This window comes from Protopterus annectens, chromosome 9.part0 (assembly GCF_019279795.1).
Source record: "Protopterus annectens isolate FY-2018-M chromosome 9.part0, PAN1.0, whole genome shotgun sequence".
NCBI lineage: Eukaryota > Metazoa > Chordata > Ceratodontiformes > Protopteridae > Protopterus > Protopterus annectens.
The window spans coordinates 57578087-57650175 of NC_056743.1; the positions used below are offsets into that span (position 1 = coordinate 57578087).

A 72089-nucleotide genomic window follows, 5' to 3' on the forward strand; every position below is an offset into this window, starting at 1 on the left:
GACACCAAAATTTTAGCCAATTGTTAAAATCGATCATTTTGTCTTTGTACTGTGGCATCATTCTAGGTGAGGGTAAGATGCTGCTCAAGGTCAGGGTCATACCAGCCTGGGCTACATGATCAGAGATCTCCTCTATGTCTCTTTTCATGTAGTCCAGGGAGGTACGTCTGAGGTCATTCACACCAGCATGTACAATGACTGAGTCATATTTGTATTTGCTTTGGAGTGACCTGAGTGCTTGTGTTATGTGTCGGATCCTAGCACCCAACAAGCAGCTCACCGTGACCTTCTCTTTATTCAGCCTGGTGAGCAGGACGTCAGTGTGTCTGACAATAGAGTCACCTATAACAAGAGTATCAGGTGTGTTATTCAGCCTTAAGGGCTGTGGTTGCTTGGCACACTGACTTTGTGGGTTATGTGTTGTGTGTGTTTTGTTTTGAGGTAGCGTTTGCTTGGATGTCTGCTTTGGAGGTCTCTGTTGCTTAGGTAGATTTTTATTTAGAGCCTCCGAGTATGTTTTTGTGTATTTATGTATTTGGTTCGCTGATGTGGTGAGACTACGTGATACTGGAATTGTGTTGTGTGAGGTTACTTTCTCCTCCTGACTGGTTACACCAATTTTGAGATGAGAGAGCTCAGCCTCCAGTTTGCCTAAATAGTTGCATCTCTCACATATATTTGAACCTGTTTGGAGGAGGAGAGGGTTGTCCGTGTACATGAGACAGTTGTAATATTGCCTCAAAATTCCCAGATTCACAAGCTGAACTGGAGAGGAAACCATTGACTGACCTTTGGACATGCTAGAGTAACAGGGAAACTGAATTTAAGACGGACCAATAGAGGACAGGGTAATCGTAGAGAGTATAAGAGTAAGTAGTGCTTATGGTTTAATAGTGCTGACTTGTAGGATTACTTAATTGGACCAGTGAAGGGCCTTAGAATGAGAATATGGTGTTTAAATTGAGAGATAGAGCAGTTCTAAGGGAAAAAGTGAAGAGCAGACTTTGTGGAGCCAGGAATAGTTTAAACCCAATTAGGTGGCGCTGCCCGTTGTTGCGCTATGCTCAAAAACGCGCAAAACCACGCAAAAGAGGGTTTTAAGAGAGGAAGATGAAGGAGTTTTGGAATTGACCCAAAATGGCCAATAAAACTACAGTTTCAAGTCAGTAACCATTCCCACAGGGGCAGGCAGGCTGCTCAATGTTTTTCACTGTCACTGATCAACAGAGAGACTTTCCTTTAGCCCAAGCAAAAAATGGCCTCACAGAAACTTACAAACAGTTCAAGAACAGCAAGCCTGTAACTAAACTTTTTTAAATCTCAGAAAAGTGGGAAAAAAGCAAGATTTTTTTGTTTTTTGTTTTTTCAGAGATAGCAGAGGTTAACAAGTATCAACAAGTTATAACAGTGCAGTAAATGACCCCACACAAGAGTGCTAGGGCAAAGACAGATAAAATGCAAGTTTTGAGAAAAAAACGATTTTAAAAATAAGTGCAAACAGGAAATGCAGTAAACAGCTCTAGGTTGTGCTCTAAATACAGTTACTAATGCAGAAATCAAATTTAACAAGCCAGAAAATGTTCAAAATAGGCAGCTATGCAGAAAAACTTAGCAAATAAACAGAGGAAAAATACTTAAAGTCTCAAAAGTGGCTCCTTTCTTCTCTCAGCGTTTTCTCCTCTTGGTGGGTGCTTCACCAACAGCCAACAAGCCTGAAAAGATGCCAAAACCATGAGGCAACCAGGTTTTAAGAGAGGAAGATGACGGAGTTTTGGAATTGACCCAAAATGGCCAATAAAACTACAGTTTCAAGTCAGTAACCACTCCCACAGGGGCAGGCAGGCTGCTCAATGTTTTTCACTGCCACTGATCAACAGAGAGACTTTCCTTTAGCCCAAGCAAAAAATGGCCTCACAGAAACTTACAAACAGTTCAAGAACAGCAAGCCTGTAACTGAACTTTTTTAAATCTCGGAAAAGTGGGAAAAAAGCCACGTAAAAATCTTCAGGAGGAACCAAGTAACATGGTTCCACAACATGGTAGTGCCAAAGGAAGCTCTGGATCTGGACTGACTATGCAGCTTGTAATGAGAAAGAAAAGTGTGATGGCCCATCCAAGTAGCCACTGCAAAACCTGGTCCAAGGATATTCTGGAAAAGAAAGCCACAGACGTATCCATAGCTCTAGTAGAATGACCCTTAGGTTTTCCTGGCAGGGTCTTGCCTCTTAAGGCATAAGTAAAAAAGATACAGTTTGATAGCCACTTGGATAAAGTCAGTTTCGACACAGGACTACCTAATCTGAAATCTCAAAAAGGAAACAAACATTTGACTGGATTTTCTAAAGGTCTAGGTCCTGTCCAGGTAAAATCTCAATTGTCTATGCACATCCAAACAATGCAGAAAATATTCACCCTTGTTCGGAAAATTGGGAAAAGCACTGGAAGGGGAATATAACTATTGAAATTACTCTCTGAGATCACCTTGGTCAGAAAAGAAGGATTGGTGTAGCAAGAAACCCTATCTTTATGAATCACCAGATAAAGAGAATAATCAAGGGCTTGTATCTCTGAAACTCTGCTAGCTGAGGTAACAGCCACCAAATATAAGGTCTTCCAGGATGACAACGTCAAGGCTGAAGTAGCAGAAGGTTCAAAAGGAGGGCCTGCAAGAACTTGCAACATGAAAGGTAAATCCCAGATCCCGAACAGGAGGGTGCAACAAAAAGATGTCTTTCAGAAAAGTCTTGGACATCTTGAGCATCCAAGGGAACATTATCCCTACAAACATGAAAATTAGAAATAGCTGCCAATTCTACCTTAATCGTAGAAAAGCTAGAGCCTGAATTAAACAATTCAGCAAGTAAACTCAGAACCCACTCTAAAGAAGAGGAAAATGAATCAAATCCTTGAGATTCTGCCCACATCACAAAACATCTCCATTTACTGGAATACATCTTCCTAGCAGAAAGGTTTGGGGATGAAGACAAGATATGCACAACACTATTAGATAGCTTGGGAATCTTTGCCATTAAGGGAACTAGAGAAACCATGCAGTTAGCTTGAGGGACTGCAGATTGGGAGGATCCAGGCATACTGGATGAGGACTGAGTTCCAGAATGGGCTCCAGAATCCAAGGGGGTACTGCAGAAGAGGCCACAGAAAGGGGAACCACACCTGATGAGGCCAAAAAGGAGCTATGAGAATCACGGTCACTGCAATAGGCTGTCTGCTGGAGAAATTTGACAATCAGAGGAACTGGAGGATAAGCGCCCAGGAGTCCCGGGTCAAAGCATAAAGAAGAGCGTCTCAGGGTGACTGCTCCTGAGGGGGGACTAAAGTGTAATAGCTGCTGCACTTGGTGTTGGAACAGGAGGCAAAAAGAGTATAACACAAAGTGTGCCAGTACCAGAAGATCTAAGCTGCCACTCTTGGATTCAGAGACCATCTGTGAGGAAGCAGAATGGTCTTGCTCAAGCTGTCAGTCAGAGTGTTGGACTTCCACGGGATGTGCATTGCAACCAGAAACCACCGAGATGAGATCACTCATTGCCAAATACTCATGGCCTCTTGACAAAGGATAAGAATGTGTTCACCCTTGCTTGCTGAGATACCAGACAATGGACATACTGCCTGACTGTATCAAAATCACACTGGTGGGGAGAAACCTGAAAAGCCTGCAATGGAAGGAGGACAGCTCTCCTTTCAGAACACTGATGTGGTTGTTGCCTCCATAGAAAACCAAGACCCTTGAATCATCCTCCCTTCGAAATGCTGCCCCACTCAAAAGATAGGTGCTTGTGATGACCATGGCTGCAAGAAGGGGAAGAACAAATGGTCTCCCAATGGTCACTAAGGGAAACTGTTATCACCATCAAATCCATTCATAACACACTTTTGTCAGTCTTACTAGAAAGTTCATTGGATGGGTTAAGAATGACCACCGCACTGCTAGGGTCCCTTTCAGAGCCTTCATATGGTACCAAGTTAAAGGGACCAAACCTACTGAAGCTGCCACGTGTCCTAGGAGTTTCAATATCACAACAGCTGGAGGTTTTGAAAGGGCAAGCACTGATACTGCCTAAGATTGAAGGCTGATCACTCTAGAACTCGAGAGCCTGGTGATTTGATTGACAGCATCCAAATGGCAACTCTGTGTTTCTAAATGTTAGCCAAACATTGCACTTATGCTGTGGGGATGAGGCCATATGAAGGCCAAAACATGCATGTCCACAGCCAGTGGGGTTTAGCTTTATTGGCCTGAATTTGTCCATAACAGACCTAAAAAGGTAAAAAAAATCATGGACATTCAGAACTGCCATATAGTTGAAACACTTGATGCCCTTAAGGGGTCATTTGCAAATATCAAACATTACATCTAACGCAAGAGGTTTTAAGGAATCACACAGTGGAAAGTCTAGCCTGGTTAGAATTTTTGTTTAGTTTTTACAGAAACAGCCACAGAGGAATGGTCAAGATCTCAAACTAAACCCTGAGCTAAACCCAAAAAATCACACCTGTCGAGAGTAAATGAGACAACAGAAGACACATGTCTAGTTTTTTGCTTCTTTCTGACAAGAATTTCTTAAGTAATTGTGATAACAGGAGGTACTGCCAGCACGGGTTCCTATTACATGAGTGAACACTAGAAATAGTGAATGCTCATTTGTTGAACCCAAATGCACAAAATCACAGAATATCGAAGGAATGGATCAGCAAATTTTTTCCCAGGAAAAAATTTGCTGGGGCGTTTTTGGATCAGTGAATTTTTTTCCCTGGGAAAAAATTGGCAGATCTATTCCTTTGAAATTTTGTGGTTTCGTGCATTTGGGTTCGATAATAGATCGTTCGTTATTTCTAGTGTTCCATCATATAATATGAACCCTGCCAGCACAGCTAGCTGGAATTTTGTAAATAATTATATGCCATTTGTGAATATTAAACTGATTTATACAAGATGCTGGTGTTACAAATTTATTAGAACTGTATGCCATGTGTATATCAAACTGATTTCTACAGATGTTTGTGTTGTACTTGTACAGTGCTTGTGTTTGAAATGTATCCACAGTGTGCATTACTGGAGAGAATAGAAATGTACATGCACTATTGTAACTGTTTAAATGTACATATTTTAACAGAGGAAACTGGAAATCAGGAGGTTAACCTCAGTCCAGCTAACTTTAAAATATATATGAAATTAAATCACTTTATAGGCTAGGCCATAAAGATGCTATCTCACAGGTTTCAGTGCAGCCAGAGACACAAAGTGTGTACTAGGAACTTTCGGTATTGTCTTTGGGGTGAACTAATTACTACTCTGGAAGTGTGGATGTGTGCAGTTGTTTTATGACTTTGAGCACCTGCCACAGAGCTGAGCAAAAGCCCTTGGGTGTGTATTTTTACAGGCAGGTGCTAAGTCTTACCGGTTTGTAGCAATGGGGGTTTGCATGGGAAATAGAAGTCAAATGACCAGAAGAGATGTCATTCTTCAAGCTATCCCAGAGGTAATATTTTAGATATGATTTTGAGAACTCTTAGTGAGAACGAGCATTCTGCATTCTGTCTTGGGCCTGACAACAAGAAGAAACATGTTCCACGTCATCTGCCTTGCTCTATTAAGTAAGTTATTAGGGAATAGTATAATTGTCTTAGATTCTGTCAGGAATATAGTAAAGCTTAGTTTAGATATTGTTTTTCTTTATTTGTCTGGGTCTGTCCTTCAGTGTTATTTCCTGTGATTTTGAATTCTGATATCACCATGAATAGATATTTAGTAATGTCTTGTTCTTTTATTATTTATTATTAAATATATTTAAACCTTTCATTATGGCTGATTTTTGTAGAGATATTTAAGTTTTGAGAGTACTTGCATATTTATTTGGTGACACTGTGTGGGCCACTCCTAATAGCCTTGCTCTTGGTCAAACTACCATGGTGGCAGTGATAATTACCTTATTGTCTGGGCAAAAGGGGGCATAGCTAGCAAACCTGCACCAGCCTTTTCCAGGTGTGTATGTGAGTATGTGCACAAATCAAATCTCAAAGAGTGTGTGTGTCAGTTACTTGAGTAGGGATACGACATACTGGTTGAACAGAAAGAGTGTGGACTCGGCTTGGAACCCTGGCTAAGGACTCAACTCTATAGCTGTGCCAGTGGGGAGTCTTAATGGAGATCTAGAGAAAGAGAGAGGAACCAGCCCCATGTTCCCTGGGTGCTATTAAGGGAAATTGTGCTTGACTGTGTGTGATGCAGAGAGTTGCATTTGGAGATACTGTGTGTCTACCTGTTATCCTCCCAGTGAACATCTGCCAATAGTGCCAGTGGTGAGGACTGAGGTTTCTTCATTACAGGCCCTGATATGGAGGACCGTCACAGTAATATACCCAGTTTTGCCAGGAAAAAAAACTTTCTAGGGGCGGTCATTGCTTTTTGGCCAAGCAGAGTGTTATGTGCCCATTTTTCCAGGACTGACAAGAGTGGCTCTCTTTTGCCTGGCAAGGGCACTCCATTGGCTGCTGAGGACATGTCTAATCCCCAGCCCATGATTGCTTTAGGGTCTATAGCAGCAGCAGGCAAGGAAAAAATGAATGGCTTGAGGAAACCATTGTGTTGTAGGCACAGCACAGCCACCCACCTGTGGCTATGGCACTTTAGCAGCCTGTTTAGTCATTTTCTTCCTTATATAGCTAGAAGAAGGAAGAAACAAGGAACAGGGACGGTTATTCCATGGTTAAGCTGAAAAAGATGCCTGATTCCCAGGAAAGCCTGGGAGCAGTAGTCAGTAAAATATGTAAGTAGTAAAAAAGTAACTTTTCCCCTATAAAACATAGTAAAAAGCACTTTAAACACTTCTTCCATACCCCAAAAGGTAAATTAAACAACTTTCACCTGTGAAAAACTAATTTAAAATAAATGTTAACATTTTACCAAAAATATGGTAACTCAATAAAGTAAAAAGTGATGCTCTCATTTAAAAGTAATTAAAAGTAATGCAATAATTATTAAAACATTTTTCCAGCTTTAAAATTATCATTTTACATACAAAATACAATTTATTTTATTAAAAGTAAACAAGAATGGAACAACATTAGCTGACTGTTGATCCCTGAAAGCCTGCAGAGGAGCATGCTCTTCAGCAGCAGGAATGTTCTACGAGGTTGGTCTCCAAACCTGTCTTTTAGTCATCTCAGCTCAAGCTGACTAATGGTTTGGGCACACGGAAGGTGCCTTGAACATTTAGAAACTGTCTAGCTGTTATATCTTTAGCAGGACATAACCCATTGGCTTAGGGTACTGCAGCAGTGATCCATATGAAGAATGTCTGGTGGAAAAAGGGCTGTGCATTTTTTTAAAAGGATATTTTATTTTTTTCATACATTATGGCATAAAATGATATTAAAATTACTTTTGACTAAAATATAAGAAGCAACTGCTCCTTTGCCTTTGAAAGCAGAACAATTTGAAGTAACTGCCTACGAACTACTTATGAACCTATAAAGTCTTTACCCTGAAATTTTATGAATATGATATCACTCCCTTTTGGAAATACAGTATTTCTAAATAGGCAAAATAAGCAATTAAAAACAGATAGTAATTAGGAACAGTAATATGGAAAATGGTCAGCAATTAAGATGTTACTCCCACTTTTTGCATGTTTTTCTTTACTTAGGCTGCTTTGATATTGTAGATAAATATTCTAAAGGCTTAATTTTTACCCTTCCCCAAGTTCTTAGACTCTCTTTCTATCCTTACTGGTGTTACTGGTGACTGTAAACCAAAATTTCAAACTGCCGAAAACCTAAACACCCGAACAACACTTTGCTGAACTCATATTGCTGAAACAACAACTGCCAAAGATGACACTGCACACCACCAACCCCTGCATCAATTTTCTGTCATTTTATTTAAATTAAATAGTTTAAACACTATTGTGCAGGGGGGCTGCAATCCCCTGGACCCCCCATGTGGGGGGCTGCACCCCGCACACAACCCCTACTTAAATATACTAACTCCGAGATCGCACTACAGTGGGGAAAATAATACATTTCCTCTTTGTACTTTTATTCGGATGGTACACGAATCTTTCAATAACGAGCACGTCCCTACCTCCTTCTGCATACTGTATATACATCCTAAGGTTCTGGGTGAGTCATGTGCCATATTCACCATGATGTAGGCAGGTATGGTGTATGATTTAGAGCAAACCAGTGTTCTTTATATACTAAACATGCCGGAACTGCTTTTTAGTTCCAATTCGGCAATTTGACGTTCGGCAAAGTGTATTTTCAGCTAATAACACTTTCGGCAAACTGGTCTCAGCAATTTAAGTTTTAGCTATATGTAATTTCGATCATTAGATGTAGATCCATATATATATATGTGTGTAGGTATATATGCGTATATATATATATATATATATATATATGTGTGTGTGTGTGTGTGTGTGTGTATGTGTGTGTGTGTGTGTGTGTGTGTGTGTGTGTGTGTGTGTGTGTGTGTGTGTGTGTGTGTATGTATATATATATATATATATATATATATATATATATATATATATATATATATATATACACACACACACACAATATATATATATATATATACACACACACACACACACACACACACACACACACACACACACACACACACACACACACACACACACACACACACACATATAGATATTTACCTCTACCAGCAGACCTGTCACCAGTGGAGTTCTACAGGTTCAATGCTGGTACCCTATTGTTTGGAATACACTTCTAAGAAATTCAGACCAAAACAGAGGGGCTGTGGCTGACTGAGTTTGCTGACGACAGTAAATTAGGTGCAATCACTGAATGCCCAAACAATGTCAATATACTTCAACAGGGACTTACACAAACCAATGATTGGTGCCAAAGCCATGGATTCAACCTAAATGCTAACTAATGCATTATCATCCCCTTCTGTGAAAATTATATCCATGCATACTATCATATAAATAATAATACCCTAAGCAACAACTCAGTAGTGACAAACTTGGGAACACAACTTGACTGTAGCCTAAACATGACTGCCATGTGTCTGCTATGGTTAGAAAAGCATTCTAAGTCGCATACCTTATTATCAGAGACACTTCCACAAGAGCAAAAGAAGTCATAACTCCCCTATACGCGACCCTCATCAGGCCAGTAATTGAGTACAATGCTCCCTTTGGTATGTACCTTACCAGGGACCTGCAGCAACTTGAGACACCTCAGAGAATTCTAACCAAAAACTTCAGGGTCTCCATAGAGGTTTTGGATGGAGATTGAGCTGGACTTAGGAAAACATCTTCTTAAGTTAAACATAATATGTAAGAGAAAAATTTTACATGTTTAAGGGTTATAAACAGAGATTGCGGTACAGGGAGGAATGGGAAATTTACCATTTTCCCCACTGTAGTGCGAGCTCCGAGTTGGTATATATAATTTGCAGGGTGTGTGGGGTACATATATATTTTTATTGATGTGTTTTAATGTGCAGGTTATTTGTCTGAGTTCAGATCAATCTCCATGGTGCGTCCGGACACGTGTTTTAGGTTTTTGATTTTTAACATTTTCAGTATCCTTAACATTCATCTGCAATCTTTTCATCTTGGCATATTAAACTCCAGTATTATGTTACTTTAATCTACTGAAGTAGATCGATATGTATATATATATATATATATATATATATATATATACCGATCTATATATATATTATGTGTGTGTGTGTGCATTTGTACATACACACACATCTGTATCAATCTATATGTTTGAGTGTATGTATGTATGTATGTATATGTATATATATATATATATATATATATATATATATATATATATATATATATATAGATAGATATATTATGAAGACAAGTGTCCACACAGAAGTCCAAGCAGACATAGCCCATACTGTTCTGGCAAGAAGTATCATGTACAAAGATGACGTCACAACTTCAGAAAACCACCTGAAAACCAATAACTGGTAAAAAGATAAGCCTAGAATGTGCTGCCCAATACAAGAATCCTCTGAAAGTAAGATTCTCAGGTAACAAAATACTGCCTCTTTTGTTGTACATTTACCTTGAACAACTACAATATTTTTCATCGGTTCTTTTATCCAAAGTCACTATTCTACGCCTTCAAACCAAAAATCCTGGATAACGTTTATTTTTGAAGGTATTTTGCAATTGGTTAAATAATGTCAAAGATAAGACTGTCCTGTTGACATGAGACTTCTTATGTTGCTGTGTTAGTGCTTGCTTATGTCCTTGGAATTAGGTCATGGCAGAAAAGGGGCCATTGTTACACAGTCCAGCTCCTATCTCAAAAAAAAAAAAAAACATTTCATACTATGGAAAAATATAACACAGAAGTAAAAACAATAATGTATGTATAAATTTAATGCAGTGGATGACCATTATTTAACCGGATCAGTTGTTAGTATAACTACAGAATTAAAGAGTTTTTTTTCTGCTATAGTATCAAACAATCCTTGCATTTCTTCAGCTGTTAAACTGCTGTTTCACAGACTCTGTTGTAGCTAGACAATGGAGTTTTATTTTTTTCCAACATTTGCATTTTTTCTGTTTCTGGAGAATTAGGAGTCTTTATGCCACTGTAAACTTCCAATGTGTAAGACACTATGAATATCAACCAGAAAATATCTGAAATCAGTCTGGCACTGAGACCGAACCATTCAATTGGCCTTAGTTTAAAATTTGCCACATACATTGTGGAACTCGTCAGTGCTAAGAGAATTACATTCAATATTTCATAAATAATAATCCAGGTGATAACACCTATTAGTCCAGCAACAAGCTTCAGAAAAGCAGAAACAATAAGAAGTACGCAGACAACAAATGTAATGCCAACTAAAGCTAAAGAAGTGTAGTAATACACTAAGACGACTGACAGTTTTGCTCTAACTTCGGCATTTTCAGTTATGTTGATGGTGTAATATGCTTTCTGTAAATGTCCTGACTCAAATACGCTGTATATAGCACACACAACGATCATGTACAATCCTGCAACAATGCTGCCACTTCTCAGGGACATTCCACAGCAGCCTTCTGCAAAGGAATTCTTCATCTTTTCTGTTTTTAACTTCAGAAATATTGAACACTCAGAATGGAATCTGAAACATAACAAATTCACAAAAATAGAAAACAAAATGAAATTTGGAATGAAGCAGCCACTGAATTCAAATTCAAGTAGATCTTGAGAAACTGCCACAATGAATGAAATCAACTGAAATTTCTGTAATTTCAGAAATATTGCCCAGTTTTGTTGCATATCAGTCCCCATTCGTTAACAATTTAAATACAATGTGATGCTCTGTATCCTCAGAGTTGGAATATTTAGTCCATTACTTCCCTTTATTCAGTATCTTACAGACTACAGTGGCGAGATCTTTGCCTCGTCTTCCATGCCAACTCTTGCATCTCCACAAGTCTAACTGCTCCACAAATACCAAAAGCAGGGACCTAAATCTTCACCAACAAATAAATAGAATACAACAAAGAGACAAATTTATCACAAAACACCTCCTCCACCTCTGCAACAGACTGTCCCTGCAGGTTAAGCAGTGCAATACCCCTACCATTATGGGAACCCACAAATTCATCCCAGACTTGACTGGCCTAGCCCTTCTAAAGTAAGGAGTTATAGCCTAATGGTGGCTACTGGCAAGGCATACATGTAGATGAGAATGAATTGCCTTAAAATCCCTATGAATCCTATGAATTTAAGCACTGGGAACATTGGAAGTGCAGGGACAACTGACCCATTAAATGCATACTTTTGTTATTCGTGCTTTCAAAACTTTACTTTGCTACTTACAACATCTTTGCACATTGTAGATCTCTTAAGACACAGTAACCAGACACTTACTAAAATGTTCAGCAGCAGGACACATGCAAGTATGGATCAACAACAGAGCAGACAGTGCACTCCCATTGCAAGAGCGCACTAAGAGCCCAATGAAAATCTTGTGCACTGTGTAACGCACAATGCCAAACACACAACATTCTGTCAGAGTTAACCGGGAAAGTCACTGGGCCTGGAAGGAGCCCATTTTCAGTGGAAGCCTGGGTAGAAAAGCTCTCCATAATTACATACAAAGAAAACATTAATACACATGACACAGCAATCGAGCAGTACTATTACATTGAATGAACTGAGAATAAAACAACAGTAAAAAATTACAATCATATAAATGTAGAAGTAATAAATGGCATATATTCAAGTGATGCATGAATTAATATATATCTAACAAGATTCATAATGCAAGAATGTGGTGTAACTGTGAGGTTCATAGCCGTGGGGAGTTAAGGACAGTGTAAGAGTAGAATGGGATGAAAATGGCTGAGGAGGGAAATAAAAGAGTAAAGTGACAGGGGGGAGTAGTAGGAAGGTAGAGTGAAGGTAAGGGAGTGATAGTTAGAGGTATAACACCAGGGAGGGAAATCTGGAGTTGGAGTTGTATGTTGGGGAACAGGAGCATAATCAATGTGAGAAGAGGTGTAGTTTGAGGAATTTTTTAAAGGAGGCAGGATTGTTGATAGTCCTGAGTGAAGGGGGGAATTATTCCATGCCTTAGAGATAGTATAGGAATACAACATTTGACCAGCTGAGAGCTTATGTTTCTCTATGGACAGTAACATTTTGTTTTCGGACCTGAGGTGTCAGTTAGGATAGCAAACGGTGAGCATGGAGGAGAGGAAAGAGCAGGTGTCTGGGTAGTAGATCAGCTTATGGGCCATAGTTAATTGTAGAAAAGTGAGATAGTGTGGGGATTCGAGCCAATTTAGTTGATGCAGAGAGGAACAGTGATGGGTAGAAAATTTAGCATTTGTAGCAAATTTAGCTACTTTGTTATAGCAAGAGTATAAGTTTGTTCTCAAAGGAGGACTATAAATTGGTGAGTATGGGAGCACCATACAGAAGTGTTGGGATGAAGAACGATGAGGCCAGAGCCTTTTTTGCAGAGAAGCTAAGAAAATAGTTGTGCCTATACAGGGCACCAAGTTTTTGATGGTTTTTTTGATGTTGCTGTAGATGTGAAGGCCGAAAGCTGATTTATCATCGATGATGACAGCAAGCAATTTGGTACTGGGGACGACTTCAATGATGGTGTTATTTTGGGAGCGAATGGAGAATAGTGACTTGTCAACAGGGCTACACTTTGTGGAGATAAATAATAAAAGTTTTGTTTTGTTGGGGTTGAGAGCGAGATGGTTCTGGGACATCCAGGTTTCGGTGGAAGTGAATGCTTCTTGGGTGAGGGTCTGTAGTGCAGCTGTAGATTTAGCAGAGCAGATGATAGTTGAGTCATCTGCATATTGGATAAGGATAACACTACTGTGAGTGAGAGAGGAATGAAAGTTGTTGATAAATATGCTTAATAAAAGGGGTCCCAGTTCCCAGTACTGAACCTTGGGGGACACCTGTATGTGTAGTTATGAAAGGGGAGGAAGAGTGTTGCCATTTAGTAGATTGTTGCCTATTACTGAGATAGTTAGTAAACCACTGTAAGGTAGGGGGAGCTAGACCGAGATTAGAGAGTTTGGTAAGCAGGAGGGAGTGGGAAATAGTGTCAAATGCCTTAGATAAATCCAGGAAGAATGCTGAGACTAAGGAACCGGCATCTCGAGCTCTATTTATTGTGTTGAGGAAGGAAATGAGGGCAGTGTTAGTACTATGTCTGGGCCTAAAGCCATGTTGAGTGGGGGAGAGGAGTTGGTGTTGTACCAGGCAATTGAGGAACTGAGTGTGAATACATTTCAAGTATTTTGGAGATTGGGGAAAGAATGGCAATAGGACAGAAATTTGAGATGTCAGAGTTGTTGCCGCCCTTTTGAAGTGGAAGGATGAATGCGTTTTAGCAGATATCAGTTATGCAGGATTCCTGAATTGATTTCTTCAAGAGGATGCTTATTGGATATGCGATGGAGAAAAATGAGATTTGTAAGTATTCTGTGGATATGTTTCAGGGGCATTGGTACAGGGTTTGAGTTTGTGAAGAAGTTTTCTGATAGTGGAAGTGAGTATGGGTTTTAGTGTGAAAGGTGGTAGAGGATTTGAAGAGGAATGCACAGGTGGAGTTCCAGGCTGGTCAGTTATAATAGATGGGAAGGTGGTAGTAAGTTTTTCTTGGTGTCAATAAAGTATGTGTTAAAGAGGGAAGCTATCTCGGCGGGTGTTTTTTCTGGGTTTGAACATGGCTTGTTAGTTCCAGGGTGGAGAAGGGAGTTGATTGCTCCTCAGACGTTCTTGGGGTTTAGTCTATGTTGGTCTTGGATAGCCTGGAAGTATTACTTTTTATTATTGATAACTAGGTGTTTCGCCTGATTGCGAAGTTGTTTATATTGACTGAGGTTAGTCAATGTTTTGTTTTTTTGCCAGGCTTTATCCCTAGAGGACATAGCTTGCTTTGTGGACTTTGTAAGCCAAATTGCATGTTTTACCTTAATCGTTTTTAACCGGAGTGGGGCAAGACTATTTAGGATCTTAAGAAATGTAGAATTAAAGAATTCTAGAGCTTCATTGAGTGGGAGAAGTTTTAGTGGGTTCCAGTTAGTGCTCTGCAGGATGTTATTGAAGGTGTTTGGGGAGAAATGGGATAGATCTCTTGTGTATCTATATTGGTGTATATTTGGTATGGAAGTGGGCTTACGTATTGTGAATTCTGGAGAGTGATTACTAATGCTATTTGGGAGAGTCGCTGAGGTGGTAATTCTTCAAGGTCGGAAGCCAAGATCCAGTCCAAGGTTGAGCCTTTATTTTCTTTGATGTTTGGTGTAGTAATGTTGGGGATCAGCTGTGAAGGGTAATATCTGTAGAGGGGTTATTACTGCAAATATCTAGCCAGTTAATATTGATGTCACCTAGGATGATGGTTTCATTTTTAATATTGTTTGTTGTCCAGACAAGAATTTCTTTGAGAATAGGAGTATTATTGCCTGGGGGATGTATATGACTATGATGAAAAGGCTTTTGTAATCACAGAGTTTTAGGAAGGGAATAAGTAGCTCTGCAGTGGAGAAGTGGATTTGGAATATGGGCTTACTGTAAAGGAGCTTGGGAATAGTAGGGCAATACTGCCACCTTTTTTATATAGTCAATCAATTTGAAGGCAGGAGTAGTTTGGGGGTAGAAATTCAGAATCTTTGATGTATGGTTTTAGCGAGGTTTCCATGATGGCAGTCAAGTCTGGTTTATGTTGATTCAGCCATCCGTGCAGTAGTGGAATTTTGTTTCTAATGCTTTGGAAATTAATTGTGGTAAAGCTGAGGGACTGTGTTGAGTTAGGGGAATTATGAGAGGGAGAAGAAGGTCCAGGGTTGGGATGTATGTCGCCTCAAAGCACAAGTTTGTTGAGAAATGGGAAATAGCTGGGTAGGGTCTTCTTTTTTAGGTCATGGAAGTGCTGTGGACCATTGGTCCTCATCTAATATGCAGGAATGGACACAGCAAGTCAGAACATTTCTGTACAGTGCTGTGCTCATATTTATGCATTCTTGCATAACATAGCTAACTTGCATCACATTTCAGCTTTGTATTCTTTAAATCACATCAGATAAAGTGCACAGTCATGAATATATACAAAAATAGACGTTGAAGCTATGGAGTGCCTGCAAAGTAAAGGATTTGGTGTAGAAAGTCTAACATAGGTTACATCACAGCAAGATGGAGCGAGTCCACGACGTAAGGTCAAGTAGGAAGATCAGGAGACATCTGAAGAAGAAATACGGACATGGGAAAGGAAAAGAGATTTAATATGGTGTCATATTTATGCAAAGGAGAAAACAAAACTTACCAATACAAAAAGAGCAGCACCAAAGATATTTGAAGAGAAATACAGGCAAAGGAATCTGGACATGGAAAACTTTACAATACAAAAAATAAGAAGACAAAGAGGAAAAGTAGAAAAGGAGATTAGTAATGGGGAAGTTAAAGAAATAGAAATTAAGGTTATGGAGCACCTGCGAAGTGAAGGATTCAGTGTAGAAAATCTTATTCAGAAAGCACCACAACAGGATAGAGCAATCGATATCCAAATTAAGGGGAAACCAGTGGAATGGGAAGGAATTGGTCAGGTGCCATATGAAGATAGTTTGGAGCCTTCCACATGAAACTAGTATAAATGTTCACTTGAAGCTGGACAGCAAGGGAAGGAACAGGAAACTGTGGTAACTCTGACGCAGTTAATGTTGAAGAGTGATAGGCCAGTGAATTCCCATACGACAGCAATGGATGGCACAAGATGAAACTGAAGAGAACGTGCCATAGGAAGATGCAGTAGAACTTTATATAGAATGCCCACAGGAAATAGAAAACAAAAAAAATGTGCCCTCAGTTTAGAAGAAACAAGCTAAGAGAAGAGTTGCTTGATTTAATAGAGGTAGACATATTAAGATCAGTGAAAGAAATACACTGCAGATGGTCAATAAAAAACAGAAAGTCAGAAGCTTGATAAAACAAATGAACACAGCAATTAGGACTGTCCATAGAAAGCCATGCGATATAACTAAAGTAAACAGGATATATTACTGTGCAGCTAAATTAATAACTGATAAAATTCTACCACAAGAACACAAGGTAGTGAGGGAAAAGAAGGGGAAAAATCGAATACCATCAAGGAAGTATCGAACAGAGAAAACTATAAAGCAGTTAAGACAAGTGTCACTGTTAGAAGAGTATAGAAGAGGGAACAGATCAACAAAAATACTAAGAAAGATAGACAAAATAAAAGCAATGTGCAGTATTAGAACAGATGAGCATCTATCATGCACTATTGCAAATAACAAGCTAAAATTTTCAGCACAGGTGGAAAAACTTAGAAGATACACAGATAAATATAAAGGAAAAGTACAAAATATGCAATTTATTGATGACCTAAAAAAGTTTGACAGAGAATTGGAAAATAAGGTAAAAGGAATTGAAAGACCACCAAAAAAAGAAGAAATAGACACATGTTGGAGAAGTATGTATGTATCTATTCCTGTGGAACATAAATATTCTAAATGGATAGAAGAAGTAAAAGAATAAGAAATTTAAAGGTACAGGATATGAAATGGGATGAAGTAACAGCCAGAGAGAAAAGCCTCCAGTTGGAAACCCCAGGACCAGATGCAGTACCTAACTTCTGGTTAAAAGTATTAACATCTCTGCACAAAGATTTAGCTATGAGTAAGAACTATTTATATGCGCACCCTGAACAGACACCAACCTGGCTGGGCCACAGTAAAAACAATGCTCCTACTTAAGAGTGAACCTGCAAGCTACCCTAAAAACTATAGACCAATAACTTGCCTTCCGATGACATATAAACTATACATGGGAATTGATGCCGACAGAGTTTATAGTCATTTAGAAGAAAACTCAATTATGGCAGCAGAATAAAAGGGCAATAAAAAAAGTCATATGGAACAAAGGATAATTTGCTGTTAAGTAAAGTCATAGTGGGGAACTGTAGAAAGGGGAAGTATGGCATGGATTGACTACAAAAAAAAACATTTTATAGTATCCCACATTCGTGGATAAAAGAGTGCTTAAAATGTATAAGATACTAATCAACTACATTACAGTGACCATGAAACACTGGCAGACCACTTTGCAATTAAGCCATGATAAAGGACAAATTATTATTCCAGGGAACAAAATCCAAAGGGGGATATTCCAGGGTGACTGTCTTGTCACCGCTGCTGTTCTGCCTTCCCCTTAACCCATTAAGCTGTCTACTTAACAGCTTAGGCGATGGCTATAATTTGGCTCCTAGAAAACAACAAAGTGTAAAGACTTCTCATCTTCTCTTTGTTGATGATTTAAAACTGTATAGCTCATCAGATGAGGAAGTGAAAGTGCAACTGCAAGTTGTCAAAACTTTTTCAGATGATATAAGAATGTCATTTGGTCTTGATAAATGTGCAAAAGCAACCTTCAAAGCAGGAAAACTGCAGCACCAGAAAAACATCAGTTTGAGACAATAATGTGATATAAAATAACTTGAGCAAGAGGGAGTGTATAAATATCAGGAACTGATGAAGGATCAACAATAGAACATGAACAAATGTGAATAAAACTTAGTAAAAAGAAGTTATGTATTCACCATAACATTCCATCTGTGTTGTCAATCTTCATTCATTCTTGACAGACAGGAATTTGTTCAAATCCTCGGAACCGGCTCAGCCGTTATATAGTTTCCGCCAGCCAAAAACTCTTGAGCCAAGTCTCTACCCACAATGCCCCTGGCTAAGGCTTCTGATGCTTTGCTACATTTATCTGCTTAAAATGCAAAATCAACCCATCAATAATTAACTGGATAAATAACTTGCTATATGGTCATTAACAATCAGTTGTGATACAAGGTATAGGTCTACCTACCAGACAGTTGCTCTGACTGCTTATTTTACTTTCTGAAAAACAGTCCTGAATTGGAAGGAAAACTCTTAGTAAACTTTGAAAAGGAGAGCTGAAAAATCTGGGGAAAGCCCTGAATTACCTTCCATCACATCTATTCAAGACAGCAGCTGATGGGCCATATAATACCTGTTCATCAAGGACAGAATTAAGGGTTTCATGTTTGATACTCACAGGAAGGCTTTTTTTGAGTGTAACCAAGAAATTCTTCTAATTACTGAAACTGGAGCAGCTGATTTTGATGTTATTCCAAAAATGTATAAAATGTTACCAATTAATGTATTACTACTTTTTCAGACCACTCTGACAGTTATTCAAATAGCTCAATTAATACCTCCTCCTGGCAATACTCTTTAATTACCCTCATTCCAAAAGAAAATAAAAATCTGTCAGATTTGTCCTGCATACAGACTGATCTCTCAGTTACATACAGATTACAACATAGTTATGCCTGTTTTAGTAGATAGAATAAAGGATCTCATGGCTAACTTGATAAACAATTACTAGTCTTCATAAGTATAAATAATGGACAGATCCACGACAATATCAAATTAATGTTAACATTAATGGATATTATGAATATAAACAGCATGGACACTGCTTTCATGAGTCTAGATGTGGAAAAGGTTAGATATGATTGCTTATAAGATATTGAACATCTGTGATGTATCAAATAAATTTGTTTTACTATTAAAATCTGTATTATCACAATAAAGCATATATAAAAATGGGAGATTTTCCTTCTTTCTGAATCACTGGAAATAAAAAGGGCACTAAACATCTATGTCCCCTTTTTCCTACTTTATTTGCACTGTCTATAGAGGTCCTAGCTCTGGCAATAAAACAAAATCTGCACATAAAAGGAGTTAATCTGGAAGATGAATACAAATCTAAAATAATGCTATTTGCAGATTACATTACTTTGTCTATAACTGGCATTAATAATGCAATGACAGAGACTTACAGATTGATTCATACTTTTGAAATAATATCTGGGCTACATTTCGACAATAACAAAAATAAAATGTTAATTCTGAACAAGCGTGATACTGTCAGTGCATCACTATATCATTTCTTGGGGTAAGTAACTAATGAAATTAAATATCTTTGGATAACTTTAGCCAAAACATGGGAAGAAATGAGGGATATGAATTAAAAAAGATATAAAGAAAGAATCAGAAACAAGGAATGCAAAATTACTTCAGAGATAATAGTGATTAACAGATGGTCGAAAGTTAAACTTCTAGATACAATCAGATTGTTACTTAACTAATGATCAAACACTAAAAAAAGAATGCAAGTATCTATTATCAAATGGAAAAAGATGTACCAGGAAATATTATAAATATCGAAATAAGCCTGCTTTGTCTTACTTATTTGAAATGTATTGTTTTCCCTGGGTTGTTTAAGTATTACAGCATTGTGGTTTTGTCTGTAAATACTGGGAGAGGTCACTGGACCACAGGCGATTGAGAAAGTTGAAAACATTAATAAGAGATAATATAAATGTTATGTTTATGTGCTTTAGTTTGTCTTTTTTGCTTCAAAGACCCTACACATTTATCTCCATAGAGACAGCTCCACAAGCAAAGTCTGAGGTGTCTATTGTGACAGACTGTGTTGGAGCTAGAAGGAGAATGAGATACCTGGAGCTGAAAAATTTGTTGTCTTCACCAAAAAAATTACCCTTTTCATAAACTCCAAAACTGGAATCTGAAATGTCAGGGGATGTTGATACTGGGACCATAAAGATTTCAGGTACAACTGGATTTTTCTCATGTGGAGTCTTGTTGTGAGAGGTATCATGATTAGCATACATTTAACAGAATCCTGAGGAATGTCCTTGCTGAGACAGTAGTATGAGGTGGAAAAACTCAACAATAGAGCTAGATGCAGATCTATTTTTTTCTGAAGAAGGAAAAGTCTTTGAGCAGAGGTGTCCTGGAGACAATCCAGGAAAACAATCCTGTAAGAAGGAGTCAGACATGACTTCTGTATATTTTCCTGGTAGCCTAGCCTATATAAAAGACCCGTTAGCAAGTAAGAGAGTTCTGTTACTTTGTAAAAGACTCTGCAAAGATGAGTACGTTGTCAAAGTATTGAAAAATGTGAATGTCTTGCAGTCTGCAGTAGTCTATCATAGGAGCTAAACATTTTCTGGATCTAAAGGAATGTGATGAAGTGCATCTTTTAAATCTAAGGTTACCAGAAGACTCAGTTAGGGAATAAGGGCTAATGAAGTGTGAGGTGATAACATCTTGAACTTTGGCAGTATCACAAACAGATTCAGAAAGGAAAGATCCAGAACTGGTCTCCAAGAAGCTTTCTTTGGTACCAAAAGCATCCTGGAATAAAACCCTTTTCTTAACTGAGGAGGAGCGAAAGCTTCTATTACCCCCGGAGAGAGCAGATGCTGAATGACAGGAGGGAAAAGAAGAATTTGGTCTGGTGGGTGAGGAGGAATCCCCTGAAAAGGAGAGAGAGTCTCACACTGACATTTGTAGCCTTGATGGATGACTCTCAGAACCTATTTGTCTGAAACTATCTGTTGCCAAAGAGAGAAATGGAGGCTTGTACTTTCTGGAAGGATTAAGGGACTGCCAGAGTGGGAGGGGAGTCATGTAAATAATCATTTAGACTTAGCAGACTGTCCTTTAGTCTGGAGGGCCTGTCCCATGGAGGGCTGTGGGCTCATACCAGATAGTGATGGAGAAAAAGGTAAGTGGGCTGCATGCCAGCTTAAGGGAAGAAGAGATTAAAAAAATAGGCTGAGGCATGTTTTTGTTGATTTTTTTTCACAGAAAAATAATTCTTTAATGGGACTGGCTGAAGCCACACTGAATCAGAAATCTGTGGAGACAAAACCCAACCTGTTGTTTCAGAATCATTTTGAGGTTTACTTTCTTGAATCTCTTCAGGAAATGAAGAATCCCTTTTGCTTTTGCCAGAAACAGTCAGAATGGAAGGGTCAAGAGCCTGAACTAAACTCTGAGCTAAGCCCAATAAATCACTCCTGTCTAGAGTAACCGAGATGGAAGAAGACATATGTCTAAGTTTTTGTTTCTTTCTGACAGGACTTTCTGAAGAAACAGACCCGCTTTTGCCTTGGGGATGGCCATAGATTTCTGGCCAGAGTGTCTTTCTCTGCCTCTTCTCCCAGCATCGACAAGAATGGCTTTCCCTTGCACACTAAGGGCACTCCAATAGCCGTAGATGATGTGTCTAATCTCAGATCCATGATAGTTGTAGGAACTACACCAGCAGGAGCAACAGGAACTAGTTTTGTCCACAGCAGAGTCACCCATCTGTAGCTGAGGTGCCTTAGTAGCCTGATGTGATGGCAAAGGCTGTCTGGTAATTTTCTTCTTTTTGTGGTTGTATCCTCACATTTCAACCAAATGTTCATATCTTTAGAATCATAGTGGTTACAGCTATTTTATGATGGCAGTATTCTTTAGGTTCTAGATCTTAAAGTGGATTTTATAGTTCACAGTAAAAACAGTAACCGATAAGTTTGCAATATTTTGTAAAGAACTTAATATTGCAGCTCTCAGCAGCCACTCAGGTTATACACATACTGTCAGCAGCATTTTGTTCATTCGATTGAGAGCTTTAATTTGAGACTTAGCAGTTCCATTTGTGTTACCTGGTTACCAAAATATTTAGAAAAACAGGACATTTATGACAATATAAATAAATATTATTTTAACAAAAATTAATAACTCTTTATCTATACTAAACAGTGGTCAAATATCACTACAGTTGTGTTTGCCATTATGTAAGCTTTAAGATTAAATATTTGTAATACTTTGTATGTAGCATGGTTTTGGAATTATTAATGCAAATATGAACAAGCAATATCTGAAGCCTAGATGCATCAGTAGGATGTAAGTGCAGAAACATCTGGAGGAGTCACTCAAGTGTAATAAGTTAAGCTGAAAAAATACCTGATTCTCAGGGAAACCTGGCAGCAGTAGTCGATAAAACAACACAATGACAGGCACTGTCGCAACTTAACAAATTATCTTGCATTCTGCATGCATACTGCACTTTTCTGTTCCCTAGTGGCTGACCTTTAGTCTTCATCCATAATATGTTTACTATTTTATTAGCATCAAAGGCTCAGCCCAATATCTAGAATTACAATCTTTTTGAAGCATGGGATAGTTTTGCTTCTTATTATTCAAACGTATAGTATAGCTCAGGCATGCCTCTTACAAGAAACTGACATTTTGCTAATGACAATCTGTTCTTATCTTCCTTCACATTCCAGAAATGCTATTTGCCTGCCTACGCGCCCCTAAAGGATAACAGCATTCTTATTTATCCCATGTTTCAAAAGGCCTTATTAACTCTACATTGTTGTTCCCCTGATAATTCAATCAACTACTAAAACTATTTACAGTGATCTGTTTTTAATATTTTTGCTCCCTTGAGTGCCCTATTTCCTCTCCATTGTTTATATTAATAGTCTTCCACATCTACCTAACCTTCCCACCTCCTTCTAAATTTGGGCACATTCTTTTCTTCTGTTTCCTTCTCTTCTTCCTCTTTTTTATTTCTTCTCCCCTCAGGGCCTCTGTTTTCTTTCATTTTTATTTACTGCTTTTTCTCTATTATCATTAGTCATCCAATCATCTCTCTTTTATTGCAAAGCACTTCCTTGTTATGACCTAGGATAACTCACTTATTTATTAAACTCATGTCTTCCATATCCTTTCTCTTCCATCACTGAAATGTTAAATTGAGGTTCCATCAGCTTGATTTGGTAATACAAAAATCCCACTGCACCAATTGAAAAGAGTGTGGGGGTCTTTTATTTAACACAACAACAAAAATATTTACATATTAACAAAATGTACGTCTTTACTGGCATATACACATTTTTATTTTTTATTATTTATCATTTTTCTTACAAAATCCTCATTGATATTCTTCCATAACTGCCTCCACCCCTTCTTCCACAACCATAATCTAATTTTTACAGCATATTTGCCAAAATCCATTTTCCATTAAACAAAATTTCAGTAATTCACTTCAAATAACCCATATTGCATAAAATAAATTATTTACCCTTCCCAAATATTATTTCTTCTTGTACTTATAATATCCATACATAATCATATTCATATCTATATTGTTTATGTCATTATCATTCTCAAAACATTTTCTTTAACAAGAACATTTCCAGAGTTTCACCACTCTTCCTCCTCACAAAATAAACACACTCTTTCAACTTTCTTTTTATATGGCATATTTCCCTTTACTGATAACTTATCAGTCTCCATGGGAAATCCTGATACTCTACAATCTTGGTATACCACTTTTTCCTTACTTTAATGGCTTTAATAATTTTATCTGGTAAATTTTCCAATAAATATACATAATCATATTGTTTTATTACATTATTATAGCACATCCTTCTATCTTTCTCTATATCATTGATTTTTTATTTTCCACGTTAGTATTTTTTTGATAATTTTTAATTTCTTCATTTACATATTAGTTTTCTCTTTTTCTTATTCTCATCTCACAGAACTTTTGTAGTTATATTTAAACATTTTCACTATTAACTTCTCATTTTCTTTCTATATACAGTTTAATACTCCATATAAGTTTAAAGAATCAGAATAAACAACTGGATTTAGTAACTCTAATACCCCTTCATCTTGGCTCATATACAGCACACCTCTTTTCACTGGGTTTTTTAACCACCTTTACTGAATTATCACTTGCGACATAGGCAAATTTACATTCATATCAAAGTAATCAAACTGTATTAACAAGTTCACGTTTACAAACATTATACTTCACATATACTGCTACATATCATATAACCTAAGCAACACTTCATAAATTATTCAACTCCTGCCTTTTTTTTAAACAAGAAACATCTTTATTAAATCATTACTTATGACACAGGCAATCATACATTTATATAAATGAAAACAAACCACACCGGCACAATCCTAGTTGCAAGCATTTTACATCACAAACCATAATGAAATACTCCCAGTTATAAACATTATACCCCACTTATAATCTACCCAATCATTTTCAGTCAAACATTACATAGCTCATTTAAGTCCTGCCTTCTTTTTAAACCTCATTCCTCCCCCTGTATGTATTGTTCCTACAATTCCCACTTTTTCCTATGTAGTTTTCTCCTACCTTTTTCTAAAGATCTCAATTCCAGTTCTTTTATATCTGTTACTATACTCATTACTTCTAGTATTGTTGGTTTCGATTTTGATTTTCATTTTCTAATTGTTACTTTTTTGGTTGCCACCATAAGTAGACACAGCAAGGCCTTACCAAGTCTTGGCAGTTCCAATTCTGTATCATAGCTCAGAAAAATCATCTTCCTCATCACACCAATCTGCCCACGAGCATCTACAACAGTGCATCCAGCAGGGAATCCTTAAAGTCCACCAACTAAATATACTCCTAGAAAATATGTTCCCAATTACCTCTTTCTTTCCCATCACACCTCCAACATTTGCTGTCTGCCTGAGGAAAATTCTCTGGAGTCTACTTGGGGTATAAAAATATCTATGTAAACATTTCCAAGTAAAAATCCTAAATCGTTTAGATTTTGTTGCATATTTGGGAGACATATACACATCCTCCCATTGTTTCTTTGTGAATTGCTTATCCAATTTCTCTTCCCAATCCTTTCTAACCTCCTCTGATTGATTCTTATAGTTATCTTGCAATATTTTATATGTTCTACTAATTATTCCTTTTTAATGGCAGCTTCTGTTCTAGATTCTACTAAAAAATCTACCAGTGCTGGTATTTCATTTAGGACTCCCCCCTTTTCTTTCTTGTTGCCTATCATCTGATAACAATCCTTGATACAGAAGACAATCTCTAACCTGCAGTCAAAATAAATTCTAGGCGTCTTCCCACTGTATCATCTTTCCCTCTGTAGTTATTTTCTATTCACTGGGTTAATCTTGAACTTCATATGAAAGAAAAAAAAAAGTTATGTTCTTACCATAACATTCCATCTCTGCTGTTGATCTTCATTCATTCATGATGGAAGAGTCTCAGTTCCGTCCTCAGAACCGACTTGGCTGATATAACAAGCTCGTGCCAGCCAAAAACTCTCAAGCTAAGGTTACCCACAGTACCCCTCTCCTCACCTCCTCAAATTGTGTTTGCCCATAAGGATAAGAAAGCGGAGGCTTTGTCTAAGCAAATGCCCTATTATGTAACCAGGACCAAATCCGAACCTCCAGGAGTCTTTCAGAAAGGGTAGGAGGGTGGGATGTCATGTTGTTAAGCTTCATTCATTCATGAAGGATGGGACAGAGTCCCTACCTACTTTATCTCCTGGGAGGCCCTATGGAAATATATTCTTGAGCACCACTGAGCCAAAGGATGCTCTTCCCCTGGAGACCATATCCAATTTGTAATGTCTAATAAAGGTATGAGGGGTAGCCCAAGTAGCTGCTGTGCAAATGCCATCCACAGAGGCTCTTGAGTGAAAGGCCACTGAAGTGGACACTGATCTGGTGGAGTGAGCCTTGACTTTAGCTGATAGAGTCATTTTGTTGATAAACAAAAGTAATGCAATCTCTCAACCATTTTGATACAGTGACTTTGGAAACTGGTTTGCCTAATCTTGGACCTGAAAAAGACAGGAACAGTTGATCCCAAATGATTTAGTACTGTCTAAGTAAAAACATAATTGTCTGTGCACATCTAGCACGTGCAAACAGTATTCTCCTTTGTTAGAAAATTTTGGAAAGAAAACTGGCAAGTTAATGGACCGGTTAAGATTTGAATTTGAAACAACTTTGGGTAGAAAGGAATTTAGTCCGAAGTGATTCTCTTTGTGGAAAATGATGTATGAGTGTTTTACACACAAGGCCTGTAACTCTGATATCCTCCTGGATGATGTGATGGCTACCAGGAATAAGGTTTTCCAAGACAAGAACTTTATATCACAGGTGGCTGATGGCTCAAAGGGTTGTTGAATTACAGTTTGTAAGACTAGCGTCAAATTCCAAGGTTCAATAAGATCTTTAAGTGGTGGTCTCAGATGCATGACGCCTTTTAAGAAGGTTTTGCAAAGACGGTGAGATATCAAGGAAAAATCATTAATGCCATTGTGAAAATTGGAGATAGATGCTAAATGGACTCTGATAGTAGATGCTGAGGCTCCTGATTGCAGTAAAGTTGACAAGTATTCAAAGACTTTATGAATCAGGACTGAGAAAGAATTGAGTCTTTGTTCGTGCACCTAGATCACAAATATGTTCCATTTACTACAATAAAGTTTCCTGGTGGAAGGTTTATGGGAAGCCAGAAGTATCTTTTCAACTGGGGAAGATAGATTACTCTGCCTGGCAATTACTGGAAGTGGAGAAACCAAGCAGTCAGCTTGAGACTCGGAAGCTCGGGATGGACCAGCCCCTGTCGATGAGAAGACAGTCTTGCGGTTGGATCCAAAGTCCACGGTGAGTGAACTAGGTGAGGTCACAGAAAGGGGAACCAGACTTAATGGGGCCAATAGGGTGCAATGAGGATCACTTTGCTTCTCAACTGCTGCACTTTCTTTAAAAACTGTGGTATGAGGGGAAAGGGAGGAAAGACATACAGCAGACCTGGGTGCCAATTGTTTATCAGAAGATGTCTCGATGACTCCCCCTGAGGGGGGATCAGAGTGAAGTAGCTGCTGCATCTGCGGTTTGAGGGAGAGGCAAAGAGATCTCAGCAAGGCTAGCCCCAATGCCAAAAGATTTCTGTTGCTATTACAGGATTGAGCAACCACCAACAATGAAGGTTCAAGGAACTCAACACTAGAAGAAAGACAGCACCAAAAACTGTTCCCAGAACAAACCACGATCCACGAATATGTCACAAAGAACTTCTTTTATTGAAATACAAAACGAAGGTTGAGTGCTTTCATCTACCCAATGTAGATTTCATCAGAACACTGAATATATCAAACCTTGTCTCTTAAATACTTTAAAATTCCCACCTAAAACACCACCTGACCAATTAAACTACCATTAAGTTTTAAAGACATAAGAACATAGATTTGGTAAAACCCATATATACAGCCTTCTAAATATTATCAGTATTAATAATGGTTAAAAAATGCCTAAAACAGCATCAAAATTCAATCATATAATAAAAATTCTCTATCGGTGGAATATGAACCATACCCCAACTCTAATAATACATACTAGATGAATGTTTCATATAAAATATGACAAATGCATGGAGTGCATAAAGGGAACAATATCAAATGTAAGATATAATCCTACAGTAAATACTAATTACATAACAAATACAATATATAGTTATGACCTGCCTAAATATATTGTGCATTACCAAAGTATATAAATGCCTATATTTAACAGTGAAAAATTATTTTATATACATATTTGATTGAGTGTATATGTATATATGTCTCTCTCTGACAAAACTACAACATTGTTAATTTCTTATAAGGGGCTTAGTAGGAATATTTTCATTGATACCTGGTGGAATTGCCGCATTTAGCTTTAACTGCCATTTGATCTCTTTTCCCCCAAAATTGCCTTGATGTTACCCCCCCCGGGGTTGTTCCTAACTACTTCAAGAATGGCAAATTTGAAGGTGTTACAACCAGCACTACCAGCTAAATGTCTCTATAGTGCATTATTCATATCCTTCTTTTTTATACAATACAAATGATCGTAAATTCTATTACGTAATTTCCTGTCCGTTTTTCCAACATAAAAACTTGGACAGGACATGCACTTTCATATATAGACAACATGTTGGGTCTGGCAATTTCCCTTACAAAGATAAATCCTACTTTTAATAATATTCTCTAAACTAATACACTCCACTTGTAAAATGGAAGGGCACTGGTTGCAATGTCCGCATTGCTTAGTCCCTGTCCTATGGGTGTTCCCGGAATTATCTCTGTGATTAGACCTAATGTCAATCATTTTTTTGAAATTCATTCCTGTTTTATATACATATGTTGGTTTCTCACCCACTCTATCACAAATTCCTTCATCACTAGTAAGAATATTCCAATTACTATCTACAATCTTTCTCACTTCCCCTACGTGATGTCCAAATTGTATTATGTATGACCTGTGATATCCTGATGTACTACATTCATTTGCGCTGGTTGACAATAAACTCTTGCCCAAGATGGGTATATATTTATTACCCCATTCTCGTATAACATATTCGGTGATGTCCTTGATCATGGCCTCAGGATAACCTCTCTGTCTAAATAGTTTGCCGATAAAGGCCATCTCAAGAATCATATCTTCCTTTCTGGAGGTCATCCTAGCAGCCCTTATGCATTGCCCCTTTAAAATACTTCTTTTCTGCGTATAGGGATGATTACTGGAAAACTCTAAATAGGCATTGCAAAAAGTGTCTTTCCTATAGATCTTAGACTGAAAAGTGTGTCCATCGCTGAATATGTAAGTGTCAAGATAATTTAGTCCTGTCTTACTGATGTTATAAGTAAATTGCAAGTAGGAAGTACTACCATTGATGTAATCGATGAAATTCATCAATTTCTCCTCATCCTCCTTCCAAAGGATGAATAAGTCATCCAGGTACCTGACATAACAACATATGTACTCCTTCCAGGGTGATTCCAATACAAATTCCTCCTCCCAATCCAATAGGACGAGATTGGCATATATGGGGGCACAAGCAGCCCCCATAGCTACACCCGTTATTTGTTTGTAATACTCCCCTTCAAAGAATATGAAGTTATTATCTAGCACAATATTGATGAATTCTGTTAGTATATTGATCTTGTCCCACTGTAATTGACTGTATTTATTCAGACTGTTAATAAATCAAGTCACCCCATCCGCTTTAGGTATGCACAAAAACAAATCCTTTACATCTATGGTAACAAATAATAAATTGGGGTCCCATATATCTTGTTTGATCTTCCCTAAAAATTCCCAGGAGTCCTTAATAATGTGTGGTATCAACTTGTAGATATGCTTTAACCATTGATCAATGACCTTACCAAATGGAAAGGCCTTGCTACGACTTCCTGAGATAATGGGTCTAAAAGGAGGATCCCTGATGTTTTTGTGTATTTTGGGAATTCCTACTATAGTTACCATTATGGGGTACTCTACTTTTAAAAAATTGTACAGTTCAAACGTGATTCGATCATCCAATAGAAATTCTTCTAGATACAGGTCAATTCTTCTATGGGCAATATTTATCTGATTGATAGAAGTTACTTCATATTGTTCGGAATTGTTCAAAATGTCAAATATTTTGGCAATATAATTATCCATATCATACAATACCACTCCACCCCCCTTGTCTGCAGTCATAATCCTAATATTTTGAGAATATATAGAATCTAATAGCTTTTTGACTGCTACATTCCATCGGGAAGAATCACCTGATTTTTGTAAATTACCATATAGTTCATATATTTTCTTACTGACCACCTTTTCAAAGGTTGATCGGGTATTGTGCATGGGTGGAGTAAAATTACTTTCCTTCTTTAAGCAGTCCATTTTTGAATGGTTATCAGATGAATTTTGAAAAAATATACCCAAATTTATCTTTCTCAAGAATAACTTGAACTCGACTAAAGTATCAACCAGATCAAACTTCCTTCTAGGAATATATTTCATACCTTTCGAAAATGTATCAAAGTGTTCAATGTTTATAGGGTGTTGTGTGTAATTATATATTTTGAAGTCTCCTACACTATATTCCACCCCATCAGTGACCCTAATACCAGTAGGTTCACCTTCCTGTACTAGTAACCCCTGTGTGGATTCCTTGTTCTTCGATCCCCTTGTCTCCATCTGTTTTCTTGCCATTTGTAGTTGCCCTTCCACTTTTTTTCTTGCTCTAAAAAAATCTTCCCCATGGCATTCCTCTCTATCAAGATCATTGTACATATAGTCCACATCATTGCCCCTATCACGTCTATCAGGGTTAACATTAATTCTTTTGTTCCAATTATAGGCAGTTTCATTTTCATATTGTCTTGTATCCCTTAGAAATGTTTTGCATTTTCTATCAAACATTTTTTTACTACTACTTTCTACATAGTGAAATTGCTTAGCATGCAATTTCCCCCACTGTGGGTACAATAAATCATTGGTTATAGCAACATTGAGTTCTTCTACATCTTTTAATAGTGTACTCAACTTGTTGTCATTGCAGGATATTATGAACTCCATAAATTGCCTACCAAAACCGTCAAACATTTTATTACAAGTCAATATATTGGTCTCATTTAGTTCTACCCCAATGGGCTGTTTAAAAAAACGTAAACCCATAGGGACAATGCCACAGTCCACACATTTGCGTAAATATAAATTGTCCATCTGCAAAGCTTTTATCCGGTTAAGCTTCTTTCCGAAGCTAAAAATCATGTCCTTTAAAGTAATGTCTTGTTCTTGTACAGTACTATGTTTCTTATGATTATCGATGGACCGGAAATCATAAGGCAGTTTTAAAAAATTATCTAAATTGAAAGTGAATTTGTTATTCATACCATCCATAGATTCCGACGTCTTTGGCCTATTGGATGTGGCAGTTTCTTTCATATTTACCAAATTTGAACCCACTTGGGAAGAATAGGTGCGTGTGGGTTGCATACATTTAGGTTTAGCCCCTGACAAAACATACACGTCCTCCGAAACCTCACCAGATGCAGTAGAAAGATTAAACTGATGCATGTGATTGCCAACGGTTTCGTTACCATAGAAAGTGCCATTGGACTGTGAATTGTTCCTTTTCAGGGCTTCTTGACCATTTGGAATTTCCTCGGAACTACCACTTCCTATGTCGGAACATGGTGATGTCATCCCCTCCATTTCAATTTTCTCCGAAGCTGTATTACGTGAAGTGATAGGCGGTGTCATCATTTCCAACAACCGGGTGATTTCACCCTTTAGAATCACCAGTTCTGAGTGTATTTTGTCCACTTCATCTCTCCTGACAGGAGAGAAGTTGCAGGATATATCCCAATGGAATCCATGGCTGACAACAAATACCAACAACGAAGGTTCAAGGAACTCAACACTAGAAGAAAGACAGCACCAAAAACTGTTCCCAGAACAAACCACGATCCACGAATATGTCACAAAGAACTTCTTTTATTGAAATACAAAACGAAGGTTGAACGCTTTCATCTACCCAATGTAGATTTCATCAGAACACTGAATATATCAAATCTTGTCTCTTAAATACTTTAAAATTCCCGCCTAAAACACCACCTGACCAATTAAACTACCATTAAGTTTTAAAGACATAAGAACATAGATTAGGTAAAACCCATATATACAGCCTTCTAAATATTATCAGTATTAATAATGGTTAAAAAATGCCTAATGCAGTGAGGTCTCCGTCTGGTTCCACGTGCCTTGGACGGTCCTGCCCAAACAATGCCCCCCCCCCCACCCGAGGTGAGAGGCATCCATGGTCACCGTGGCTAAACGGGGAACATAGAGAAGGGGCGCCACATTTGGAGGTGCAGAGACTGGAGCCACCATAAGAGGGCTCTCCTGCAAACCCTGCTGAGAGGGACAGGATGGCTCAGGGGATAACGCAGGAAGGACCATTGGACTTGGAGGGTTCATTGCAGAATCCTCATATTTAGGCGCGCCATGGGAAGGAGATTGATGGTAGCCACCATCGAGCCTAGGGCCCTCAGGGCCAATTCCACCAGAGGGGCTGGGCAATGAAGAATGGCCTGCACATGGAGTCTTAGAGATCACATCCGGTCTGGAGTTAAGAAGGCTAAGAGCTGGTTTGTGTCCAACCTGGCTCCAATAAAATCTATGATCTGAGTCGGGAGCAGGGAGGATTTTCCAGCATGGATCATGATCCCCAGCTGGGGAGCTAGTCGAAGAAAGAAATTCCTGGCTGTGCAGAGTAGATGCCTTGTGGGGGCAGTCAGGAGCCAGTCATCCAGGTATGGAAAGACCTGAATTCCCTGGAGTCTCAGGTGGGCCGCTACCACCGTTAACACTTTGGTGAACACCCGGGGGGCCGTGGTGAGACCAAAGGGGAGGACCTTGAATTGGTAATGGCTGGCTCCTAGCCTGAAGCGGAGAAACCTTCTGGATCGTCTGTCCATCAAGATGTGGTAGTACGCATCCTTGAGGTCTGTGGAGCACATCCAGTCATTCTCCTGCAAGAGGGGGAGAATGGACTGAAGAGTGACCATCCGGAACTTTTCTTTGGCTATTGCCAGGTTCATGAGGGATAGTTCAAGGATTGGTCTTAAGTCCCCCATCTTTTTTGGCACCAAGAAGAACCTGGAGTAAAAGCCTGATCCGTACTGGTCTGGGGGGATGTGCCAGATCACTCCTTTTTCTAGCAGCTGACGAATTTCTGCGGCTACGGCCTCCCTCTGATCGGGTGGGACATTGGGGCGATATGTGGGTCTGAGAGGGGGATGGAGAAATGGAATCTTGTAGCCTCTGGATATAATTCGAAGCACCCAGCAGTCTGTCATGATGGACTCCCAAGCTGCTAGGTGCTTCGAGAAATGCCCCCCGACTGCCTCTAGAGTGGAGCAGTCGGGTAACCCCTCAGGGTTGCTGTGTGGGCCAATCAGAGAAAGGTTCTCTGGACCCAAAGTTCTTTGGGCCTCCTTTGCCTCTAGGGTGGCATCCACCCTGTCCTCCTTTGCCTCTGAAGGACGGATTTTCAGGAGCGAAACCGGATTATTGAGACTTTTGGAACCACATCTTCTTCTGTCCCTTTTGGTTCTTTGAGAAGGACCTCTGGGGAGCAGAGAAGTGGACTCCGACGGCAGACAACGTCTTCCCGTCCCTCTTGCTCTGGACCAAGGTGTCGCGTATGGTCTTGCCAAAGAGGGCAGAACCATCAAATGGGGCATTAGTGAATGACCCCTTGAAGGGTTCTGCAAAATCACTGTGGTGGAGCCATGCCTGTTGCCTTAGGGCGACGCCCACTCTGCTAGCTCTAGCGGCTCCTTCCGTAGCATGGGACAGTAGCCACATAGAGGTATTGGAAATAGACCTGAGAGTGGCCATTCGGGTAGAGTACACCTGTTTGTCCTCTGCCGACATGGACTCTGGGGGCGACCCAGCGTATTCTTTAATAAGATCCCGCTGGAGCCGTATGACGTGTGCCATGTAGTTCAGCGACCTTATGGAGAAGGTGGCTGAAGCAAACATCCGCTTCCCCAAACGGTCCATCGCCTGAGACTCCTTGTCCGGGGGATGGACCGAGGGACTCTCCTGGGCCAGTTCCCTTTTGGTGGCTGCCGCCACCAACATGGCATCTACGGGGGTTCCCTTACTCCAATGTGACCTGTCCGAGAGGGGGCTAAGAATTCTGTCTGGCCTCTTAGGGTCGGGCTCCACAGTGTCCGGCTCCTTCCATGCCCTGGTAGTGATCATATCTACCAGGGGATCGGCTGAAGGGGACACCCAAGAGGTAGACGAGCCTGCTTCAAACACATCCAGGAACACGGACTCGTCTGAGGTAGGCTTTGGGGAGGACCACCCCCCTCTGATCCTGAGCATCTCCATGATGTCTCCAAATGAGATGTCTTCGGGGGGTGATCTTGGGGAACCTGCCCCTTCCTCCAAGTCTGTGTCTTCTGTCAAAGACTCAGGGGAGTCTAAGTGCCTCCTTTTGCACTTGCGTTTGTGAGGAACTTCCTTGGGGGGGGCTGTCCGAGGAGGCCTCATCAACCACATCCTGTTCCAACAAGGGAACAATCTGGGATGTCTGAGCAGGCTGTCCCTGGGGCCGGGAGATGGAAGTCGGACCCATTTGCGAGGGAGTGCAGGGTGGAGCAGTAGCTAAGGCCGGGGGCCTGGAATCCTTCTCAGAACCCTCTCCACCACGTCAAATGCCGAAGGAGACCCGCTCTCCCTAGGATCCGAGAGCAGACCCTCCCTCAGATCCGACAAACATATCGGGGCTGGAGCCGATGCGATCGGATCCGAAGGGCCAGTACGCTCCGACCTAGCCGGAGCCGAAGGCATACTGACCGCCTCAGATCCAAAGCTCAACTCTCGACTCCGAGAGCCTGGATCCGAAGAAAAGGGACCCGACAGGCTTGAGGGAGCTGTCGGCGCTGAAGTACCCGACTCCATCGGCACCGACATTCCCCCGGCTCTGACGCTACTCGGCTCCGTAGACCCCAAACCTGGAAAGCGGGTCGGGAAAGGAGCAATTGGGGCAAAAAAAGGGGTTGAGCTCCCCCCCCGGAGGGGGGGGGGAGGCAGGAGCACTCCCATCTGCAGCTGGGCCTGGAGGAACCTTCTCATCATCCGGTCTAAGTCTGCATCTGTTAGGCTTCTCGTGGACCTAGAAGAGGCCACCGAGGCGGGATGGGAGTGCCGCCTCGATGACCTCGAGGGGAGACTGGGCCTCATACTCCTCCGGCCCCGGTGAAAAGCTGGGAGAACAGAACCGGGAAGGAGAAGGCCTGGACGTCCCTGGGGGAGAAGCTCGCTTGGCTGGTGGGGCTGAAGCAGAGGCTTCAGCCTGCCGCTTGTCGTGTTTTTCTCGGCGCTTCTCCCTCCTGGCTTCCCTGTCCTCCTTGCCCAAGGTGGTAGGTTGCGTCATGGCCAGGGGAAGGGAAGTATCCGTAGGCACTGCCGCAACCACGGCAGGAGCCAAGGAGGGACCGGAGGACGGAGCCGAGTCCAGGGGCAGAAGTCCCGCCAGAATCAGCTTCGACCTCTGGTCCCTGATAGCCCTGGGGTTGAACGCTGCACAAATAGAGCAGCCAGAAGACAGGTGTTCAACCCCAAGTCATATAACACACCGAGTGTGGCCATCAGCCGGGGAAAGCTTATGGCCACACTCAGTACACTTGGAGAAAAAAGTTTTGGCGGCCTCAGACATAATAACCTAAAAACGCACACACTAGGCCCCAAAAACCACACACACACCCTAACGCTCTCACGAGAAATGGGGGAGGAAAGGCTAACTAATTACTCTAAAACTAAAGGAAAGGTAATGCACACACAAAACTAACTCAAAAACTTTAACTATAATCGAAAAAGAAAAGATTTTCTCACAGAAAAACTCTTGAAGACCTGAAAGCTCAAGATCAAGCTGCTGGTGTAACTGTGGCAAACTAGATCTGAGGTCAGGAAGGGATGGCAGGGAGTTATGGGTAAGGGGGAAGAGCTTGGAGCTCAGATCTTAGCTGTTGGAAACTGCCGGCTCGGATCCAATGTGTATCCAATAACCCATAGGTTGATGCACAATGAAGTTAACTACTTCAGATTGTCCTATTTGTAATGGGATATAACGGTATGAAAATTTGCCCAAGAGACAGCTGCACAGATATCATAAATGGGAACGTTAGACCCATTATAGAGTACAACGCCCCTTTTGGAATGTACCTCACAAGACATCTGCAGCAGCTGGAAAGGCCACAGAAGTACCTCACAAAGAGGATTACTGGTCTCAAACAAATGCCCTACACTGACCGCCTCAAAAAACTCCAGCTTTACTCCATAGCATATCGCCTACTTCGAGGTGATCTCTGCCTAACATATAAAGCTATGTCAAACCCAGAGCTGTTGGACATGCTACACCTAAAGAAATCCCAATTTCTCCGAGCTACATGCTCTAGGGACCTAAACCTTGTCACCACAATAAACAGGACATGCTGGAGGGATAGATTCCTGTCCCAGAGACTTCCTATACTCTGCAACAAGCTACCCATCTATGTCAAGCAAAGTTCTTCATTAACACTCTTCAAGAAAAATCTTGATGAGTGGATGCTCGACAGTGGCACAGGAAAATAACTTTCTTGGGTGGTGTAAGCTAAGGAACCTTGCTGGCTAGGCTTACGTAGGCCCTTGGGCCGATAGCCTAGTACCTACCTATGAACCTATAAAAGGCTGAGGACATGGACACAGATCTAGTAGAATGGGCCTTAATTTGACAAGGTAAGGAAAGTCTTTTGGAAGAATACACAAGAGAAATACAGACGGTGATTCAATTGGCCAACTTGACCTTGGAGACTGGTTTACCCAATTTAGTCTTTCAAAAGGATATGAATAGCTGATCAGACTTTCTGAAATGTTTTGCTCTGTGTAAATAAAAACATAATTGGCTATGTACATCTAGCATATGAAATTTATACTCTCCCTTGCTTTGAAAGTTGGGGAAAAACTTGAAAATTGATGACATGACTGATGTTAGCTTCAGAAGCAATCTTGGGCAAGAAAGAAGAATTAGTATGCAGAGTAACTCTGTCTTTGTGAAAGATCAAAGTCAGTGGCTTTGATGATAAGGCTTGAAATTCAGACACCCTCTTAGCTGAGGTGATGGCCACTAAGAAGGCGTTTTTCCAAGATAAGTACTTCAATTCAACTTTTGCTGAAGGCTGAAAGGGAGGAGCAACTAAAGCCTGCAAAACCATGGTGAGATTCCCCCGGGGGGGGGGGGGGGGTTGACTGGCAGATGAAGCAGAAAAGTACCCTTCAGAAAAGTCTTGCACAACTTAGAAGAGGCCAAAGAAGATGAGTTTTCCCCAGTGTGAAAGTTGGAAATGGCTGCCAATTGAACCTTCACTGTAGAGAAACTAGCTCTATTATAGAAAATAGAGACCAAGAATTCCAGAATGGACAGGAATAGGGACTGTAAAGGGGTCTAAATGGTGTTGATGGGCCCAAATTGAAAACCTCTTCCATTTGCTATTATATATTTTCCCGGTATAGGATTATGTGCTGCAATCAAGATCTTTTTCGCTGGGGATGAAAGTCCGGGAGTTCTAACCATAACTGAAATTGGAGCCACCAAGTGGTCAGTTTCAGGATCGAGAGAACTGGGTGGGTCTTTTCTGATGGATGGGACAAAAGATCTGGACTGGGATCCAGAGTCCATAGTGGACAAACCAGATGCAACCAAAGGGAACGAAACCAAACTTACCAAAGCCAAAAGGGAGCAATGAGGATTACTTTGCACTTCAGCCTATGCGCTTTCTGCAGAAACCTGGTGATGAGAGGAAGAGGGGGGATAAGTGTAAAGCAGACTGGGGGGCCAAGCATGGACTACAGCTTCTCTTGGTGACTGTCCCTGAGGTCATGGCGAAGAACTCACTGCCTTTTGTGTTGCAAGGAGAGGTGAAGAGATTGCAACAAGGTTGACCCCATTTCTGGAATATCATGTTCACCACTGAAGTATTGAGAGACCACTCATGAGGCATCAGAATGGTTCTGCTGAGCTTGTTCACCAGAATGTCTGATTTCCCTGGAATGTGTGTTGCCACTAGAAAGCGGTTGGAAGAGATCAGCCACTGCCACAACCTCATGGCTTCTTGACACAACGTGTAAGAATTGGTACGTCCCTGTTTGTTGATATACTAAACTGACATGTTGCCTGTTTGAATTGCAATGGCCCTGGCAGGAAGAGAGGAATTAAGGGTTTGCAATGCAAGAAGCACTGCTGTCATCTTCAGGACATTTATATGCAAATTGGTCTCGAGATGGAACCATGCGCCTTGGACCATTTGTCCCAGATAATGCCCCCACAACCCAAAATAGGATGCGTCCATGGTTACTGTGGCCCTTGGAGGGGAAGGATGAAGGCTCAACCTTGTTGGTGAACACCTGATTGGAGCCACCAGAGAAGGGATTCCCTGCATACTCGAGATAACTTGACAGGGTGACTTGGCGGGTATGACAGTAAAAACCACTGGACTGCCACAGTCCAGTGAAGTACTCTCGTATGAAGCTATGCTACTGGAGCAACAGTAATGGTGACAGCCATGGAACCCAGAGCCCTGAAGACAAGACCTGTCGGGGGAGCAAGAATATTCAAGACCTATATGATATGGAGTCTTAAAGTGGAGATCCTGTCTGAAGAAAGCACAGCTAAGCAAAGTGCTGTGTCCAGACAGGTTCTAATGAAGTCTATCAACTGGACTGGCTGAAGTTTTCACTTCTTCAGGTTGATGCAGATGCCCAAGGTTAAGGCTAGGTGAAAGAGATAGTCCTTAGCTTGCATGAGCTGATGTTTGGTGGGACCAGTGAGGACCCAATCATCAAGGTAAGGAAACACATGGAATCCTTGCAGTCTCAAGTGACCTGCCACTACTGTCATGCATTTGGTAAACACCCTGGGGGCTGTGGTGTGACCAAAGGGGGTACTTTGAACTGGTAATGATTGACTCCCAGCTGGAAGTGGAGAAACCTCCTAGAGGACTTGTCCAACTTGATGTGATAGTATGTGTCCTGGAGGGCTGCAGAGCACATCCAGTGATCCTTTTGCAGGAAGGGCAGAATGGACTGAATCATGACCATTCAGAACTTTGATTTGGCTATTGATTTTTTGAGGTTGGTGAGATCCAAAATGGGTATGAGTTCCCCTGTATTTTTGGGCACTAAATAGATGCTAGAGTAGATGCCTGATGCTGGTCTTGGGGGACACTTTGGATGACTCTTTTTGTGAGCAGCTTTGAAATCTTTAAGGCTGCCGTCTCCCTCTGATTGGGTGGAACATCACAGAGGTTCCTGGTTGGAGAGGGATTTGGAAAAGGGGTATGGAATAACTTCTGGATATGATATTTAACACCCAATTTGTGATGGCTTTCCAGGCTGTTGGGTGTAAAGATAAATGTCTCCTGATTGCCTCCAGAGAAGAGCAGTCGGGCAATCCTTCAGGATCACTGATTGGGCCTGTCAGAGGAAGTATCTCGAGACCCAGGGTTCATTGGACCCCCTCTGCCCATAGGGTGGTGTCTGCCACTGGCACTATTTCCCCCTCTGCCTCTAGAGGAAAAATATCCCTGTGAATCCTGAAAAGGACCTTAAGATTTTCAAAACCACAGCTTTTTACCTCCACGCTGGTTTCTGGAAAAGAGCCATTGTGGGGCAGTAAAGCGGATTCTGACTACAGACAAGGTCTTTCTGCCCTTTTCACTTTGGGAGAGCGTGTCTCTGACAGTTGAATCAAACAAAGATGATCCATTGAAAGGGGTGTTAGTGAAAGATACCTTGAAAGGTTCTGAGAAATCACACAGCTGCATCCAGGCATGGCATTGGATAGCAATGCCTGACCTGGCCGCCACTGAGGTACCTTCTGCAGCATGAAAATTAGCCTCATGGATGTGTTGGATATGGACTGCAGGGTGGTCATTCTGGAGGAAAAGGTATTTTGTTCCTCAGCAGAGCTGGACCCTGCTTCAGAACTAGAGATTTCCTTGACTAAATCCCTCTGTAGTCTGGTTATATGTGCCAAATAATTCAGGGCTCACAATGTGAAAGTTGCTGAAGCATATAAATGCTTATCAAATCTAGCCAAAGCCCTAGACTCCCTGTTAGGGGGATGGACAGTGGAGATATGTTGGGCTAGCTTCTTCTTGGTGGCTGCTGCAACCACCATGGCATCAACAGGGGTCTACTTTAAACAAAAGCAGAATCATTCGAATACGAATCCGTCGACACATAAACAGCGAAACGCGGAAATGTCAAATGCACTATGTCAAATTGTCATAGTTGGCCCATGTGCGGTATAGCTCCGTAAGGTAAGTGTGCAATAGTTACGGATCTAAAGACATGCTTCTGGAGCATTTCTCCCTGGGCTTCTGCTGAAAACAGGATCTGTGGAACCTAGTCGGACTTTCCCGGTCAACAAATGTTAAAAAAAAAAAAAAAAAAAACCTTAGGGTTAGGGTGTGGGTTAAGGTAAGTGCATAGATAGGTAATGTATGTAAGGTTTAGTGTAGGGTTTTGTTAAGTGTATGTGTGTGGAATATTTACTTTGTGTGGGTATAGTTCTGTAGGGTAATTGTACGGTAGTTAAGGACCTTAGGGTTAGAGAGGAGTTAAGGGTAGTGCATACATAGTTGTGTATGTGAGGTTTAGTGTAGGGTTACAAGTGGGGTTTTGGTGCTTTAGTTTAGGGTTAGTAGTAGGGTTTTGGTTAGTGTATGTATGTGTTTTTTGTTGTTGTGTTTGCATAGGTAGTATGTTACAGGCGGTGGGGTTGGCCGACTATTGTGGTTTCGATGTTTAAATTTTGCAGTTTTGCTTATTCGACGTTATCGTGTTTCGCTGTTTATGTGTCGGATTCGTATTCAATGGATTCCGCTTTCTTTTAATTAAAGTAGACCCCATCAACAGGGATAACCTTAGTCCAATGGGGTCTGTCTGGAGGGGCGTTTAGGATTTTGCCAGGCCACTTAGAAATGGGTTTCACGGTGTCTGGCTCCTTCCACGCCTTGCATGAAACAAGTTCAGTAAAGGGATCTACAGGAGGGGACACCCAAGAAGTAGATGGGACTGATCCAAAAGCTTCCAGAAACACTGATTCCCCTGGGTTAGGGTTTTGGGCAGACCAACCACATTTTTGGCAAATAATTTCTATGATGTCTCCAAAGGAAATATCCTCAGGTGGTGACTTGGGGGACCCTACTCCTTCATTGATCTCGGTATACCCCATGAGGGATTCCAATGGGGAATCAAAGTACCTCCTTTTGCACTGATGCTTACGAGGGACCTCCTTGGTAGGGTGCTCCGGGGAAGTGTTGGAAAACTTGGGATGTTCAAAAGGGAAACAGTCTAGAAGTCATTCTGGGTAGGCTTTCTCAGAGGTGACAGAACAGATGTCTCAGGCACAATGTCTGCTAAGGAGGGGCTGGGCAGAGAAGCAGGGAGAGTTGAGGCTCTTCTGGGTGCAAGGAGAACCCTCTCCACCACTTTGAATGCTGAGGGTGAACGAGAAACTGATGGCAATGCCCCTGAAGCCAAAGCTGTCAAGGGAGAAGCCTGATGAATCCACACCTCCATCGCATATGAATGTGGAGTAAGAGACCAGGTGTCAAGTGCTGAAGCCTCGAGGGTAGAGACAGCTCTGAAAACGTTGCAGTGGGCATCAACTCCTCAGACTCGATGCTGAAGCTACAGCTCTGAGAACTGTTCATCTCCAAATCTGTGGGAGCCAGGGCAGTCAGGGAAACTGTCAGAGTCAAGGTACTTGTACCTGTCGGCTCCGACATATCAACTTCAGGCATCTTCGGGCCCGATAAATCTGAACCCGAGGGTCGGATTGGAGAAGGAGTTATTGGAGCAAAATCTGGTTGAGAGCTCACAGATCCTGGAGCTGGCAAAATCCCCAGCTGGATTTGTGCCTGGAAAAATTTCATCAACATCCTGCTACCTCTGCTTGAGATAGACTGCAGGAAGACCTGGTGGATGATGCAACAGATGGAGATCTAGAGACTGGCCTAGAAGATTGTAGGTCTGAGACTTTGGCCTTGAGACAACCAGCCCTGGTGAAAAACTTTGAGACCAGCGCTGAGGGGAAGCCTCTATCACAATCAGAGCCAAGTCAGTCAGATCCAAAGTTTTTTGATAATTTCTAAGGCAGTTCACATGTTCTTATAGACCTTTTTTGGTGATTGCTTGCACTTTTTATGCTTTTAGTAGGGGGTTGAGCCCCTGAAGTAGAAGGTGAAGTGGAGGAAAAGGCAGTAGATGGTAACAGGCATTTTAAGATCAGTTTGTTCCTCCGGTCTGCTAATGCCCGCTGGTTGAAGCCAGCGCAGATGGAGCAGAAGGAGTCCAGATGCAAAAGCCCTAGACATGCTACATACTCAGTATGGGCATCTGAAAGAGGGACTTTGTGCCCACAAGTAATACATATTTTGAAACTGGCTGGTTTTGATTCTGCCATAATAAAAAAGTTTCTACAACACACAGCAAGCTGCAGAACAGAAAAAAGCAAGGATTTTTTTTTTTAAGAAAGGAATAGAAAAGCGGCACTAAGTCTATGGAGAAGGGTAGGGAACTACAGTTTAAAAAAGTCTATGAACTCATAACAAAGATAAATCTTTAAGGTAAACAGAAAGGAAAGGTCTAAGATAGAAAGATGAAATTATTAGACAAAACAAGATTTTCAATTCTTCACTCATGAGAAAAATGTGAGGAGCTCAGAGTCATAATCCCGGTGCTAGCAGAAGTGCGGCAAATGAGATCTGAGGGGAAGAGGGGAGAGCAGGACATTATGAGTAGAGGTGAAGCTCAGAGTTCGGATCCTAGAGCTTTAGTATATGGCCAAGTCAGATCCATTTCTCGGATCCAAACCCATAGGTGGAAGAGTGAATAAAGTCAACAACTTTAGATAATGTCATTATTTTTCTTGGAGCTTTTCTCCTCATGTTTCCACTGAAAAAGGGCCTGTGCTCAGCTGAACCAACCCAGTTAACAAATGTGAATAAATAAATAAAATAAACAAATAAATGTATTATTATCTCTTTTGGTAAGAACGATGTTCCTGCTAACTACCACATTGATAGCAACACCTTAAGTATGCACTCAGTGGTGACAGACCTGAGCACACAGGCTGACAGCAACCTTCTCTTTGATCACGATGTCTCCACAGTGGTAGGAAGGGCATTCTGTATTGCTTATAGGTTCATAGGTTCATAGATTAGTACTAAGCTAACTGCCGTTGCGAGCCATTTTAAGCCTAGCCAATTATCCCTTGTGAGACTCAAACCCTGCACCTTGTGTTTGTAAGGCAAACACCTTAACCATTAGGCCACCCTCCCAACCTGTAAGTAAGGGCATTGCCTCCAGAAAAAAAGAAATTATAACCTCCCTGTACTCTTCCCTCATCAGGCCAATAACTGAGTACAATGCCCCTTTTGGTATGTACCTTTCCAAGCACATGCAGCAACTGGAGAGACGACAAAGGTTCCTCACAAGGAAAATTCAAGGTCTTCAGCATCTTTCCTATGTGGATCACCTGAAATCACTGCCACTTTATTCTGTTTCATACAGACTACTCAGAGGTGATCTCTCCCTTGCATATAGGGCAATCTCTGACCTTGCTTTATTGGAAATGCTGCACATCCATAAGTGAAATGTACATGGGTTACTCGCTCTAAAGACCTTAACCTGGTATGTGACATTAATAGAATCTGCTGGAGGGACAGATTTGTCTATATAGGTTACCACACCTTTGGAAGAAACTCCCACTTCATGTCAAACAGAGCACATCACTGGCCCTCTTAAAATGCAATCTGGATAATTGCATGGGTAACCAAAAATTCACTCTGCGGGTTCCACCCATGTCCCTCTTGGACAGGGGCAATAGGTGGTGATTGTGGAAATAAGGGTAGAACTTGGCTAGGCTTGTAAGGCCTTAGGGCCATTAGCTTAGTAACTTCCTATGATCCTATGTAGCATGTATTCTCCTTTGTTTGAAACATTTGGAAAGAAAAGTGGTAAATGAATGGCTTGATTAATATTAGATTCAGAAGCTACCTCAGGTTAAAAAAAAAAGAGTTTGTTCATAAAGTAACCATGTCTTTATGGAAAATAATATAGGGGGTCTTTCATGAAAGAGCCTGGATTTCAGAAATTCCTTTTGCAGACGTGATTGCTATTAAAAAGGCTGTTTTTCATGACAGGAATTGTAAGTCATTCAAAGGCTTTCTGAATCAAACCTTGAAGCACCACAGCCAGATCCCATGGAGGTGAAGGATCCTTTATTGGAGATCTAAGGAGAAAAGTGCTTTTCAGAAAGGCTTTATATAATTTGGAAGAAGCCAAAGAAAGATTTCTGTCTCCTATATGAAAATTCAAAACAGCTGTACTTTAATTGTAGGAAAAAAGAACAGCGCAGACTGGGGCAGAAAATGGGTCAAGATTATTTCTCAATGCCCAGAGGGAAAATCTTTTCCATTTGTTCTTGTAAACCTTCTTGGTGGAGACTTTTTGTGAGGATAATATAATGGTATGCAATAGGAAAGCCTGGGCTGACTGACTATTACGGGAACTGGAGAAATCATGTGGTTAGTTTGAGGGCTGGAATACTGGGATGATTCATTCCTGAGGGGTGTGAGAGGAGATCTGTAGTTGGGTCCAGTATCCAGAGAGGATAATGAAGATGAGACCAAAGGAAGTACCTGCTGCACTTCTTGTGGAGGGGTGCAAACTGGTTGCGGCAAGGTTGGCCACAATGATGGAAAATCTTTTCTGCCATTGATTGTTTGAGAGACCACTCATGATGCATCAGAATGGACCTGTTTAATTTGTCTCCTAGTCTTTTGGTTTTTCCTAGAATGTGCATTGCAACTAGAAAGCAGTTGGTAGAGATTGCCCATTGCCACACTCTCTTAGCCGCTCTGCGGAGAGGGTAAGATTGGGTTCTCCCTTATTTCTTGATGTACCAGATTATAGACATGTTATCGGTCTGAATCACAATAGTCCCTAGAAAAAGAGCATCTTGGAATGCCTACAGTGCTAATAGGACTGCTCTCATCTCTAGGACATTGATATGCAGATTGGTCTTTTGGGGAGACCACATGCCTTGGACTGTTCTTCCTAAGTAATGCCCTCCCACCCCAATTGGGTGGCATCCATAGTCACTGTGGCCATTGGGGGTGGTAAAACAAAGGGTCAGACTATGTAAATGTGTTCTGACTGGATCTACCAGTGAATGTACTGTTTGCAGTTTGGTGTAAGCTTGACTGAAAAAGATAGGAGTTGTTGAAGTATAGACCACTGAACAGCTAGAGACCACTGAAGAACATGCATATAGTGTTGTGCTAAGGAAGTAATAGTATTGCTGCTGCCAAAGAACCCAGCACTTGAAGAGTGAATCTGACTGGAGGAGATGGATGGGAAAGAATATGATGAACTTGAAATCTGAGCATATCTATAAGATGAGTTGGTAAGGATGCAATGTGTGTTGTTGTGTTCAGGTGTGCACCAATAAACTCCAGGCACTGTACTGGTGTTAGATTTCATTTGGCATAATTGATTGTTATTCCCAGTGAGTGACAAATCTGGAGCAAACAGTCCCTAGATTGTTGAAGAAGATGCATGGAGAAGGCAGTGAGGACCCTGTCATCTAAATATGGAAACACCCCAAATCCTTTGAGTTTCAAGTGAGCTGCCACCATTGCCATACATTTGATGATCACCCCAGGGGCTGTGGTGAGTCCAAAGTGCAGGGCTCTGTATTGGTAGTGACTGGCTCCCAGCCAAAAGCGTAAATGTCTTTAGGAGTGCCTCTCTATCTTGATTTGATAGTATGCATCCTGAAGATCTATGGAGCACATCCAATTGTCCTTGCAAAGAAATGGCAGAATGGACTGGACCGTGACCATCTGGAACTTTGACTTTTTCGTGTGCTGATTCAGTCTTTCAGATTCAAAACTGATCTCAGGTCCCCTGTCTTTTTGGTACTAAAAAGAAGTATGAGTAAGCTCAGAGTCCTATTTGGTCTGATGGGACCTCTTGGATGGCCCTTTTATTTAGCAGCTTTTGAATTTCTTGAGATGCTGCCTTCCTCTCACTGGGTGGAACATTGGGAAGCCTTTTTCTTTGCTGCAGATTGGGGGTTGGAAAAATGGTATGAAGTACCCTCAGGATACTATATTTAGCACCTAGGAATCTTTTGTTGTAGTAGCTCAGGTATCTGGGTTTAAGTTCAATTGTCCCCCAACTACCTCCAGAGGTGGGCAGTCGAGCAGCACTTCAGGAGCACTGAAAGGGTTGGTCTGTTAAGGAACTGCAGAAATTCTGATTTTGTGGGCCTTCTCTGCCTCTGGGTTGACATCGGCCATTATAACTGCCTCCTCTGCCTCTGGAGGAGTTGTCCATGTGCAGATCTTGGAAAGGTCCCTAATATTTGCAGAACCACATCTTTTTATCACTTCTCTGATTTCTAGACAAGGTTTGTTGAGAGATAGAAAATTTGATTCCCATGGCAGACAGGGTCTTTCCTTCTTTTTCAACGCAGGTAAGTGCTTCTTTAACAGAAGGATATTCCATAAAGGTAATGCTGATGAAAGACATCTTGAAAGGCTTTGCAAAGTCACATAGCCACATCCAGGCATGTCTCCTTACGGCCATGCCTGAACCAGCAGCCTGTGAAGTGCCTTCAGCTGCATGAGAGATCAACCTCATGGACACAATGGAAATTGACAAAACAGTGGCCAGCTGAGAAGATGATCTTTTGAAATCATCTGCAGACATGGATTCAGAGAGAGAATTGGATAATTCTTTGGTCAAATCCCTCTGTGGTCTGGTGAGATGTGGCAGGTAATTAACAGACTTCAAGGCGAATGTTACTGAGGCAAAGACTCACTTTTCTGAATCTATCCAGTACCCTAGACTCTCTATTTTGCAGATGGACAAATGAGCTCTGTTCTGCTAGCTCTTTTTTAGTGGTTTCAGCGACCACCACAGCATATACTGGGACTATTTTGCTCTAGTGGGGCCTATCTTTAGGGAGAGCTAGGAATGTGTCAGGTCATCTCAGAATAGGCTCAGTGGAATCCAGTTGCTTCCATGCCCATCGAGAAACTAAATCAATGAGCTCATACACCAGGGGTTAATCCAAGATGTAGATGAACCAGAACCAAAAGCTTCCACAAAATACTGATTCTTCTGGAGAAGGATTATCAAAATACAAACCAACTTTCTGCATAAGGATCTCTAATATATCTCCAAAGGAGACATCATCCAGTTGTGATCCCCTTCCTTGAAATCAGTATCTTCAGTGAGCGATTTCAACAGGAAATCTATGTGCCTCTTCTTGCACATTCTCTTTCGATGGATCTCGGGTATCAGAAGAGAGGGGGATTTCCTCTACAAGAACTGACTGGAAGCTAGCTGGAACTGACTGTCCCTGTGGAATAGGACTGATGGACTCAGAGCATGGAACCAAAAAGGGAACAGAAAATGGATCCGAGAGATGAGAGATCAGATCTCAACAGAAAGAAAAAGCACCTTCCACAACCTCAAAGGCAGATAGACCTGCAGAAGCCATGACCACCCACACAGGAGCCAAGACTTCCAGTACAGGTAGATCACAACACCGACCAGATCCGTGCCTGAAGGAAGGGACCGGACCCAAGCTGTCCAGTGCTGAAGCTCCAAGGGCAGGGATGGCTCTGATAACATTGGACTCAATACAGGACTCACTGATACAATGTCACAGCTTCTGGTCTGGGGATCATTCTGATGGAATAGGAACAGAACTGCTCAGGGATATTATCAGAGTCAAAGAAGTGATTCTTTTCGGATCCAACTCTAGATCTCTCAGAGCCGTAGGATCCCAGGGCTCTGAAACTGAAGGACAGATCACAGAAGGAAACAGTACTGTGTGTGAAATAGTTGGAAGCTGAAATCACAACTGAATCTGAGGCTTTAGGATCCGAAGGTTTTGGATCTGAGAAACATACCTTTGGGTCCGATGATATTGGATCCAAAGGTTTTGCAACTTTCAGAGGTGGTTCTAAAGACTTTGGGGGACTTTGAGGGGGAATGCTTCCTGCACTCCATAGGAGTTTTTGAATTTTAGTGAGGGTCTAAGCCCTGTAGAAGAAGCTGTAGAAGGGGGAAAAAGACCTTTCAATATTATCTTACTGCATCTGTCAGATAACTCTCTAGTGTTGAAGGCAGCACAAACAGAGCATTTAATATTTAAATGGGCTGCTCTGACACAATACATGCATTCCTTGTGGCTATACGAGTTAGGGATTTTGTGCCCACAAGAAGTGCATTTCTTAAATCCTGTCAGCTTGTCAGCCATGACCAAAAAAAAAAAAGAAGTTATGTACTCACCATAATGTTCCACGTGAGTTGTTCCATCTCGCCTTCATTCTTCACTGATGGGTTCGGAGCCGAGGATCACTGCTGACTAGCAAGCTCAAAGTTCTCCAGTTGCTCGAGACCCAACCCCTTATCCCACAATGCACTGCTGGAATTACCTCAGATCTTGTTTGCTGCATACCATATAGAAGTACAATAATTATTCTGCCTAGGAATGAAGACACATTGAAAAACCAGGATGAAGACAGCCTCCAGGTCAGCTGCCAGCCAGGAGCGGGAAGGAGGGAGGGACGCGAGAATGAAGGAGAGATGGAACAACTCACATGGAACATTATGCTGAGTACATAACTTCTTTATGTGAAGTTGTTCAATCTCGCCGTTCATTCTTCACTGATGGGTAGCGTCCCTAGCACCCTTTTCTTGGGTGGCTCAAGGAAGTACACTCTTCAGAACCGTATAACCAAATGAAGCCCTGTCCCTGGAAGCCTTATCCACTTTGTAATGAGTTATAAAAGTGTGAGGTTTAGACCATGTGGCTGCTGCACAGATGTTGTCCAAAGGTAATTTTGCTTGAAAAGCTGAAGAGGTAGAAACTGCTCTGGTTGAATGAGCTTTCACCTTACTGGACAAGGGCATGTTATGACAAGAATATGTGTAAGTGATACAATCCGACAGTCACTTAGACAGAGTTGTTTTGGCAACTGGTTTACCTTTTCCGGCCTCAGAAAAAGACACAAAAAGCTGATCTGATTTCCTAATGTCTTTTTTTCTGACTAAATAAAATCTAAGTTGTCTGTGAACATCGAGTCTGTGCAACATATATTCCAATTTGTTGGTGTGATTAGGGAAGAAAACGGGCAACTCAAAGACTTGATTGATGTTAATCTCAGAACATACTTTAGGTAAAAAGATGGATTTGTCCTGAGAGATACTCTATCAGCATGAAAGACCATATAAGGAGGCTTGATGGATAGGGCTTGGTGCTCTGACACTCTGCAGGTTGAAGTGATGGCTACTAGGAAGATAGATTTCCACGATAGAAATTTTAGTTCACAAGATGATGCAGGCTCAAAAGGAGGAAGAATGATGCGAGATAACATAAAATTCAAATTCCAGGGAGAATAAGGTGTCTTCACTGGAGGCCTTATGTGAAAGGAACCTTTTAGAAAAGCCTTAGCCAACTGGTGAGCAATAATATTCAATCCATCGATCCCTAGATGGAAATTAGATATAGCAGCTAATTGTACTCGCACCGTAGCAGCCGCTGCTCCTTTGTTGAAAATTTCTGTCAAGAATTGTAAAATAGAAAACAATGGCGCTTGGTAAGGGTCAATCTTGTGGGAGGAAGCCCAAATGGAAAATCTCTTCCACTTACTATGATACAATTTTCTAGTGGAAGGGTTATGGGAAGCCAACAAAATTTGACTAGTGACATGAGAAAGATTATAAAGCCTGGCTATGCAGGGAATTGGAGCAGCCAAGCAGTTAGCTTCAGTGTCTGCAATGATGGATGAAGATCCCCTGACGGATGTGTCAATAAGTCCGGAACTAGGTCCAGGATCCATGGGTCTTCCAGAATGTGATGGTAAAGAAACAGAAACCAAATCTGCCAAGGCCAATGAGGGGCTATAAGGATGACTGTCCGTCCCAGTGACTTTGCTTTCTGTAAAAAATCTGGGTATCAGTGGAACTGGGGGAAATGCATAGAGGAGACCTGGGGGCCAATCGTGGACAAAAGCATCCCTCGGGGAGTGACCTGGCGTGGGAATCAGGGCAAAATAGCTTCTGCATTCGTTGTTGATATTACTGGCAAACAGGCGCAGGAAGGCTGGCCCCATTTGCGGAAAATCATGTCCACAATTTCTTGTTTGAGGGACCATTCATGGGGCAATAAAACTGCCCTGCTCAGTCTGTCCACTATGATGTTGGATTTGCCCGGGATGTGCATTGCTAACAGAAAGTGCTGGAATGACACTGCCCACTGCCATACTCTGAGGGCTTCTTGGCAAAGGGGATAAGACTTGGTCCCACCTTACTTGTTCAGGTACCAGACCACTGACATGTTGTCTGTCTGTATTGCAATTGTCCCTAGAGGAAGAGAGTCCTGAAAGTATTGCAATGATAGAAGTACTGCTTTCATCTCCAGGACATTGATATGCAGATGTGATTCTTGATCTGTCCATATGTCTTGGGCAGTCTTTCCCTGAAAAGCCCCCCACCCTATCAGGGAAGCATCCGTGGTCACAGTGGCAACTGGCGGGGGTAGCATGAAAGGATGTCCTATCGTGACATGAAGAGATGTCAACCACCACTGAAGATCCTTCTTGCAGGAATTCATTATCAGGATTGTGTGATTCATTGGAAGTTCTTGGTAAGACCATTGCATGAATAGAAGCCATTGAAGGATTCTCATATGCATCCTTGCTAACGGGATTGCCATGATTGCTGCTGCCATCAATCCTAGTACTTTTAATACTTCTGCAGCTGGTGCTCTGTTCTTTGATACCAAGGATGTGATGTGTTGGCGAAGAATACAAATCCTTTCTGGTGGAAGACGAAGAGTGGTGGTTGACGTGTCTAATTCTGTCCCTATAAAAACGATATGCTGCGATGGCAACAAGGCAGACTTTTCAAAGTTGACTGTAATGCCTAGCCGATCGCAGAGTGTCAGAGTAGCCTCTCTTGCTTGAAGAAGTTGATGCCTGGTGGTGGAGGTAAGGAGCCAATCGTCCAAATATGGAAACACCTGGAATCCTAGATGCCTCAGGTGAGCCATGACTACTGCTATGCACTTGGTGAACAGTCTGGGGGCAGTAGTAAGACCAAAGGACAGAGCTCGGAATTGATAATGATTGGCTCCCAGTCGGAAACGCAGGTGATCCCTGGATGGTCTGGCCATCTTTACGTGGTAGTACATCCTTGAGATCGATCAAGCACATCCAATTGCCCTTCCCTAAAAAGGGAAGTATGGACTATAGCGTGACCATTCGGAACTTCTCTTTCCTCACAAATTGGTTGAGTCTGTTGGGATCCAAAATGGGTCTCCAGTCCCCTGTTTTCTTTGGAACCAAAAAGAATCTTGAGTAAGTTCCGAATCCTGTTTGGTCTGATAGGACTGGCTGGATGACTCTTTTTTTCTAGCAATCGGCGTACCTCTATTGTTGCTTGTCCCCTGTGACTGGGTGGAATGTCCGAGATTTTTATGATGGGAAGGGGCTGGGTGGAGAATGGCATGAAATACCCTTTGGAAATGATACTTTGTACCCAAATGTCGTTTGTTATATCTAGCCAGGCTTCTGGGTACAATGACAAGCGACCCCCGACTGCCTCCAGAGTAGGACAGCCGGGCCTCCCTTCAGGAGCTCTGGTAGGACTGACCAGAGAAGTGATCTCTGTAGCCCTGGTGTTGCGGACCCCTTCTGCCATGAGGGCGTCGTCTTCCATTGTAACCCCCTCCTCTGCCTCTGGAGGGGGGCTCTCCACGTGTGTCTTGAAAGGCTCCTTGGGCTCATTCCTCCCTCTGACCTTTAGGAAAGGGTCGAGTGGGGGTGGAAAAATGGACTCCGATGGCAGACGGAGTCTTTCCCTCTTGTTCACACCTGGTCAAAGTCTCCTTCACCTTTGGCCCAAACAAGGATGAGCCGTCAAACGGAGTATTTGTAAAGGAAGACTAGAAGGGTTCTGCAAAGGAACAGAGTCGCATCCAGGCATGCCTACGGAGAGCAATTCCTGTACCTGCAGCTTGACTCGAACCAACAGCTGCGTAAGATATGAGACGCATGGAAGAGTTGACTATCGAATTAAGGGTAGCGAGCTGGGTGGCAACTTTATCAGATACACTCGTAGCTACAGCACCCTGAAGAGTATCTCCCAACTCCTTAAGGAGATCTCTCTGCAGTCTGGTAAAATGAGTCAAGTAGTTCAGTGATCTGAGTGAGAAAGTTTCTAAAATAAACATGCTTATCCCATATCTATCCATGATCTTAGATTCTCTGTTAGGAGGATGGATAAGAGAGGAAGTCTCAAACATTTCCTTTTTGGTGGCTGCCGCCACAACCATGGCATCAACAGGGACTTCCTTGGTCAAAAAGGACTTATCTACTGGGGCAGAAATAAACTTATTAGGCCTCCTAGGAACAGGTTCCATAGATTCTGATGACTCCCATGCCCTATGAGAGACCAGATCGATAGGCTCATCGTAGGGTGTAGACACCCAAGAAGTGGAAGGTTGAGACCCGAACGCCTTCAGAAGAACCAACTCATCCTCAGTAGGGCACTTGGACTGCTAATCACCCCTCTGCCTAAGAATTTCAAGAATCTCCGCAAAGGAGATGTCCTCAGAGGGGGATCTAGGGGACCCTTCTGATTCATCCAAGTCGGTGTCTGATGTGAGATACTCCTGTGGGGAGTCCAAATGCCTCCTCTTGCATAATCTCTTCCTGGGGACTTCTTCAGGGGGAACTTCTGGAGGGGTCTCAGAAGAGCAGGGAGCACCCTGTGAGGCTACCTGAGGCTCTGGGTCTCTACGCTTGGGATGACCAGAAGAAACAGAAACTGAAACAGGCACTTTAGGGGAGAAAGAGGCCAGACCTTGAGATGAGGAAGTCTTAGGAGACAACACTCGCCTCATGGCTTCGAATGCACAACGGCTCCGATGAGAAGGAGCTGACGGATCTGAAGGAGCCACGATCCCCTCCCGCACCTTAGCCGTGGACTCTGAGCCCGAGGTAGGAACCGAGCTCACCCAAGCCAAAGCCCCGACAGGAAGAATCAGCACCGACAAGTCGGTGCGACTATCCTTCCCAGATCCGACCAGAGAGTGTCAGCTCCTAGAGTCCCCAGTTGGCGCCGAGAATGTCCGAGCAGATGGAGCTGACAACACTGGAGCAGGTGTCGGCTCCAAGGGATCCATAATCATCAGGTCGGCCTCGTCTGGCTCCGAAGGTCCAGTACGGCTCGGAGGAGGAGCAGACTATTCAGGAGTAATGGTCTTCGGCTCCAATAGTTGGGTCTGAGCCTAAAGCAATTTAGTTAGGCCTGGTGCCTTTAAGAGTTTCTGAACCAGCCGGTCTATATCCAGATTGGACAGGCTGACAGAAGACCTGGATGAGTGAACAGATGGAGCCGATTGGAGCAGTAGAGAGGGAGATTTTTCGGTAACTGGTTCCAGAGCAGTGTCCCGGTTCCGAAAAGAACAGACTGTCGGCTCCAAAGTCAGTGGAGCTGAAGTCACACTTTCTGACTTTTCCTTTCTTTGTCCTGGATTCTGAGGAAGATTTGGATGATTTGCTGGCCCCATCCTCGTCAGACAATGCCTCTGAGAAAGGGTGTTTGATAATACCCCTATCAATTAACTTCCTCTTCCTTTCTGTAAGCACTCTAGTAGAAAAGGAGTGGCAGATACTGCATGACTCCTGCAGGTGCACCTCACCCAAACAGTAAACACACTGCACATGGGCTACTGTATCGGACATCTTCTGTCTGCAGTCTGGGCATTTTTTAAACTCAGACATTGGATTTTTTCCTTCTCTTCAGACATAGTACTAACTACTATTCACAAAATCCAAAAAAGAAACACACTATTTAACTATAAGATAGTTAAAGTTAGAGAGGAAATCTAACTAACTACACACAGTAAACACGGCCCAAAAAGGCAACTAGTAACAAAACTGTTTAGCTATTAGGATTAAAGCAATCCAATACCAAAAAACCCAAATGGGTAACTCTAGCTAACAACTGTAAGAAAGGGCCGAAGGCAATCAAAGGAATTTACTGGGAAAGGGGAGAAAAACAGAAAACAACTGCTAACTAGGTAATATTATATAGTTATAGTAGTAAAAGATATAAAATTGAAATATAAAACTTGCTGAAAGTTGAAAACTCCCAATAATAGTCTCGATCAACGCTGGAAACCAAGAGATCCGTGTCGCGGCAAACTAGATCTGAGGTAATTCCAGCAGTGCATTGTGGGTTAAGGGGTTGGGTCTCGAGCTACTGGTGAACTTTGAGCTTGCTAGTCGGCCATATCGGAGCCGAGGATTGGGTCCGAACCCATCAGTGAAGAATGAATGGCGAGACTGAACAACTTCACATGACAGTATCAATGGTCCTTAAGCAAAAGAAGGACCTTATTAGAAAAATAGGAAACAAAGAGATTTTTTTAAAGTGGGGAAGAAAGAAAAGAAAAAAAAAAGATAAGAAAAGAAAAAAAAGAATTGCCAACAAAGGTAATAGGGTGGGAAAGATAAATACCAACTGTGGTAATATACAGAAATTACTATAAAATATAGTAAGTAGTCTAATGCAGAAAAAAACAGTACACAAAAACTAAGATGGAGGTGATAAAAGAAAAAGGTGAGTAATTTATTTATTTATTTATTTTACATTTGTTGACTAGGTTTGTCCGACTGAGCTAAGTAGCCTTTTTTCAGCGGAGGCCCGGGGAGAAAAGCTCCACATGTTCTACAGATTGGTATTTACAAAAATAAGTAAATAATCAACAACTGGTTTACAGAAAATATTCAAAGCAACATATAAATAATTTAGGTAAATTTAGGTAAATAAATTTATGTTCACTTTTGAAAAATTTGCAGCAAACACTCAAGAGAAGGACCCTACATCTGAGCACAATGGCAGCAAATGAAATCTGAGGTACTAAAGATAAACTAGGGCATTATCGGTAGAGGGAACAGCTCGAGAGTTGAATCCAAAGTCTGTAGTATGTGGCCAAGTCAGATCTCAGGATTGGATCCATAACCCATTCACTGAGGAAGAATGAAAAGGAGACCATAAGATCCAGGGAACAAACAGCCCTGAATGGGTGCTGGTTTTGCTCTTACCAACTAAAAAACCTTTCCATTTGCTAAATATATAATTTTCTAGTAGCAGGCTTTCTTGCCCACATTTCAACCTGCTGCATATCCTCAATAAACAGGTACCTAAAAGAATTAAGACCTTATTATTTTTAATATAAGTGATTTTTACTAATAATGGTTATATTGCCAAACTTTTGTAATATATATATTGCCAAACTTTTGTAATGTACATTACTTTATCATGTTAATTCTCATGTATTGTTGTAATGTGAAGCTTTTCTTCCCAGGCCTCTGCTGAAAAAGGCTTTTGTCTCTTTGGACTATCCTGGTCAACAAATGTCAAAGAAATAAATAAAATAAAAAAAATTATCCAGGCAGTCAATTGAAAATGATTGATGTTGGAGTGTATCAAACACCCCTGTTCTTGTGTGAGTAGATCCAGTCTGTGAGGAAACTTATGGTAATTGCCCCTGGCCATTTCTGAAAGAAGAGAGAACCACAGCTGCCTAGGCCAGAAGGGATTCACCACAATGATATTCGGGAATTCCTTCTGAATCTTCAGGCATACCCTGGATATTAGTGGAAATACTGGAAAAGCATACATGAACATTCCTGTCCAAAGAAAAGAAAAGGCATCTGTCTTCCAGGCCTTCTTGCACAACAGTCCTGGAAAAGAATCTTGCCAGTTGACTGTTCAAAAAGGAGGCAAAAAGGTCAATTTGAGGAACTCCCCCTAGATGAATCAAATGTTGGAAGACCCCCTGATCAGGTTTCCATTTGAAAGGATCTGCCGTGGTCCTGCTCAGCTTTCTACCACAAACTTTTGCTCTGACGGAATGCAGGATGCTTGTAGAGTGAGACTGTGCAGTGAAGATATATTCTCAAGCTAACATGGCAAGTCTGCAAAGGGGGATACAACCTGGTTTCCCCTTGCCTGTTGATGTACCACATGACTGTGGTATTGTCTGAAACCACTTGAAAAGGTTCTGGAAGCCAAAGATGGTTCAGAGGATTGAGTATCTTGATCAGGGCATTTTCTAGACATTTATGTATTTGCATCTGTCCTTCGTATCCCACACTCTTGCACTTTTATTCCTCCTGAAACTGCCCCCCAAGCAAAGTCCAATGCGGCTGTGCTGACTGACTGCTTTGGAGAATGGAGGGAGAAGAGGAAACCTGGATTTAAGGATATCTGTTATCTCTACCAATAGATTTCTCTTCTAACAAGCCCCACACATTGGGATTTTTTGAAAAGATAAAGGGTGTTGATGCTGGGACAGAAGAGATTTCAGATACCACTGTATCTGTCTCATGTGGAGTTTTACCAGGGGTATCATAAGAATCACAGATGCTATGAAACCCAAAATCCTGAGGTATTCCCTCACAGAGACCAAAGTCTGAGTAGAAAACCTTAGAAACAGATCTAAATAAGGATCTACATTTTCTATGGAAGAAAAGCTCTTTGAACTAGTTGACATCCCAGGAACAAATAGTTTGTGGTGGAGTGGATAGTCTAAAGGGTAATGCAGAGAACTAATAATGTCAGCCAGACATACAAAGCCTTAAGAAATGTCTGAAGTCTGGATTAATAGGGATGTGATGATAAGCATCTTATAAGTCTAGTGTTACCAGCAAACTTGAAGCATGAAGACTTCACAGGTTATGAAGTGACATAATTTTGAATTAGTGCATTATCACAAACAGGTTTATGGAAGAAAGATCCAGAAAAAGGTCTCCAAGCATTTTCATTCTGTCTTTGGCACTAGGAACATCCTTGAATAAAACCTCTTCCCCACTTGGGAAGTAGGAACTGGTTCTGTCAGTGTTTGAGACAGCATGTGATAAAGAACAGATGGAAACAAGAGTCTGATCTGGAAGATGAGGAATGACCCCCCCTGGAAAGGGGGATACCCTTTGTAGCAATCTGTTGCCAAAGAGAAAAATGAGGATTAAGACTTTCTTGAAGAAAAAGCGGCCCAGGGTGGGAGGGAGGTCACAAGGTCTCTTCAAAAGTCATTCAGACTTGTTGGACTCACCTTTGTTTTGGGAGACTTCTTTTTGGAGCCCTCTTTGCCATTTCTTCTTAAACATCTGTTTACCTTAAGTGTTTTGTGACTATTTATTCTGTTGAGACTGTTTATTCTGTTTTCTGCCAAAAATGAAAGAGGTGAAAAAAATCTCTTGGAAAATTTGGAAAAGGAGAGCTAAAAATCTTAGAGATTCCCTGTATCACTGTGCCCCTTTCATCACACTTTTTGATCAGCTCTACAATAGACGGGCCAAACACTAACTCTCGATCCAAAGGAGAATTTAAAATCTAATTTTCAACAAGATCTGGAAAGTTTGGAGAATGTAGTCATGCAAATCTCCTTAAAGCAGTACTATTTATTTATTTAATTATTTATTTACCGGGAAAGTCCGACTGGGCCAGAAGCCCATTTTCAGCAGAGGCCCAGGGAGAAAAACTCCACAGAAATATAAGCAATATACAATAATTAGATAGTACAATAGTATACATACAGTAAGATGCAGAATACACATCATCTAATTAGTCTATACAAAGTAGTATTCAATATAGTTTTCTAGTAGATGTTGTTGTGTCTTTCGGCTTTTCCCAGTTAGGGGTCGCCACAGCAGAACCCCAGTCCACTAATGATTGGCAGGAGATTTTTATGTACCGAGTTGCCAGCTCTGACGCACAACCTTCAATGAAGGTACGCCCATTCACGCACGTCTCCACACAGAAGACGCTCTAGCTGAGAATTGAACAGGACAACGTCTTACTGTGAGGCGACAATGCTACCGCAGCACCACCAGTAGATACAGATTCAAAAAGAAAAACACAAGCATTTCAGTGAAGATCACTGTGAGAAAAAATAAAGTTAGCAGGGTGTACATATTAAATAATAGTTATAAGCAAATGAGATTTTCTTTATATATATATATATATATATATATATATATATATATATATATATATATACTGATTTTTGAGTGGTAATAAACACTGAGGAGAGGAAAAAAATGAGGTAAGGAGTGGACAGTGTGTTGAGAGAGATATAGATATCTTGTCAGTCAGGTTTGGCACAGGACCAATGCAAGTTCTTGGATAGATTCAGGTACGTTTTGGAGGGTGTGGGGTAGAGAGTTCCATAATTTGGCTATCTGATTTGAGAATAAGGCTTTACTGTGAGTGTTGTTAGCTTTGTTTACTGTGAGAATGTTTCTGTCTGCAGATCTTAGACTTTGTGGACATGAGTAGGGAACAGCAAGTTCTTGAGGGATGGGCAACTGTCAGGTGGAAGATGACATTATGTGTGAATTTAAGTTGGCAGAGATGAAGAAGGTTAGGTAGCTCGAGCCAATTTAATTTATGTAGAGCGATACAATGGTGGGTTTGGTGGGGAAGGTTGGCTGAGAAATGGGTTATTTTGTTGTAGCAAGTTTCCAATTTGATTAAGTCTGATTTTTGTAAAGTTGGTAAAGAAAGGGAAAGCATATAGGAGCACAAAGAGGAGGAAGGTTCTGGATATGGCTAGTCTGGTATTATCAGTGAGGAATGGCTTGCTTCTGTACAGTGAGCCAAGTCTGATGTGAACTTTCTTAATTGTGATGGCTATGTGTTGGTCAAATCTGAGTTTGTTGTCGCCTGTCACTCCAAGGAGTTTAGTACGCTAAACTGGTTAGATGACTGTGTTGTTTACTGAGAGAATGGTGAAAAGAAGGTTGGTTGGTGATTGTTTGCTACTAGTGGCAACAGCCCTGGAAAAAGTATCAACAGAGTCATATACACACTGCAAACAATGAGTTACCAGTACAGACGAAGAAACTAAGTTATTTAAAGAGATTTTTCCTCAGAAGAAGAAAGTATAGCTATAGCATTCCTCATACTTTCAGTTTGTCAGAACAAACTTTAACATAAACCTCACAATTCAAAATTCTGAAAAGTAAAGTTGTAGAAGCATACACTCTTTTCTCATACATATCAATAATTTTCCCATCCTTATCAGAAGGGGTAGGACTGGAATTAACCAAATGTTTAACACCAGAAAGATTAACTAAATCTACAGCTGCTGTGTCAGGTTTGGGAGCAGTGTATTAAAACAAAAGACTGAAGATATTTACACATCCTATCTGCCTTTTTAGGGGCAGCTGATAGACTATCAGAGAAATTTCAGGCAGAAACACACATCCTCCAAAGCTGAAAGAACTGAAGGAATGGGTACAGGTTCTGTAAAATCCTTCTGTACCAACTCATAGTACTTTCTGAGGGACTGGGAGACCTCATTGCTCTCCCACTGAAAACACCGGCACATTCTAGCAAAAGTCTCAGAGAAAAAGAAACCCCCACAGGAGGAATCAAAAACTGAGCTCTCCCTAAGTCTGAATCAGAAATCTGATGACAAAAAATGAAACTGTCCCTGCATCTTCCTGTTCAGATTCAGAATCTTGAATCTCTTCAGGAAAAGAGGAATCCCTCTTTCTTTTACCAGAATCTACTTCACAGGAAGAATCAACAGCCTGAATTAAAACCTGAGCCAGACCAAGTAAGCTATTCCTGTCTAAAGAAATTTGAGGAGCATTATTCACATGCTTGGTTTTTCTGTTTCTTTTCGATAGGAAAAATGGGGCCATCTGTGTTACTAATGGCAGCAGCTGCTTCCCACGGATGGGACCCCAACAGCCACAGAGGATGGGCCTAATCCCCTCCGCCATAGTGCTGTAGGTGTTAAACCAGAGGGAGCTGGGATAAAAGTTATGTAGTCTGAGGTACAACAAATGGCCACAGCAGAGTCAATCACTTGTAGTGGAGACAAATTGCTAGCCCGCTCATAGGTTCCTAGGTGATTCCTAGGCTAATGGCACAATAGCCTTCACAAGTCTAGCCAATAATACCCAGGATATGACAACAATATATTAATTCCCCAGATATGGGATGGGGTAGTATCAGGGTAGTGGGTCTTCGGGTGTTGGAACCCTGAGCCATTTTACAGACTGTCTCTGTCCATAAGGGATGTAGCCAGTACCCAAGGAGAAAATTTATGGTTCCCCATCCACTTATCCAAATTCTTTTTGAGGAGAATGAGGGACGGGCTTTGTTTTAAGAAGATGGAAAATTTATTCCATACATGAGGTAGCCTTTGGGATACAAACCTGTCTCTCCAACAAGTTCTGTTAAGAGTTCTGTTAGAGTTACAAATAAGGTTCAGGTCCATCGACTGCATGACCCTTGTTTCATTTTTCTTGTGAATATGTAACATTTTCATCATGGCTGGATCACAGAATGGAGTAAAGGGTAGGACCTTTAGTCAGTCTGCATAAAACCTGTATCTTACACTTTGTATTTCTTTAGTGAAAAACCTCTGGGGCCACTCCAGTTGATGTAAGTGCCTGGTTAGGTACATATAGAGGGGAGCACTGTACTCAATTATGGCATTCTGGCTTCCTTTGATCTTGCTTCCAGGCCTTTACTTGTAAGGTGAGTCACACAGAAGGATTTCCTCACTACTGTAGCTACCTGGTGGTCAGGATTTAGGTTCTGAGGTCCCTCACCACTGGGTCTACTTTTAGGAGTGTGCTATCAATATTACATTTTGCAGGGATATCTGATTTACCAAACGGTATGATTATGCATTTTTTAGCATTTAGTCTCAGACCATTGTTTTGGCACCAGTCATTTGTCATTTTTCAGCCTGTTTGTAAGATGCCAACATCATTTGGGTTTCAGTGATCGCTTCCAGCTTACAGGCGTCAGCAAACTTGGTGAGCCAGAGGCCCCCAACATTGGCCTTCACTTCAGAGGAGTATATACCAAACACTAGGAGTCCCAATACTGAATACTGCTAGTAACAGGTTTCTTACTGGAAATAGATTCACCTATCCAGACAACATGTGTCCTGTCAGTGAGCCAGCTGGCTATCCATCTGACGATGTAGTGGTTTATGCCTAACTCAGTAAGTTTATCTATGATTCCCAAGTGGGGATTCTGTCGAAAGCTTTGGCCAGGTCTACATAAGTGGTGTGTGCTATTTTACCCTCATCTATGTCCCTGGCGACTTTCTTGACAAATCCACCTGATTGAGCAGGCAAAACCTCCCTCTGACAAAGCCAAATTGTGTCTGGTCTAAGTTTTGGAGAGCTCCTATGTCATTATTGATCAGGTCCATAATAATTCACTTCATGGCCTTGCAGATAAGACTGGTCAAGATTATGGGTCTGTAGTTCCCTGGGTCAGTTGATGCCCCCCCCCCTTGTGCAGAGGAACAACTGTTGCAGTCCTCCAAACCTCGGGGACAAAGCCCATCCAGAGGCTGTGGTTAAAGAGGCTTTCTAGTGGCCCTGATATAGTCTGTTTTAAGTTATTTAAGAAGCATTCTGGAATGTTATTGGGACCCATGGAGGCAGTATTTTTGGCTTTAACGAGCACAGTAAGGACCTCTTCCCTTGTAATAACCAGTAGGGAGATGGTTGTGGGTATTTCTTTGGGTGTGGTAGGAGGTGTTGGTGGTAGGGTTGCCAACCATCTGGAATTCTTCTGGACTCTCCTGAATTAAGGGACACTGTCCGGAAAATGGACCAGACAGCATATTGTCCTGAAAAAATGCCAGGAGAGTAATTTTCTTTTAATTTAAAAAAAATATGTTTTCCTTCTTCTTTAAGAACACCCTTTGGATCCGGTTGCACAGATGCAAAAGACGAAAACAGTCTTCTGCTTCTGTGCGACCGATCGTTTGCATCTTTGTCTTCCACACGCATGGAATTTGAATTCTTGAAGACATCAGACTGAACTGCAAAGTGCCTGCAGACCATGAATGGACATTTTTCAAACTAGCTCTTCAGGTACTGTTTCAATTTTGCTTATTTGTTCCATGGTCTGTGCATTAGGAGCCTTAAAGTACTGCTGAAAGACTTGTAGCGTGTCAGTTCCTGCATTCAGCTATCTCAAAATTGGGAGTCTGTAATGATGGGTAGTGGAGGAAATTACCTGACAAACTAAGTCTGGTTTGTGCAAAATCAAGGATCAATTGAGGATGTGGACTGGAGATAAGAATGTCAGGTTCAATTGGAAGAAAATGCAATATTGGAACACATATTTTAATAAAATAAGTATACAAAAACAGGAGTTGTTTTGTGAGGTATTCTGGTCAGACAAAAGTTTATGTGGTAGAAGAGGGTGTTTTAAAGCAAAGCAAAGCATGATAGAGAGAGAGAGAGATTGTTGTGCAGATTATGACATGGTGGATTAAGGAAGAAGGAATATTAAATTCAGGGATAGCTTAAGATGCACCCATCCATAGGAAGAAGATGTAACATTGTGGGACATAGTGAGAGTTTATCTGTGTTTCTTAGGGGAAGTAATATTGGGCAGACGTCATTGTGATTTATGCAGCTTTGAAAAACATCATCTCACTAAGTCCTTCACATGTAAATGTTCTGTAAAGAATTTCCCTCCTTAAACTTCACATCATAGGATCATAGAAGATTACTAGGCTAATGGCTCTGGAGCCCTTACAAGCCTAGCCAAGAGTTTATCCCCAAAAAAGAAACCTCAATCAGCACCTGTTGCCCCTGTCAGTGAGGGACACAGGTGGAACCCCTGGGACAAATTTGTGGTTGCCCATCCACTCATCAAGGCTGCGCTTAAAGAGGGTCAGTGACATACTTTGTTTGACATGTATGGGGAGTCTATTGCAGAGACGGAGCAGTCTCTGGGAGACAAACCTGTCTCTCCGGCAGGTTTTGTTAATGTCACATATTAGATTTAGGCCTTTCGATCAAGTACTACACAAGGAGTTATACTTACGGATATGGAGCATTTGTACTAGAGCAGGGTCTGAGATTGCCTTGTAGGTGGGACACAGATCACCTCTGAGCAATCTGTATGATACCGAGTAGAGTGATATTGATCTGAGCCTATCCACATAGGACAGGTGTTGGAGGTCATGGATTCTCTTTGTGGCCCTTCCAGTTGGTGCAGGTGTTTGGAGAGGTATGTTCATTTTCTCTTTCATAACCCAATATTTTTTTTACTCTTTTGTCCCTGTTGTGTATACCGTCAATCCTCATTCATCTCCACACTGCTCATACTACTCTCTCTCTCTCAGTCCCCCTCCTAACCTCCTCCTGATTATATTCCTCTTTCTGTTTGACTTTTCCCTCCTGTTATACCTCCACCATTATTCATCCTTCATTGCATATACTGTAAATATCATAGCATTATTAAAGTATGCATTTCTTGTGAATTACGTGTACCTTTACTTCTGTTTAGTATGCAACAAATGAAACTTTATTTTTTCCTTAAAACAAATTGAATAGTGTGCATCTGTTTCTTTTTCTGAATGTGTACTCATTAAATATTTGTTCCTTTTATAGGTCTTGAGTCTTAATGTCCCAGGCTTAGCTGAAGGAAGGTCCATTAGGATTAGTACCTTAACCATGGTAAACAAAATCACATAAAGAAATAAAGAAGAAATGGAAAAACACATGATGTATGAAAAGACTGAAGCAGAGCTTTTATACATCATGTGCATACAGTAACAGCTGTATTTTTAGGAGAATGAGATTTATAAAAACAGACTTTTTTAATAATTAAAGACTAAAAAATAAGTAAAACTATGGAAGCATAGTTTTCAGACCATAAAGATACACTAGCATCTATAGGAAGGAAAGAGAGATGAATAGAAGTAATATAAAACGGAAATATTAAAATAGACCTGAATAAGACAGACCAAACATGGTTATTTAAATAGGTTGTACAAAAGGAATTGGGCTTTGAGGATATACAAGACTTGCACTGAATGCTGAGTTTTCAAAAGCAAAAAGTAGTACTTGAATGTGAGATGAGAATTAGGGAAATGAAACAAGAGAAAAAATAAAATGCACAAGCCTGGACAAGTGAATTATTCAAGGAAAATGAGGCAAAATTATAATGGAATACATACCATCAGAAAGTGGCTCCTTTTTTCACTAGAATGGCAAATAAAAAGGAAGAACATTGTCTGGAAAGGAGGTAGGCTTATGAAAATTAGGTTATATATTTAAATTGCAGATTAAAAATTAGAGAAAGTGCGAGTATTGTAAAATAAAGTTTTAGAAACAACAAAAGCTTTAACAAATTATTTTTAGAATTGAGAAGTTAACTAAATGGTACTGGAATGAGGGCAGATGACCCTTTTTAAGTTCTTTAGAAATGTTTGAATTAATATATTGACACAAGATAGTGTATCAGAACCTGATGGCATTGGGTATGAGTGTAACAGAAGAATGAATGGCAGGTGTTTTAAGTACTAAATGCTTTGTACAGATTTGCATATATAGTGGAAGTGCCAGTATTCCACAGCATGTGGATGGATTGCTGATACTGTGTTGTATTTTAAGGGGGTGGGGTTCTGCAGTCCTATGTAAGTCCTCCTTTGGATGAGATGCCTAGTAACTATGAACCTGTTTTCAGCTTGCCATCCATTCTCTATTACAATATTACCAGATTACCATTTCTTTAATGTAACATGGGCAATTTATTCTTCAAGGGCAGCAGGCACTGAATTTGTAGATGAAACACTGAAATACAGTAGCAACCATTTCATTACTCACATATCTCTTTAATGTGGAATTATTCAGATGACTTTTTATTCTGCAGAGATTATGCATATTGATTGATATTGGTGGATTGTAATGACAGACGTTTGAGTGGCCTTTTATGGCTGAAATATTCTGAATTGGGCAGTTTTGTCATTATTGGTTCTTATGTTTTGTTTCATCGCTTACTGGAAAATGTTCAAAACTATAAATTTAAAACACGATCTAACAAGTAGTGCTGTATTATGCAAGGGATATAATTTAATTATTATATATTATAATTTAATACAGTCAGGAAGGTGAATCAAAGAACTTTTGCATGGTGATAAAAATGTGTGCAAGAGGCTTGTGATTTGCAAACAGCCCAAAGGTAAACTTAATCTGCCACTGACCAGATGCATTTTCTTTGAATGTGGGTTTCAAAGGCAGAGAAGTTTAAGTCTGTTTTCATTGTGAGACTGTATTGCTTTGTTTAGCAAATGTCTATCAGTGTTTGTGCTATAAAATTTGAAATACAAGTTTTAAATTAAACCCAACTGTCTGTAATCATTGTAGAAATAAAGCAGAAAACAATATGCACACTGAGAGTATTGAACAGTGTTTATGGCAACTGTGAAGAAATGGAGAAATAGCCAAGTAATGGGACACTGAAATGGCTGCGTGGGAGGGGACGGGGGTACCAAAATTACACACATTTTGCTTTCACATCCATGTCCAGAATTTTAGACATGAAAAGTTGGCAACCCTAGATGGTGGGAAAAGTTTGAACTGAACTTGTTGGCCAGCAGGTTTGCTATAGTTTTAGGCTGGGTGTAAGTGTTGCCATTTATGATTAACTCTGCACATTGCTGAGTGTTTCCCCTGAGGTTACAAACATAACTCTCTTTGCCTCATAGTTTGTTTTGGCAGATTTGACCAGCTCTCTAATTTGTTTGTTTAGATGGTGATTGTCTTTTTGTACTGTTTTGTCTGTTTCTACTTGCCTTTGGAGTGGATTTTTTCTTTTTGTTGAATATCCTATTTATGCTAGGGGTCCACCATGGTGGTTTGTTTTTGTCAGTAATCATAGGTTTGACTTGGATTGGTATTGCCTCCTCTATGTAGTTATGAATGTTGTTGTACAGTGTTTTGTGTACAGCTCAGAGTAGGCCTTAGTGACCTCTGGGTTCGGAGGGGCTTGGAAGTTTAATAAGCTGTCACTTCCAGTAGTAGGAGGTGTGCTTTTCCAGACTCATGTCAGGGGATCTGTAGCTAGCAAGGATATGATAGAGGGTTGTACCTATGGTTAGTTGGGCATGGGGCAGCTCAAGCGAGTCGTGCAGTTGGACCAGTCTAGCAGTGTACTTGTCCATTATGAACACTGAGAGACCTCCTCCCTTTGTTTTATCCTCAGCTGAGAGGGATCGGATTCTATGAAAGGCATTGCAGCATTTGACAGCCAGGTTGCTTTCTGTGGTTCTGAATCATGTTTCCGTGACTGCACATATATCTGCGTTCTCCAGGGTGAGGAGTGCTAACAGGGAGTGCAGATGTTTTAATATAAACTGCTAGCACTGAGCAGCAGTAGTCGTGAGTGATTTTTGTTATGTTGGAAGGTTTAACAAATTGGCACACCTTAATAAAGGCATTATGGGTACAGATAAAGTTTTTGCCAGTATCCGGAAGCCAAGTGGTGACAAGTGCAAACCAACTCTGGCAAAGCATCGTAGTTTGTCGAGCATGTCTCCCTAGGCTGACAGATATTGGATTCCCTTGTTGTGACACCAGAAACTAAGCCAATCATTGAAATCAATCACTTTTTTCTGGTACAGTGGCATCATCATTGGTGAATGTAGAATGCTACTCAAGGGTAAGATTCATATCCACTTGGGACGCATATTCAGAGAGCTCTATCTTGTCACTTTTCATATAATCCAGTGAGGTACATCTTAGGTAATTTACACCCACAACTATGACCATGTCATACTGGTACTTGTGGTTTAAAGCCCCAAGTGCATGTGTGAGCTAGCAGATCCTGGCTCCAGACAGACAGATCACTGTCATCTTCTCCTTGTTTAGCCTGGTAAGGGGAACATCCGTATGTCTTACAATGGGATCCCCAATAACAAGAATGTTTGGCTGTGTGGTGTGTTGCCTTATGGGTTTGGAAGCAGGTCTACTATGATTTTCAGAGGTATGTGTTGTGTGAGGTGCTTTTTTGAATGTGTGCAGGGCAACTGAGAGATGTTTTTAGGAGGTCTTGGATGTTTGGGTAAACTTCAAGTGAGTACCTCCACATATGTGGGTCTATGTGTTTGTTTCTTAGTGTTGGTAGTGAGTGTTATTGCATTTTTCATGTGTGTATGTATGTGAGAGCTTTGCCTTCAACAACATTGTTTATCTACATCTCTCACACACTATGTTTGCTTGTTCTAAAATTAAATGGTTGTATGTAAACATGAGGTAGTTACTACACTGCCTCAGGATGCCCATATTCACCAGGTCAGAAACAATGTTGACAGAGAAGTGCCTATCCACTATACCAGATCCTTACTAGATGGGAAGGAGTAGGGGAGAGTTAATTAAAGGTCTAAGTGAGAGAGAGTTTAGTAGTATACTATTAGATGACCTGCAGTGGTGCTGTGCTCTGCAGAAACTGGCAACTCTTTGAGCAGCTGTGAACAGTGGGAGACTTTGCAGAACATTTCCTATACAGGATTTTAAATTGGAGACGTTTACTTATAAACAAGCCACAGGTATCCTTGTTTGTGCATCGTGCAAATGTGAAGCTTTTATGCCAGCAGGATATGGTGGCAAAATCTGCTTGTTTAACTTTTTCTTTTTTGAAGAAGGAATGACCATGGGACTGGTAGTGTGTTCCATGGTCAAATTGAAAATGGTGCCTCTTTCCAGAGGGAAGACATGCAGCAAATGGTGGTAAAACTACCAGTCCGCAAAAGCTACTTTTTGTTAAATAGAAAAAACACAGTAAAAAGTACTTTTAAGCAATTTTCCAGCCCAGCCAAGGAAAAATAAACAAAATTTCTCCACAAAAATACATTTTCAGTTCAACACTGCTTTTAGACTAGTTACATACTACCAGCTTAATATATAGATTAGGAGTCATTCAGGTAGGTATGCAATAGGGAGAGGGAACGAGAACAATGGAAAAATCGGTATGCAGGGTTGGAAGTCTGACGAGTTATGAGCAATACTGAGGAGAATTACGAGGCTTGTAAAGCAGGAATCTGTTAGGGACAGAAGGCCACTGCAGCCAAAGTATAGCTGCATAAGCACACTCACTGTGACATTGGCTATTCAGATAGTAGGAACACTGCTGCAGGAGACTCTTAAAATGAATAGGCTCCAGCCCAAGACAGAAGTGAGTCCTCTGGCCTAATCATCTTCATTAAATATCCCTAGGGGTATTTGAATGTGGCCCTATACTGTGGCAACGAAAGAGGTCCCAGTTATAGCACATAATGCATCATGAATCCTGTTCTGATTATCTTGGTGACCTTAAACTGGCTACAGAATTCACACAACAAAATGCTGCCTTGGGACAGGTGAGACAAGCTTTGAAAAGCCTAAGATGTGCGGAGTGAATATTATAAGTGTCATATTTATTTACTTACTGATGGCTTGCTTGATTGATTCTGAATAACAGGTGAGTAGATTTGGTTTAGGGACATGGGCCCAAAGGAAATTGGCAGAAAGTAGTAAATTTTATCCAGCATAATTTATGTCATTTGTATGTAGTTTCATCCAATGCATTTTATATTAGGTCATAGTAGTGCATTATCACAAAATTATCCATTTGCACAACTAAAAAAACACATTTTATTTTATTTATTTTTTTATTTTACATTTGTTGACCGGGCTAGTCTAACTGGATATATGTCCATTTTCAGTAGAGGCCCAGGGAGATAAGCTCCAAACAGTTAAAATAAATTCACATCAAAGTAATACATGCTTAAAAAGCAGATACATGTATAGTAAAAGAGAAAAAGAGATAAAGATAATATCTGTTTACATATTATTAAAGTATATAATTGCAGTACATTTGACATTGATTCGTACAAGTACAGTTACAAGTAGACATTTAAATAGAATAAAAGCAAAATGTACATGTAATACATCTAGTAGTAAAGTGATTTTTTTTTTTTACAAAGTAATTAATACTATGATGGAGAAATAGATCGTTAGATGTTAGGATGAAGTATATGCAGGGTTCTAAAGGTAAAGTTTGAGTCATATATCAGGAGCTAGATAGTCAGTCAGGATTAGTACAGGGGCACAACCACTGTGTTTTGAGGAAGAGCTTAAGTTTCTTTTTAAATAGAGTTGTGGAAGGAATTGTAAATAGTTCAGAGGGAAGTAGGTTCCAGTGTTTTCCAGCAGTATTGGAGAAGAGGGAATCTCCAGCCTTGTTATTTGCTTTGTCAATGTTTACAAGAGGTTTGTGTGCAGATCTTAGAGACTTGAGGAATAAAAACATCCGCATATGATTTTTGTGCAGTTGGATATAGTCGAACCTGTGCATATTGTTAAAGATTATTCATTTGCACAAAGAGGAAAATAGATACATAAACACACACTCTGAAGCAACAGACACAAACTGGATTCTGATTAATTCATAATTAATATTAATAAGTAATAGCAAACAGCGGTAATAATATATGGCCATTATCAATGAAGCAACAGCAGCTATAGCTGTTTTTGAGGAATAAATGGATTTTTTGCTTGAATCCAGGGAATAATGTTACTTTTTGTATAGCTAAAGGAAGTATGTTCCAGTTTGCTAGATCAATTTTAGGGAAAAAAGTTTTTTTCTCCTACTGACTTAAGAAAAGAAAGGAAGGCACCTGCATCTGCACAAAAATCATATGAGGATGTTTTGATTTTTTTACTTTATTCTTGTGTGTAGGATGGCAGCTGCAGAACAGAAACTTAACTGTTAGGGCGTATAACTGAAGGCATGCTCAGGCTGCTGTTAGGGTGTATAACTGAAGGCATGCTCAGGCTGCTGTTAGAGTGTATAACTGAAGGCATGCTCAGACTGCTGTTAGGGTGTATAACTGAAGGCATGCTCAGGCTGCTGTTAGGATGTATAACTGAAGGCAGGCTCAGGCTGCTGTTAGGGTGTATAACTGAAGGCATGCTCAGGCTGCTGTGTGTATAACTGAAGGCATGCTCAGGCTGCTGTTAGGGTGTATAACTGAAGGCATGCTCAGGCTGCTGTTAGGGTGTATAACTGAAGGCATGCTCAGGCTGCTGTTAGGTGTATAACTGAAGGCATGCTCAGGCTGCTGTTAGGGTGTATAACTGAAGGCATGCTCAGGCTGCTGTATAACTGAAGGCATGCTCAGGCTGCTGATAGGGTGTATAACTGAAGGCATGCTCAGGCTGCTGTTAGGGTGTATAACTGAAGGCATGCTCAGGCTGCTGTTAGGGTGTATAACTGAAGGCATGCTCAGGCTGCTGTTAGGGTGTATAACTGAAGGCATGCTCAGGCTGCTGTTAAGGTGTATAACTGAAGGCATGCTCAGGCTGCTGTTAGGGTGTATAACTGAAGGCATGCTCAGGCTGCTGTTAGAGTGTATAACTGAAGGCATGCTCAGGCTGCTGTTAGGGTGTATAACTGAAGGCATGCTCAGGCTGCTGTTAGGGTGTATAACTGAAGGCATGCTCAGGCTGCTGTTAGGTGTATAACTGAAGGCATGCTCAGGCTGCTGTTAGGGTGTATAACTGAAGGCATGCTCAGGCTGCTGTTAGAATGTATAACTGAAGGCATGCTCAGGCTGCTGTTCGAATGTATAACTGAAGGCATGCTCAGGCTGCTGTTAGAATGTATAACTGAAGGCATGCTCAGGCTGCTGTTAGGGCGTATAACTGAAGGCATGCTCAGGCTGCTGTTAGGGCGTATAACTGAAGGCATGCTCAGGCTTCTGTTAGGGCGTATAACTGAAGGCATGCTCAGGCTGCTGTTACGGCGTATAACTGAAGGCATGCTCAGGCTGCTGTTAGGGCGTATAACTGAAGGCATGCTCAGGCTGCTGTTAGGGCGTATAACTGAAGGCATGCTCAGGCTGCTGTTAGGGCGTATAACTGAAGGCATGCTCAGGCTGCTGTTAGGGCGCATAACTGAAGGCATGCTCAGGCTGCTGTTAGGGCGTATAACTGAAGGCATGCTCAGGCTGCTGTTAGGGCGTATAACTGAAGGCATGCTCAGGCTGCTGTTAGGGCGTATAACTGAAGGCATGCTCAGGCTGCTGTTAGGGCGTATAACTGAAGGCATGCTCAGGCTGCTGTTAGGGCGTATAACTGAAGGCATGCTCAGGCTGCTGTTAGGGCGTATAACTGAAGGCATGCTCAGGCTGCTGTTAGGGCGTATAACTGAAGGCATGCTCAGGCTGCTGTTAGGGCGTATAACTGAAGGCATGCTCAGGCTGCTGTTAGGGCGTATAACTGAAGGCATGCTCAGGCTGCTGTTAGGGTGTATAACTGAAAGCATGCTCAGGCTGCTGTTAGGGTGTATAACTGAAGGCATGCTCAGGCTGCTGTTAGGGTGTATAACTGAAGGCATGCTCAGGCTGCTGTTAGAGTGTATAACTGAAGGCATGCTCAGGCTGCTGTTAGGGTGTATAACTGAAGGCATGCTCAGGCTGCTGTTAGGGTGTATAACTGAAGGCATGCTCAGGCTGCTGTTAGGGTGTATAACTGAAGGCATGCTCAGGCTGCTGTCAGGGTGTATAACTGAAGGCATGCTCAGGCTGCTGTTAGGGTGTATAAGTGAAGGCATGCTCAGGCTGCTGTTAGGGTGTATAACTGAAGGCATGCTCAGGCTGCTGTTAGGGCGTATAACTGAAGGCATGCTCAGGCTGCTGTTAGGGCGTATAACTGAAGGCATGCTCAGGCTGCTGTTAGGGCGTATAACTGAAGGCATGCTCAGGCTGCTGTTAGGGTGTATAACTGAAGGCATGCTCAGGCTGCTGTTAGGGCGTATAACTGAAGGCATGCTCAGGCTGCTGTTAGGTGTATAACTGAAGGCATGCTCAGGCTGCTGTTAGGGCGTATAACTGAAGGCATGCTCAGGCTGCTGTTAGGTGTATAACTGAAGGCATGCTCAGGCTGCTGTTAGGGCGTATAACTGAAGGCATGCTCAGGCTGCTGTTAGGGCGTATAACTGAAGGCATGCTCAGGCTGCTGTTAGGGCGTATAACTGAAGGCATGCTCAGGCTGCTGTAGGGCGTATAACTGAAGGCATGCTCAGGCTGCTGTTAGGGCGTATAACTGAAGGCATGCTCAGGCTGCTGTTAGGGCGTATAACTGAAGGCATGCTCAGGCTGCTGTTAGGGCGTATAACTGAAGGCATGCTCAGGCTGCTGTTAGGGCGTATAACTGAAGGCATGCTCAGGCTGCTGTTAGGGTGTATAACTGAAGGCATGCTCAGGCTGCTGTTAGGGTGTATAACTGAAGGCATGCTCAGGCTGCTGTTAGGGTGTATAACTGAAGGCATGCTCAGGCTGCTGTTAGGGTGTATAACTGAAGGCATGCTCAGGCTGCTGTTAGGGTGTATAACTGAAGGCATGCTCAGGCTGCTGTTAGGGTGTATATCTGAAGGCATGCTCAGGCTGCTGTTAGGGTGTACAACTGAAGGCATGCTCAGGCTGCTGTTAGGTTGTACAACTGAAGGCATGCTCAGGCTGCTGTTAGGGTGTACAACTGAAGGCATGCTCAGGCT

The 72089-nt window shown here is 41.3% G+C and overlaps 1 protein-coding gene across 1 annotated transcript; it reads right to left on the reverse strand.

The window, feature by feature from the left end:
- Positions 1-10521: 10521 nt before the first annotated feature.
- On the reverse strand, positions 10522-11100 carry TMEM217 (transmembrane protein 217). The gene has a single exon (XM_044082076.1). The coding sequence runs from the start codon at positions 11098-11100 to the stop codon at positions 10522-10524; it is 579 nt and encodes a 192-aa protein (XP_043938011.1).
- Positions 11101-72089: the final 60989 nt, after the last annotated feature.

Bases quoted from the DNA above. Each gene is read 5' to 3' on its own strand.
- TMEM217 (XM_044082076.1), bottom strand. From the start codon at position 11,100: ATGAAGAATTCCTTTGCAGAAGGCTGCTGTGGAATGTCCCTGAGAAGT.